General features: G+C 34.6%; 2 protein-coding genes across 3 annotated transcripts; both read right to left on the bottom strand.

The window, feature by feature from the left end:
- Positions 1–29,006: 29,006 nt before the first annotated feature.
- Positions 29,007–34,722, bottom strand: LOC112794626 (wall-associated receptor kinase-like 22). 2 transcript variants are annotated; one of them, XM_072235049.1, is made up of 3 exons: positions 33,513–34,722; positions 31,574–31,645; positions 29,007–30,401 (listed from the first exon to the last, which is right to left on the bottom strand). In XM_072235049.1, the coding sequence occupies exons 1-3, from the start codon at positions 34,420–34,422 to the stop codon at positions 29,203–29,205; spliced, it is 2,181 nt and encodes a 726-aa protein (XP_072091150.1). In that variant the 5' UTR covers positions 34,423–34,722; the 3' UTR covers positions 29,007–29,202. The 2 variants fall into 2 exon arrangements, with proteins under 2 accessions (XP_072091150.1, XP_072091149.1); XM_072235048.1 differs by having other exon boundaries at positions 31,574–31,651; positions 33,513–34,569.
- A 13,620-nt stretch (positions 34,723–48,342) lies between these two features.
- LOC112796206 (wall-associated receptor kinase-like 10) lies at positions 48,343–53,677 on the bottom strand. Its single transcript, XM_025838560.2, has 4 exons — positions 53,152–53,677; positions 52,137–52,539; positions 50,438–50,485; positions 48,343–49,732 (listed from the first exon to the last, which is right to left on the bottom strand). Exons 1-4 carry the CDS (start codon positions 53,632–53,634, stop codon positions 48,513–48,515), a joined length of 2,154 nt encoding a protein of 717 aa, XP_025694345.1. The 5' UTR covers positions 53,635–53,677; the 3' UTR covers positions 48,343–48,512.
- Between the last annotated feature and the right edge of the window lie 18,412 nt (positions 53,678–72,089).

Below are 72,089 nucleotides of genomic sequence, written 5' to 3'. Positions count from 1 at the left end.
TCCTCTTTTTTTTCCCTAAGACAGATGTGTATTTAATGTATATTTTAACTTATTCTAATAAATATTTTTTAAACAAAAAAAAGCTCAAAACAGTAAAATAGAACAATAGACACAGATACAATAGACAAAAAGAATAAAAAACTATACTAAGAAACAGCAAAAAGGACTAACATCCTATTGTTATTTTCGACATCACCATTAATAATCAAATGGATCAGTAGTATATATCAATCTTTATAGCTTAAGAAGGTTCTATATATTAATAAATATGTCAAAACTTGTCATTTTATTCTTAAAAATTATTTTATTTCTTACTCAATTAACCACTTTTTATACTCTTTTTTTTTATTAGACTCTCCTGTCAAACTCTCAAAATATTGTCTGATATTCCTTAGAATGATCCATATTTTTTTAAAGAGTGTCATCCATACCTACCAAACATGTCAACTAAACTCATAACCAAAAAATAAATGATGATTGCATTTAATATCTTTGTTACACAAAATACAAAGATTACTACTGTTACTAATCATTCTCAATCTACTCATCAATCTCTCTTTAGTGTTTATCCTGTCCACCAGAACAAACCATGCAAATAGTTTAATTTTTGGAAGAATCAATTCTCTCTAAATAACACTAATATAACTATAACTTGTTATATTATCTGAGAGAGTTTCTTGTAAAATTTGTACAAAAGAGTTAGAAGAAAATATACTTTTTTTTTATTAAATTTTTACACCTCTCTATCCTCTCTACTAGTTATTAGTTTAACTGGTCTTAACATGTCATAAAGTTATTTGAGAATTTTTAACTCCCGTAGGTAGATATCTCTTCTCCAGTGAAAGTTTTATATCCACTATTCAAATCCATACTAAAATCCGTAATCCCCTATGAAGGATCTTTTTTTGTTTGAAATCGAGAAGAGCATTAGAAAGCTATCTTTCAAAGAATCACATTGTAACCATATATCCTCCCAGAAGCAGTTTCTCCTTCCATTCCCTAATTTTAAAGACAAACCACTAATTATCGATCTTGTCCCTTACCTGTTGCTCATTGATTTGCAATTGACATACGTCTTTCCATGAACCTTCTCTAGCAAGTAAAATACGATAGATAACATTTAGAATTAAGAGTATTAACAGAGTACACAATCTTTTTTCACAATGGACATTCCTCTTTTAAAAAACGTCATCATGATGCGTGAGCATCTTTCCTATCTTTTCTTAGTGAATTTGCATTTAATTTGTTGAGTTTAATTAAGAATTAATTATCTTTTAGCAATATGGATGCTACTTTGAGTCTTTTGCAATTTTGTTTATTTTAGATAGCATTCGGCTGGATTTGATGGAGTTTCTGCAGCACAAGAACAAAAGGAGATGGCAGCAAGGAGCGATGCGTACGCGTGACTAACGCGTGCGTGTGAATTGGAGCTTTCCATGGCGACGCGTGCGCGTGACTGACGCGTACGCATGATTTGAAGATTTGCTTAGCGACGCGTACGCGTGACTGACGCGTGCGCGTGACACGTGAAGAAGACCAGCGATGCGTACGCGTGACTGACGCGTACATGTGACATACGCCACGTGCAGAAAACGCAGAAAAATGCTGGGGCCAATTTCTGGGATGTTTTGACCCAATTTTCAGCCCAGAAAACACATATTAGAAGCTGCAGAATGGACAAAACATGTGGTCCCCACCCATCAAACTGAAGACCTGCTGATTATTCTGATTTAAATTCAAATCTTTTTTTTTAGGAAAAGATATTATTTTTAATTTTAGATAATTAGATTTTAAATTTATTAGGATTAGTTATAAAAAAAAATTCCATTAGTTAACTATTAATTCCATTAGATTGGAACTCAGTACATTTTACCTGAATCCTTATTTTCTCTCTGAACCAAGAGCACTTAAACTTCTACTGCTAAAATTAGGAGCTCCGTCTATTGTATGGATTGATACTATTATTTTTCTATTTTAATTCATGTTTTGATTTATATTTCAATAATTGTTTTCGTTCTTTATTCTATGAATTTGGGTGGAACGGAAGTATGACCCATGTTCTAATTGAGTTCTTGTATAACTTGGAAAAACTCTTTAATTGAACAACAGTTTGAAAACATATTATCCTGAATTTCTAATTGTTTGTATTTAACGAGATACGTGACATATAATCCCCTTATTTTTGGATAATTAGGATTCTTGTGGCATATAAACTGGAATTTGATCATGCAGCTTCTAATTGGAATTAATTGACCAAGGAATTGGCAGTTAATGAATTTTAGAGGAGACTAGGAAGGTCTAAGGAATTAGGGTCTAGTCACATATAGTTTTCCATGAATTAAATCTTGCATAATTAAAATAGTTAGTAAGAAAAGTCAATCCAAAAAATAGATAACTCTGAAGCATTAACTGTTTCCCTATATATATTTTACAAGTCATTGCTGCTTGCTTTCTGAAATTCTTAATTTACTGTTTAATGCTCTTTGAATACCAAAACACTCTTTTCTGCTTGCCTAACTAAGCCAATCACTCAATCACTGTTGCTTGATCCATCAATCCTCGTGGGATCGACCCTCACTCACCTGAGGTATTACTTGGTACGACCCGGTGCACTTGCCGGTTAATTTGTGGGTTATAAATTCCGCACCAAGTTTTTGGCGCCGTTGCCGGGGATTAATAGTGATTAACAACTAGTGGTTGTTTGATTTCTTAGATTAGACATTTTTACTTTAATTTCATTTAACTTATTTCCTTAAATTTTCAAAAAAAATTATTTTGATTTATTTTATTTAAAATTTTTTTCCTCATAATTTTTGAAATTAAGTTTAGTGTCCCCTTAGTTATTTTATTCTTCTTAGTTATTTTATTTATTGAGTTTAAATTTCCTTTATGTTCTTTCTTCTTTATTTGCCTGTTTACCACATGGTGCGTTTAATTTTGTTTGGTATTTTGTGCTGAGGAAAAATAATGGAGAGAGATCACATGGGTTACTACTCACACCCGAGTAGTGATTCATATTATTGTGGATGGGGGAACTACCCAAATTTTGGTTGACACAATCAAAACTAAAGAAACTTCAATGCTCTATGTTCCAACTATCAAGAGCCACCACCTCCATATTCATATCAAGAACCACTATCTCCATATTCATACCAAGAACCACCACCTCTCTATCCATATCAAGAACCATCATCTTTCTACCCATATCAAGAGCCACCATCTCCCTATTCATACCAAGAGTCATCCTCTTTTTACACTTATCAAGAACCATCATCTCCTTCTTATTCATATCAAGAGCCACCATCTCCTTATTCATCTCAAATACCATCAGATATTGAGCTTCTCATGAAAGAATTCTTACATGATATAAAGACGAGTGTCAAAAATGTAGAGAAATATGTGCAGTCGCTAATCAAGAACCAGGAAGAGGAACAAGCAAATTCCTTCCCAGGAGATATAATGGAAGATCCTATGGAAGAAAGTGAGGAATCAATCAAAGGAGTTTATACTCTAGTGAATTAGAGAACTTTCCATCCTCACATATGGAAGAAGTGGAAGATGCACAACCTCCCATGCCCTTGGTAAGCAATGAAGAAGAGATTGAATTAGAAGACAGCTACCAAGAGGAAGATATTGAAATTGAGGAAGCTTATAAAGAGGTGAAAGAATTCAAAGAAGAATACAAGGGAGTGGAGCTTGCAAGACCTCTCCCAAAGCCATCACCATCCAATACAATATTCAAGTGGGTAAAATTTCTATCCTTAACCTTTACTTTCTCACTTGAATATGGGCTACTGGAGATGGATGATCAACTTAAAGCACTTTGTGGCATTAAGAGTAAGAGAAAGATGGTTAGTGGCAAGAGTTGTCAAGTAAGGTTCAATATGTTTGCATGCTCCAAATTGAAGTGCAAGGATTGGTGTAGAGCTCAATTGAATGGGTCTAGAAGGTTGTTTGGATGTCTCTGTGAGAATTCAGATTGCTTGCCACCCAGTGGGAACAATGGTGATTGATGAGCGGATAATTTATACGCTTTTTAGCATTGTTTTTAGGTAGTTTTTAGTATGATCTAGTTACTTTTAGGGATGTTTTCATTAGTTTTTATGCTAAATTCATATTTCTGGACTTTACTATGAGTTTGTGTGTTTTTTTGTGATTTCAGGTATTTTCTGGCTGAAATTGAGGGACCTGAGCAAAACTCTGATAGGAGGCTGACAAAGGACTGTTGATGCTGTTGGAATCTGACCTCCCTGCACTCGAAATGGATTTTCTGGAGCTACAGAACTCCAAATGGCGCGCTCTCAACAGCTTTGGAAAGTAGACATCCATATCTTTCCAGCAATATATAATAATCCATACTTTATTCGAGATTTGACGACGTAAACTGGCGCTAAACCCCAGTTCCATGCTGCATTCTAGAGTCAAACGCCAGAAACACGTCACGAACCAGAGTTGAACGCCCAAAACACGTTACAACTTGGCGTTCAACTCCAAGAGAAGTCTCAGCTCATGGATAGATCAAGCTCAGCCCAAGCACACACCAAGTGGGCCCCGAAAGTGAATTTATGCATCAATTACTTACCTCTGTAAACTCTAGTAGCTAGTTTAGTATAAATAGAACTTTTTACTAGTTTATTAAATATATTTGATTGTATTATTCAATCTTTGGACGTTTAGTTCTTAGATCTGGGGGCTGGCCATTCGGCCATGCCTGGACCATTCACTTATGTATTTTCAACGGTGGAGTTTCTACACACCATAGATTAACGGTGTGGAGCTCTGCTGTAGCTCAAGTTTTAATGCAATTACTACTATTTTCTATCCAATTCGACTTATTCCTATTCTAAGATATGCGTTGCACTTCAACATTATGAATGTGATGATCCGTGACACTCATCATCATTCTCACCTATGAACACGTGACTGACAACCACTTTCGTTCTACCTTAGACCGGGCGCATATCTATTGGATTCCTTAATCAGAATCTTCGTGGTATAAGCTAGAATTGATGGCGGCATTCATGAGAATCCGGAAAGTCTAACCTTGTCTGTGGTATTCCGAGTAGGATTCCGAGATTGAATGACTGTGACGAGCTTCAAACTCCTGAAGGCTGGGCGTTAGTGACAGACGCAAAAGAATCACTGGATTCTATTCCAACCTGATTGAGAACTGACAGATGATTAGCCGTGCCGTGATAGAGCATTTGGACCATTTTCACTATGAGGATGGGATGTATCCATTGACAACAGTGATGCCCTACATACAGCTTGCCATGGAAAGGAGTAAGAAGGATTGGATGAAAGCAGTAGGAAAGCGGAGATTCAAAAGGAACAAGCATCTCCATACGCTTACCTGAAATTCTCACCATTAATTTACATAAGTATTTCTATCCTATTTTATTTTTCTTTTAATTATCTAATCCAATCACATTTGAATCAGCCTGACTGAGATCTACAAGATGACCATAGCTTGCTTCATACCAACAATCTCTGTGGGATCGACCCTTACTCACGTAAGGTATTACTTGGACGACCCAGTACACTTGCTGGTTAGTTGTGCGGAGTTGTGACAAAGTGTGATTTATGTTTGAGAGCACCAAGTCTTTGGAGCCATTGTTGATGATCACAATTTCGTCCACCAAGCTTTTGGCGCCGTTGCCGGGGATTGTTCGAGTATGAACAACTGACGGTTCATCTTGTTGCTCAGATCAGGTAATTTTCTTTTTGTTTTAATTTCAAAAACTTAAAAAAAAATCTTTCAAAAATTTTTTTTCTTTATTTTCGTTTTTCTAAAGAATATTTTCGAAAAATTTATTAAGAAAATACAAAAAAATCATAAAATCATAAAAATCAAAAATATTTTTTGTTTCTTGTTTGAGTCTTGAGTCAGTTTTTAAGTTTGGTGTCAATTGCATGTTTTAAAAAATTTATTATGCATTTTTCAAAAAATTCATGCATTCATAGTGTTCTTCATGATCTTCAAATTGTTCTTGGTAAATCTTCTTGTTTGATCTTGATGTTTTCTTGTTTTGTGTCTTTTATTGTTTTTCATAAGCATTTTTGCATTCATAGTATCCATGCATTAAAGAATTCTAAGTTTGGTGTCTTGCATGTTTTCTTTGCATCAAAAATTTCTCAAAAATATGTTCTTGATGTTCATCATGATCTTCAAAGTGTTCTTGGTGTTCATCTTGACATTCATAGTGTTCTTGCATGCATCATGAGTTTTGATTCATAATTTTCATGTTGTGAGTCATTTTTGTTGTTTTTCTCTCTCATCATTAAAAATTCAAAAAAAAATATCTTTTTCTTGATTTTCTCAAAATTTTCGAAAATTTGAGTTGACTTAGTCAAAAAATTTTAAAATTAGTTGTTTCTTACAAGTCAAGTCAAATTTTCAATTTTAAAAATCCTATCTTTTCAAAAAAAATTTTCTCAAAAATCAAATCTTTTTTATTTTTATCTTATTAATTTCGAAAATTTTAAAATTATTTTCAAAATTCTTTTCTTAATTTTATCTTTATTTTCGAAAATTATGCTAACAATTAATGTGATTGATTCAAAAATTTGAAGTTTGTTACTTTCTTGTTAAGAAAGGTTCAATCTTTAAATTCTAGAATCTTATCTTTTAGTTTCTTGTTAGTTAAGTAATTAATTTTAATTTTAAAAATTAAATCTTTTTCAATCCTATCTTTTTATCATATCTTCTTATCTTATCTTTTTATCATATCTTTTTCAAAATTTATCTTTTTCAAAAATTTGATTGCAAAATATCTTATTTAACTTCTTATCTTCTTATCTTTTCAAATTTGATTTTAATATCTTTTTCAACTAACTATTTGACTTTTTGTTTGTTTCTTATCGTTTTCAAAACCACCTAACTACTTTTTCCTCTTTAATTTTCAAAAATATCTCATCTCTTTTCAAAAATTCTTTTTAATTGTTTTAAATTTTAATTTCAATTCTATCTCATCTTTAATTTTCGAAAATCACTAACTCCTTTTCAAAATTAATTTTCGAATTTTCTCTCTCTTCTCTTCTTCTATTTATTTTTTTATTTACTAACACTTCTCTTCACCTCTCTTCATCTCCAATCACTGCCTCTATCCCCACCCTTGTGATTGGATTATCCACTCTTATTCATTTCTTCTTCTACTAATAATAAGGATCCTCTTTGTCCAGATATAGAGGATTCCTCTTCCTTTTTCTTTTTCTCTTTTCTTTCATATGAGCAAGAATAAGGAAAAAGGCATCTTCGTTGAAGCTGATCCAGAACCTGAAAGGACTCTGAAGAGAAAACTAAGAGAAGCTAAATTACAACAATCCAGAGGCAACCTTTCTAAAATTTTTGAACAAGAGAAGGAGATGGCAACCGAACCCAACAACGATAATGTAAGGAGGATGCTTGGTGATTTCACTAAACCAACGTCCAAGTTTGATGGAAGAAGCATCTCAATTCCTGCCATTGGAGCAAACAATTTTGAGCTGAAACCTCAATTAGTTGCTCTAATGCAACAGAACTGCAAGTTTCATGGACTTCCATCTGAAGATCCTTACCAATTTTTAACTGAGTTTTTGCATATTTGTGAGACTGTTAAGATGAATGGAGTAGATCCTGAAGTCTACAGGCTCATACTTTTCCCTTTTGCTGTAAGAGACAGAGCTAGAACATGGTTGGACTCACAACGTAAAGATAGCCTGGACTCCTGGGATAAGCTGGTCACGGCCTTCTTGGATAAATTCTTTCCTCCTCAAAAGTTGAGCAAGCTTAGAGTGGATGTTCAGACCTTCAAGCAAAAAGATGGCGAATCCCTCTATGAAGCTTGGGAAAGATACAAGCAGATGACCAAAAAGTGTCCTTCTGACATGTTTTCAGAATGGACCATATTAGATATATTCTATTATGGTCTATCCGAGTTTTCCAAAATGTCATTAGACCATTCTGCAGGTGGATCCATTCACTTAAAGAAAACGCCTGCAGAAGCTCAAGAACTTATTGACATGGTTGCAAATAACCAATTCATGTACACTTCTGAGAGGAATTCCATGAATAATGGTACGCCTCAGAGGAAGGGAGTTCTTGAAATTGATACTCTGAATGCCATATTGGCTCAGAACAAAGTGTTGACTCAGCAAGTCAACATGATTTCTCAAAGTCTGAATGGATGGCAAAATGCATCCAACAGTACTAAAGAGGCAGCTTCTGAAGAAGCTTATGATCCTGAGAACCCTGCAATAGCAGAGGTGGTGCACGAATTTGTGATTCGCACAACTAACCAGCAAGTGCACTGGGTCGTCCAAGTAATACCTTACGTGAGTAAGGGTCGATCCCACGGAGATTATTGGTTTGAAGCAATCAATGTTTATTTTATTAATCTTAGTCAGGAGGCCAATGAAGTTATTTGGATTTAATTTTAAGAAGTCAAAGTATTTAAAATTGTTGGACGAATAAAAGAGAATAATAGCGTTACTTGTTGTGCAGTAATGAGAAATATGTTGGAGTTTTGGAGATGCTTTGTCCTCTGACTTCAACTCTTCCTTGAAATCCTTCAACACACGCAAGGCTCCTTCCATGGCAAGCTCTATGTAGGGTGTCACCGTTGTCAGTGGCTACTTCCCATCCTCTCAGTGAAAACGTTCCTATGCTCTGTCACAGCACGGCTAATCATCTGTCGGTTCTCAATCAGGTTGGAGTAGAATCCATTGATTCTTTTACGTCTGTCACTAACGCCCAGCCTTCAGGAGTTTGAAGCTCGTCACAGTCATTCAATCCCAGAATCCTACTCGGAATACCACAGACAAGGTTTAGACTTTCCGGATTCTCATGAATGCCGCCATCAATCCGGCTTATACCACGAAGATTCTGATTAAGGAATCTAAGAGATACTCATTCAATCTGATTTAGAACGGAGGTGGTTGTCAGGTACACGTTCATGGATTGAGGAAGGTGATGAGTGTCACGGATCATCACCTTCTCCATAATTAAGCGCAAATGAACATCTTAGATAAGAACAAGCGTGTTTGAATGGAAAACAAAGGAATTGTATTAAATCATCGAGACGCTGCAGAGCTCCTCACCCCCAACAATGGAGTTTAGAGACTCATGCCGTCAAAAAGTATGTAATTCAGATCTGAAAAATGTCATGAGGTCCCAGATAAATCTCTAAAAGTTGTTTAAATAGTAAACTAGTAACCTAGGTTTACAGAATATGAGTAAACTAAGATAATTGGTGCAGAAATCCACTTCTGGGGCCCACTTGGTGTGTGCTGGGGCTGAGAATAAAGCTATCCATGAGTTAAGGCCTTTCTTGGAATTGAACTCCAAGTTATAACGTGTTTTGGGCGTTCAACTCCGGATCATGACGTGTTTCTAGCGTTTAACTTCAGACAGCAGCATATACGTGGCGTTCAACGCCAAGTTACGTTGTCTATCTCCGCGCAAAGTATAGACTATTATATATTGCTGGAAAGCCCTGGATGTCTACTTTCCAACGCCGTTGAGAGCACGCCAATTGGACTCCTGTAGCTCCAGAAAATCCATTTCGAGTGCAGGGAGGTCAGGATCCAACAGCATCAGCAGTCCTTTTTCAGCCTAACTCGGATTTTTGCTCAGCTCCCTCAACTTCAGCCAGAAAATACCTGAAATCACAGAAAAACACACAAACTCATAGTAAAGTCCAGAAATATGATTTTTGCTTAAAAACCAATAATATTCTACTAAAAACCAATTAAAACATGCTAAAATCTACATGAAATTACCCCCAAAAAGCGTATAAAATATCCGCTCATCACAACACCAAACTTAAACTGTTGCTTGTCCTCAAGCAACTAGATAAATAAAATAGGATAACAAGAAATTAAGAAGTAATAATATTTCAGAGTTTTAAGTGAAGCTCAGATTCTAATTGGATGAGCGGGGCTAGTAGCTTTTTGCTTCTGAACAGTTTTGGCATCTCACTTTATCCTTTGAAATTCAGAATGATTGGCATCCATAGGAACTCAGAATTCAGATAGTATTATTGATTCTCCTAGTTTAGTATGTTGATTCTTGATGAGTCTTGGCTGTGGCCCTAAGCACTTTGTTTTCCAGTATTACCACCGGATACATAAATGCCACAGACACATAACTGGGTGAACCTTTTCAGATTGTGACTTAGCTTTGCTCAAGTCCCCAATTAGAGGTGTCCAGAGTTCTTAAGCACACTCTTTTGCTTTGGATCACGACTTTAACCACTCAGTCTCAAGCTTTTCACTTGGACCTGCATGCCACAAGCACATGGTTAGGGACAGCTTGATTTAGCCGCTTAGGCCTGGATTTATTTCCTTGGGCCCTCCTATCCATTGATGCTCAAAGCCTTGGATCCTTTTTACCCTTGCCTTTTGGTTTTAAGGGCTATTGGCTTTTTCTGCTTGCTTTTTCTTTCTCTCTTTTTGGCATTTTTTTTCGCAAGAAATTTTTTTTTCACTGCTTTTTCTTGCTTCAAGAATCAATTTCATGATTTTTCAGATCATCAATAACATTTCTCTTGTTCATCATTCTTTCAGGAGCCAACAATTTTAACATTCATAAAATTCAATATCAAAAATATGCACTGTTCAAGCATTCATTCAGAAGACAAAAAGTATTGCCACCACATATAAATAATTAGAATTTTCCTTAATTAAGAACTCGGAAAGATTAAATTGCCTCTTTATTAAAAAAAATCTACTATTTTATTCATGTTTGATGATGATGAGAAAAATAAATTATAACTTAATTGAAAATAAAATCAAAATAGATATGCTAATTACTACTACTCCTATATAACTTCTAAGGTAGAATCCTATAATAATACTATCACAGAGTTAAAGCTAGAATTAGAACTTAACAACCTGTATTTTGGGAAGTGGATGTTCCTCTAGTCTGTGGGGTGCCTTCAAGAATTAATTTCTAACGCTTCAGCTCCCTTAAGTTCACATCCTTGCTCTTCCTGTTCCCTTAGGTGCCATGATCTTGATGAGTTTTAGCTCAGTGATCATGGCAAATCACACTAAACTTAGAGGTTTGCTTGTCCTCAAGCAAAATAAAGGATAGAAGAGGAATAGAGGGAAAGGCAATTTCGAAATCAAAAGATATGATGAGTTGAAAAAGATTTGAAAAAGATTTTAAAAAGATAATTGAGTTTTGAAAACAAACTTAAAAGAGTTGGATTGGATTGGAAAACAATTTGGCTGTATGGATTAAGATATATTTGATATTTTTGGAAAAGGGATTTTAGAAATTAGGGTTCTTAGAAAACTAATTTGATTTTGAAGGATGACATTTTGAAACATGTGTATGCAAGAAATCATGAATTGAAACTTAAAAATTTAGAAAAATTGTAAAGAAAGGTGAATTTTACCTCCTCCCCACCATCTTGGCGTTAAACGCCCAAACGATGCATGTTTTGGGCGTTTAACGCCCAAATGCTGCTTCTCCTGGGCGTTCAACGCCCAGCTGATGCATCTTTCTGGCGTTGAACGCCAGGAAGTCCTTTGTCACTGGGCGTTTTTCTGAACGCCCAGGATGCTAACAATCTGGCGTTAAACGCCCAGAAGGTGCTTCCTTCTGGCGTTCAACGCTCAGAAGATGCTCCTTTCTGGCGTTTAACGCCCAGATGGCTACCCTTACTGGCGTTGAACGCCCAGTGGGTGCTTCTTTTGGGCGTTCAACGCCCAAAACATTTCTTACTGGCTTTTTCACGCCAGTGAGCTTCCAAATTCCCCTATAACTCTGTGAATTCAATCAATTGCTTTTTTACCTTGAAGATACTTTGACATATACCTGTAAAAATCAACAAAAACAAATAAAATTAAATTTTGTGATTGGCTGGGTTGCCTCCCAGCAAGCGCTTCTTTATTGTCCTTAGCTGGACAGTGAGCTCTCATGGAGTCTCACAGATAATCAGAGCAAGGTAGGGACCTCCCAACATCAAATTTAGAGTTTGAATGTGGGGGTTTAATGCCAAACTAAGAGTTTGGTTGTGGCCTCCCAACACCAAACTTAGAGTTGGACTGTGGGGGCTTTGGTTGACTCTGCAGTGAGAGAAGCTTTTCATGCTTCCTCTCCATTGTTACAAAAGGAGAACCTTGTGTCTTATAGTTTGCAATGTCTGAAAACCACAGAGCATCCTGAACAGCAAACAATTGCTCATCCGGAAAGGTTTCAGAGATCTCAGTGAGAGGGAGGGACGCCCCTTCTACTGGTTCTATTCGGGACAGGTGATCTGCTACTTGATTCTCTGTCCCGTTTTTGTCTCTTATTTCTATATCAAACTCTTGCAGAAGCAACACCCATCTTATAAGTCTGGGCTTTGAATCCTGCTTTGTGAGTAGATATTTAAGAGTAGCATGATCAGTATACACAATCACTTTTGATCCTACTAAATAGGATCTGAATTTGTCAATAGCGTAAACCACTGCAAGTAGCTCTTTTTCTGTGGTTGTGTAATTCTTCTGTGCGTCATTTAAAACACGGCTGGCATAGTAAATGACGTGCTGAAGCTTGTCATGCCTTTGTCCCAACACTGCACCAATGGCATGGTCACTAGCATCACACATCAATTCAAATGGTAATGTCCAGTCTGGTGCAGAGATGATTGGTGCTGTGACCAATTTAGCTTTCAGAGTCTCAAATGCCTGCAGACACACTTTATCAAATATAAATGGCGTGTCAGCAGCTAGCAGGTTGCTCAGAGGTTTGGCGATTTTTGAAAAATCCTTTATAAACCTCCTATAGAATCCTGCATGCCCCAGAAAGCTTCTGATTGCCTTAACATTGGCAGGTGGTGGTAATTTTTCAATTACTTCTACCTTAGCTTGATCCACCTCTATTCCCTTGTTCGAAATTTTGTGCCCAAGGACAATTCCTTCAGTCACCATAAAGTGACATTTTTCCCAGTTTAAAACCAGGTTAGTCTCTTGGCATCTTTTTAAAACAAGTGCTAAATGGTTAAGGCAGGAGCTGAATGAGTCTCCAAATACTGAGAAGTCATCCATGAAGACTTCCAGGAATTTTTCCACCATATCAGAGAAAATTGAGAGCATGCACCTCTGAAAGGTTGCAGGTGCATTGCACAGGCCAAATGGCATCCTTCTGTATGCAAATACTCCAGATGGACATGTGAATGCCATTTTTTCTTGATCCTGGGGATCTACTGCAATTTGATTATAACCTGAATATCCATCCAGGAAGCAGTAGTATTCATGACCTGCTAGTCTTTCTAGCATTTGGTCTATGAATGGTAAAGGAAAATGATCCTTTCTGGTGGCTGTATTGAGCCTTCTATAATCAATACACATACGCCACCCTGTAACTGTTCTTGTAGGAACCAGTTCATTTTTTTCATTATGGACCACTGTCATGCCTCCCTTCTTAGGGACGACTTGGACAGGGCTCACCCAGGGGCTGTCAGAAATAGGATAAATAATCCCAGCCTCTAGTAATTTAGCGACCTCCTTCTGCACAACTTCCTTCATGGCTGGATTCAGCCGCCTTTGTGGTTGGACCACTGGCTTGGCGTCACCCTCTAATAGGATCTTGTGCATACATCTGGCTGGGCTAATGCCCTTAAGATCACTGATGGACCACCCAAGAGCTGTCTTGTGTGTCCTTAGCACTTGAATTAGTGCTTCCTCTTCCTGTGGCTCTAAGGTAGAGCTTATGATTACAGGAAAGGTATCACCTTCTCCTAGAAATGCATATTTCAGGGATGGTGGTAATGGTTTGAGCTCGGGTTTAGGAGGTTTCTCCTCTTCCCGAGGGATTTTCAGAGGTTCTATTATTCTCTCTGATTCCTCCAAGTCAGGCTGAACATCTTTAAAGATGTCTTCTAGCTCTGATTCGAGACTCTCAGCCATATTGACCTCTCTTACCAGAGAGTCAATGATATCAATACTCATGCAGTCATCTGGGGTGTCTAGATATTGCATGGCTTTGGCAACATTCAACTTGAACTCCTCCTCATTGACTCTCAAGGTTACTTCCCCTTTTTGGACGTCAATGAGGGTTCGGCCAGTTGCTAGGAAAGGTCTTCCTAGAATGAGAGTTGCACTCTTGTGTTCCTCCATTTCCAGCACCACAAAGTCAGTAGGAAAGGCAAATGGCCCAACCTTGACAATCATGTCCTCAATCACGCCTGATGGGTATTTAATGGAGCCATCAGCAAGTTGAAGACATATCCTGGTTGGTTTTATTTCTTCAGTTAAACCAAGCTTTCTGATAGTAGATGCAGGTATTAGGTTGATACTTGCCCCAAGATCACATAAAGCTTGCTTGGTACAAGTACCCTCTAATGTGCATGGTATCATAAAGCTCCCAGGATCTTTAAGCTTCTCACGTAAGCTTTTCAGAATGACTGCACTGCATTCTTCAGTGAGGTAAACTTTTTCAGTCTCCCTCCAATCCTTCTTATGACTTAAGATCTCTTTCATGAACTTAGCATAGGAAGGTATTTGCTCAAGTGCTTCTGCAAACGAAATCTTTATTTCAAGAGTTCTGAGATAGTCTGCAAAGCGAGCAAATTGCTTATCCTGTTCCGCTTGGCGGAGTTTTTGAGGATAAGGCATTTTGGCTTTATATTCCTCAACCTTAGTTGCTGCAGGTTTATTACCTACAGAAGTGGGTTGGGAAGCCTTTTTAGAAGGGTTGTTATCAGCACTTGTATGTGACTGATTTCCCACTGGCGTTTGAATGCCAGGGGTGGAAGCTGGAGTGGCGTTAAACGCCAACTCCTCATTTGTTACTGGCGTCTGAACGCCAGAACTATGCTCTCTTTGGGCGTTCAACGCCGAATTCATGCTTGTTTCTGGCGTTGAACGCCAGGAATGAGCATGGTCTGGGCGTTCAGCGCCAGCATTATTCCTCTCTGGGCTCTGATTGTCCTCAGAGGGATTTTGAGTAGCCATTTGTTCATTTCTTGGCTTCCTGCTGCTTTGAAGTGAGGTATTTAATGTTTTCCCACTTCTTAGTTGAACTGCTTGGCATTCTTCTGCTATTTGTTTTGACAGTTGCTTTTCTGTTTGTCTTAACTGTACTTCCATATTCCTGTTAGCCATTCTTGTTTCCTGTAGTATTTCCTTGAATTCGGCTAGCTGCTAAGTTAGAAAGTCTAATTGCTGATTGAATTCATTAGCCTGATCTACAGGACTGAGTTCAGCAGTTACTGTTTTAGCTTCTTCTTTCATGGAAGATTCACTGCTTAGGTACAGATGCTGATTTTTGGCAACTGTATCAATAAGCTCTTGAGCTTCTTCAATTGTTTTTCTCATATGTATAGATCCACCAGCTGAGTGGTCTAGAGAAATCTGAGCTTTTTCTGTAAGCCCATAGTAGAAGATGTCTAATTGCACCCACTCTGAAAACATTTCAGAGGGGCATTTTCTTAGCATCTCTCTGTATCTCTCCCACGCATCATAAAGGGATTCATTATCTCCTTGTTTGAAGCCTTGGATGCTTAGCCTTAGCTGTGTCATCCGTTTTGGAGGAAAATAGTGATTCAGGAATTTTTCTGACAGTTGTTTCCATGTTTTTATGCTGTTCTTAGGCTGGTTATTTAACCACCTCTTAGCTTGATCTTTTACAGCAAATGGAAACAGTAATAATCTATAGACATCCTGATCTACTTCCTTATCATGTACTGTGTCAGCAATTTGTAAAAAATGTGCCAGAAACTCTGTAGGTTCTTCATGTGGAAGACCAGAATACTGGCAGTTTTGCTGCACCATGATAATGAGCTGAGGATTCAACTCAAAGCTACTAACTCCCATGGAGGGTATACAGATACTACTCCCATATGAAGCAGTAGTGGGGTTAGCATATGACCCCAGAGTCCTCCTGGACTGTTCATTCCCCCTTAATTCCATGATGGAATAAAAGAGATGATATGTATGTTGATATTATTTATTTTATAAAAATTAATTTTTATAAAATAAAATAAAAACGAAACAAATAAAAGAAATTGAAAATATTTTGAAATTGAAATCTGAATTTTTATATAAAATTTTCGAAAAAAAATAGTTTAAAATTAGTTAGGAAGGATATTTTTTTGAATTTTGAAAATTTTTTTGATGAAAGAGAAAAACACACAAAAGACACAAGACTTAAAATTTTTAGATCCAATGCTCCTTATTTTCGAAAATTTTGGAGGGAAAACACCAAGGAACACCAAACTTAAAAATTTTAAGATCAAAACACAAGAAAAACTCAAGAACACCTTAAAGATTCACAAGAACACCAAGAACAAAAGGAAGAACACCAAACTTAAAATTTTTAGAAAACTTTAATAAAATTTTCGAAAATTAAAAAAAGATTAACTAGAAAACACCAAACTTAAAGTTTGGCACAAGATTAAATCAAAGAAAAATTATTTTTGAAAAAGATTTTCAAAAGTATTGGTGCTCCCTCATCAAGAATATAAACCAATATTCTAGCCAAATGGGCAGAAAAGGTAACAATTGTTCTGAATGAGTATATTCCTTTTAGAAGACTAAAGCTTTGGATTAGTATAAGAAAAACAAGAAAAGACACAGAACAAGAAAAATTAAAGATCAATCAAGAAAAATGAACAAGAACAACCTGAAGATCAAGGAAGAACCAAGAACACTAACACGAAAATTTTAAAGAAAATATAAAATATGCAATTAACACCAAACTTAGAATAAGACACTAAACTCACGAAAAATCAATTAATTAAGAAAAATAATATTTTTGAAAAGAAACTATCCTATCAAAATTTAATGACTCTATAACAACAAAAAATAAGTTATTCCTAATCTAAGAAATAAAATAAGCCTTTAATTGTTCAAACTCAACAATCCCCGGCAACGGCGCCAAAAACTTGGTGCACGAATTTGTGATTCGCACAACTAACCAGCAAGTGCACTGGGTCGTCCAAGTAATACCTTACGTGAGTAAGGGTCGATCCCACGGAGATTATTGGTTTGAAGCAATCAATGTTTATTTTATTAATCTTAGTCAGGAGGCCAATGAAGTTATTTGGATTTAATTTTAAGAAGTCAAAGTATTTAAAATTGTTGGACGAATAAAAGAGAATAATAGCGTTACTTGTTGTGCAGTAATGAGAAATATGTTGGAGTTTTGGAGATGCTTTGTCCTCTGACTTCAACTCTTCCTTGAAATCCTTCAACACACGCAAGGCTCCTTCCATGGCAAGCTCTATGTAGGGTGTCACCGTTGTCAGTGGCTACTTCCCATCCTCTCAGTGAAAACGTTCCTATGCTCTGTCACAGCACGACTAATCATCTGTCGGTTCTCAATCAGGTTGGAGTAGAATCCATTGATTCTTTTGCGTCTGTCACTAACGCCCAGCCTTCAGGAGTTTGAAGCTCGTCACAGTCATTCAATCCCAGAATCTTACTCGGAATACCACAGACAATGTTTAGACTTTCCGGATTCTCATGAATGCCGCCATCAATCCGGCTTATACCACGAAGATTCTGATTAAGGAATCTAAGAGATACTCATTCAATCTGATGTAGAACGGAGGTGGTTGTCAGGCACACGTTCATGGATTGAGGAAGGTGATGAGTGTCACGGATCATCACCTTCTCCATAATTAAGCGCAAATGAACATCTTAGATAAGAACAAGCGTGTTTGAATGGAAAACAAAGGAATTGTATTAAATCATCGAGATGCTGCAGAGCTCCTCACCCCCAACAATGGAGTTTAGAGACTCATGCCATCAAAAAGTATGTAATTCAGATCTGAAAAATGTCATGAGGTCCCAGATAAATCTCTAAAAGTTGTTTAAATAGTAAACTAGTAACTTAGGTTTACAGAATATGAGTAAACTAAGATAATTGGTGCAGAAATCCACTTCTGGGGCCCACTTGGTGTGTGCTGGGGCTGAGACTAAAGCTATCCATGAGTTAAGGCCTTTCTTGGAATTGAACTCCAAGTTATAACGTGTTTTGGGCGTTCAACTCCGGATCATGACATGTTTCTGGCGTTTAACTCCAGACAGCAGCATGTACTTGGTGTTCAACGCCAAGTTACGTCGTCTATCTCCGCGCAAAGTATGGACTATTATATATTGCTGGAAAGCCCTGGATGTCTACTTTCCAACGTCGTTGAGAGAGCGCCAATTGGACTCTTGTAGCTCCAGAAAATCCATTTCGAGTGCAGGGAGGTCAGGATCCAACAGCATCAGCAGTCCTTTTTCAGCCTAACTCAGATTTTTGCTCAGCTCCCTCAATTTCAGCCAGAAAATACCTGAAATCACAGAAAAACGCACAAACTCATAGTAAAGTCCAGAAATATGCTTTTTGCTTAAAAACCAATAATATTCTACTAAAAACCAATTAAAACATGCTAAAATCTACATGAAATTACCCCCAAAAAGCGTATAAAATATCCGCTCATCAAGAGGTAAATTACATGGGTGAACCTTATGGAAATACCTATAATTCATCATGGAGAAATCATCCAGATTTCTCATGGAAGGATCAACAAAAGCCTCAACAAGGCTTTAATAATGGTGGAAGAAACAGGCTAAGCAATAACAAGCCTTTTCCATCATCTTCTCAACAACAGATAGAGAATTCTGAGCAGAGCCCCTCTAATTTAGCAAATTTGGTCTCTGATCTGTCTAAGGCCACCTTAAGTTTCATGAGTGAAACAAGGTCCTCCATCAGAAATTTGGAGGCACAGGTGGGCCAGCTGAGTAAGAAAGTCACTGAAACTCCTCCCAGTATTCTCCCAAGCAATACAGAAGAAAATCCAAAAGGAGAGTGCAAGGCCATTGATGTAATCAATATGGTCGAATGCACAAGGGAGGAGAAAGACGAAAATCCTAGTGAGGAAGACCTCCTGGGACATCTCTCAAACAAGAAGGAGTTCCCTATTGAGAACCTAAAAGAATCTGAGGCTCATATAGAGACCATAGACATTCCACTAAATCTCCTTCTGCCATTCATGAGCTCTGAAGACTATTCTTCCTCAGAAGAGAATGAAGATGTGACTGGAGAGCAAGTTGCTTAATATCTAGGAGTCATCATGAAGTTGAATGCCAAGTTGTTTGGTAATGAGACTTGGGAAGTTGAACATCCCTTGCTCATTAGTGAACTAGATACATGGGTTCAGAAAACTTTACCTCAAAAGAGACAAGATCCTGGTAAATTCTTAATACCCTATACCATAGGCACCATGGCCTTTAACAAGGCTCTGTGTGACCTGGGGTCAGGCATAAATCTTATGCCACTCTCTGTAATGGAGAAGCTGGGGATCATTGAGGTACAACCTACCTTATTCTCATTACAATTGGCAGACAAGTCAGTAAGACAAGCTTATGGATTAGTAGAGGACGTGTTGGTAAAGGTTAAAGGCCTTTACATTCCTGCTGATTTCATAATCTTAGACACTAGGAAGGAGGAGGATGAATGCATCATCCTTGGAAGACCTTTCCTAGCCACAGCAGAAGCTGTGATAGATGTTAACAGAGGAGAATTAGTCCTTCAATTGAACGAGGACTACCTTGTGTTTAAGGCACACGGCTATCCTTCTGTAACAAGGGAGAGTAAGCATGCAGAGCTTCTCTCAGTACAGAGTCAAACAGAGCCCCCACAATCAAACTCTAAGTTTGGTGTTAGGAGGCCACAACCAAACTCTAAGTTTGGTGTTGAACCCCCATATCTAAACTCTAAGTTTGGTGTTGGGAGTCCACAACATTGACTTGATCACCTTTGTGGCTCCAAGAGAGCCCATTGTCAAGCTAGTGACACTAAAAGAGCGCTTGTTGGGAGGCAACCCAATTTTTATTTATCTAATTTTATTTTATTTTCATTGTTCTTTTATGTTTTATTAGGTTCATGATCATGTGGAGTCACGAAAAAAATATTAAAATTAAAAACAGAATAAAAAACAGCAGAAGAAAAATCACACCCTGGAGGAAGGACTTATTGGCGTTTAAACGCCAGTAAGGAGCATCTGGCTGGCGTTCAACGCCAGAACAGAGCATGGATCTGGCGCTGAACACCAGAAACAAGCAACATCCCGGTGTTCAAACGCCAGGAATGCACCCAGAGGAGAGCTGGCACTGAACGCCAGAACAAGCATGGAACTGGAGTTCAATGCCAGAAACATGCTGCACATGGGCGTTGAACGCCCAGAATGAGCATCACTTCGGCGTCTAAACGCCAGAATTGCATGCGAAGGCATTTTACATGCCTAATGGGTGCAGGAATGTAAATCCTTGACACCTCAGGATCTGTGGACCCCACAGGATCATCTCAGGATCTGTAGACCCCACAGGATCCCCACCTATCATATTCTCACCTTACCTCTTAATAATCCTATAACACATTTTCCCAAAAACCTTCACCAATCACCTCAATCTCTCTTCCCAATTACCCCCTTCACCACTCACATCCATCCACTCTTTCCCATAAACCCCACCTACCTTCAAAATTCAAAAATCTTTCCCACCCAAACCCACCCTAAATAGCCGAACCTACCCTCTCTCCCTTCCCTATATAAACCCCTCCATTCTACTTCTTTTTCACACAACACAACCCCCTCTTCTATACCTTGGCCGAATACACTTCTCCCCCCTCCTCCATATTTTCTTCTTCTTCTTCTTCTTTTCTTTCTTCTCTTGCTCGAGGGCAAGAAATATTTTAAGTTTGGTGTGGTAAAAGCATAAGCTTTTTGTTTTTCCATTACCATTGATGGCACCTAAGGCTGGAGAATCCTCTAGAAAAGGGAAAGGGAAGACAAAAGCTTCTACCTCCGAGTCATGGGAGATGGAAAGATTCATTTCCAAAGCCCATCAAAACCACTTCTATGATGTTGTGGCCAAGAAGAAGGTGATCCCCGAGGTCCCTTTCAAACTCAAGAAAAATGAGTACCCGGAGATCCGACATGAGATCCAAAGAAGAGGTTGGGAAGTTCTAACCAACCCCATCCAACAAGTCAGAATATTAATGGTTCAAGAGTTCTATGCCAATGCATGGATCACGAGGAACCATGATCAAAGTAAGAACCCAAACCCAAATAATTATCTTACAATGGTTCGGGGAAAATACTTAGATTTTAGTCCGAAAAATGTGAGGTTGGCATTCAACTTACCCATGATGCAAGGAGATGCACGCCCCTACACTAGAAGGGTCAACTTTAATGAAAAGTTGGACCAAGTCCTTATGGACATATGTGTGGAAGGAGCTCAATGGAAAAGAGACTCCAAAGGCAAGCCGGTTCAACTAAGAAGACTGGACCTCAAGCCTGTGGCTAGAGGATGGTTGGAGTTCATTCAACGCTCCATCATCCCCACTAGCAACCGATCTGAAGTTACTATGGATCGGGCCATCATGATTCATAGCATCATGATTGGAGAGGAAGTAGAAGTTCATGAAGTCATCTCCCATGAATTCTAAAAAATAGCCGATAAGTCCTCTACTTTGGCAAGGCTAGCTTTTCCTCATCTTATTTGCCATCTATGTTACTCAGCTAGAGTTATCATAGAAGGAGACATCCTCATTGAGGAGGACAAGCCCATCACTAAGAAAAGGATGAAGCAAACAAGAGAGCCCACTCATGGAACCCAAGAGACGCATGAGGAAGCTCATTACCAAGAAATTCCGGAGATGCCTCAAGGGATGCACTTTCCTCCCAACAACTATTGGGAACAACTCAACACTTCCTTAGAAGATTTGAGTTACAATATGGATCAATTAAGGGTGGAACATCAAGAGCACTCCATCATTCTCCATGAAATTAGAGAAGATCAAAGAGCAATGAGGGAGGAGCAACAAAGGCAAGGAAGGGACATAGAAGAGTTTAAGGACATCATTGGTCCTTCAAGAAGAAGACGCCACTAAGGTGGATTCATTCCTTGTTCTTAATTTTTTCTGTTTTTCGTTTTTATCTATGTTTTGTGTCTCTACTTCATGATCATTAGTATGTAGTAACTATGTCTTAAAGCTATGAATAAATTCCATAAATCCTTCACCTCTCTTAAATGAAAAATGTTTTTAATTCAAAAGAACAAGAAGTACATGAATTTCAAAAATTGTCCTTGAAATTAGTTTAATTATATTGATGTGGTGACAATACTTTTTGTTTTCTGAATGAATGCTTAAACAGTGCATAATTTTGATTTTGTTGTTTATGAATGTTAAAGTTGTTGGCTCTTGAAAGAATGATGAACAAAGCGAAATGTTATTGATGATATGAAAAATCATGAAATTGATTCTTGAAGCAAGAAAAAGCAGTGAAAAAGCAAAAGCTTGCGAAAAAAATTTGGCGAAAAAATAGAAAGAATTAGAAAAAGCAAGCAGAAAAAGCCAATAGCCCTTAAAACCAAAAGGCAAGGGTAAAAAGGATCCAAGGCTTTGAGCATCAATGGATAGGAGGACCTAAGGAAATAAAATCCAGGCCTAAGCGGCTAAATCAAGCTGTCTCTGACCATGTGCTTGTGGCATGCAGGTCCAAGTGAAAAGCTTGAGACTGAGTGGTTAAAGTCATGATCCAAAGCAAAAAGAGTGTGCTTAAGAGCTCTGGACACCTCTAACTGGGGACTCTAGCAAAGCTGAGTCACAATCTGAAAAGGTTCACCCAGTCATGTGTCTGTGGCATTTATGTATCCGGTGGTAATACTGGAAAACAAAATGCTTAGGGCCACGGCCAAGACTCATAATAGTAGCTGTGCTCAAGAATCAACAAACTTAACTAGGAGAATCAATAACACTATCTGAAATTCTAAGTTCCTATAGATGCCAATCATTCTAAACTTCAAAGGAGAAAGTGAGATGCCAAAACTGTTCAGAAGCAAAAAGCTACAAGTCCCACTCATCTAATTAGAATTAATATTCATTGATATTTTGGAATTTATAGTATATTCTCTTCTTTTTATCCTAATTGATTTTCAGTTGCTTAGGGACAAGCAACAAATTAAGTTTGGTGTTGTGATGAGCGGATAATTTATACGCTTTTTGGCATTATTTTTAGGTAGTTTTTAGTATGATCTAGTTACTTTTAGGGATGTTTTCATTAGTTTTTATGCTAAATTCACATTTCTGGACTTTACTATGAGTTTGTATGTTTTTCTGTGATTTTAGATATTTTCTGGCTGAAATTGAGGGACCTGAGCAAAACTCTGAAAAGAGGCTGACAAAGGACTGCTGATGTTGTTGGAATCTAACCTCCCTGCACTCGAAATAGATTTTCTGGAGCTACAGAACTCCAAATGGCGCGCTCTCAATGGCTTTGGAAAGTAGACATCCATAGCTTTCCAGCAATATATAATAGTCCATACTTTATTCGAGATTTGATGACGTAAACTGGCGCTAAACGCCAGTTCCATGCTGCATTCTAGAGTCAAACGCCAGAAACACGTCACGAACTAGAGTTGAACGCCCAAAACACGTTACAACTTGGCGTTCAACTCCAAGAGAAGCCTAAGCTCGTGGATAGATCAAGCTCAGCCCAAGCACACACCAAGTGGGCCTGGAAGTGAATTTATGCATCAATTACTTACCTCTGTAAACTCTAGTAGCTAGTTTAGTATAAATAGAACTTTTTACTAGTTTATTAAATATCTTTGATTGTATTATTCAATCTTTGGACGTTTAGTTCTTAGATCTGGGGGCTGGCCATTCGGCCATGCCTGGACCTTTCACTTATGTATTTTCAACGGTGGAGTTTCTACACACCATAGATTAACGGTGTGGAGCTCTGCTGTACCTCAAGTTTTAATGCAATTACTACTATTTTCTATCCAATTCGACTTATTCCTATTCTAAGATATTTGTTGCACTTCAACATGATGAATGTGATGATCCGTGACACTCATCATCATTCTCACCTATGAACGCGTGACTGACAACCACTTCCGTTCTACCTTAGACCGGGCGCATATCTCTTGGATTCCTTAATCAGAATCTTCGTGGTATAAGCTAGAATTGATGGCGGCATTCATGGGAATCCGGAAAGTCTAACCTTGTCTGTGGTATTTCGAGTAGGATTCTGGGATTGAATGACTGTGACGAGCTTCAAACTCCTGAAGGCTGGGCGTTAGTGACAGACGCAAAAGAATCACTAGATTCTATTCCAACCTGATTGAGAACCGACAGATGATTAGCCGTGCCGTGACAGAGCATTTGGACCTTTTTCACTGAGAGGATGGGATGTAGCCATTGACAACAGTGATGCCCTACATACAGCTTGCCATGGAAAGGAGTAAGAAGGATTGGATGAAAGCAGTAGGAAAGCAGAGATTCAGAAGGAACAAGCATCTCCATATGCTTACCTGAAATTCCCACCATTAATTTACATAAGTATTTCTATCCTATTTTATTTATCTTTTAATTATCTAATCCAATCACATTTGAATCAGCCTGACTGAGATCTACAAGATGACCATAGCTTGCTTCATACCAACAATCTCTGTGGGATCGACCCTTACTCACATAAGGTATTACTTGGACGACCCAGTACACTTGCTGGTTAGTTGTGCGGAGTTGTGACAAAGTGTGATTTATGTTTGAGAGCACCAAGTCTTTGGAGCCATTGTTGATGATCACAATTTCGTCCTGGAATTCATTCCCACAATCAAACACTCTTGGGGCCTTGTCACTTGCTTCAACTTGCTCAAAGGCGTTATGCGCCTAGTTTGGGATCCTGGTAGCCATTGGAATTACAAACATTGGTGGAGATTTCTGGATCAGTACAAGCACAAGCCACCATGACAAGGAACTCACCACATGTCCAACTTAAGGACTTTAACTAAAAGTGCTTGGTGGGAGACAACCCACCGTGGTATGATCGCTCATTTTCATTCTTAGTTATTTTTCGTAGCAGTAGTTTTCTTACTTATTTGATTTTTATTGAGTTCTTACTAATTTTCTGATCATGCAGCTATTTTCAAACAGGAACCGGATAAAAAAAAGGGGCACACGACGCGTAAGTGTCGTTGACGCGTACGCGTCAGATGGGTGTGCGTGAAAAATAAAAATAAACAGAGAGTTGAGTGGGAGTGGCGCTAGAATAAAGCCTTTCGCACAAACAAGCTCACGCATACGCATCCATGACGTGTGCGCGTCATTGGTGATTTTGGCACACCACGCGTACGCGTTAGACCGGGAAAAATGGCGTAAATATGCGTTTGGGCAGAGAGTTGTGCTGGCTTGGGACTGGAAGTGTGCTAGAAGCACAAAACCTGTTCACGCGTACGCGTTTCTGACGCGTGCGCGTCATTTGCACAAATGGCCATCCACGCGTGTGCGTGCATGACGCGCACGCGTCGATTGAAAATCTGGGTTCCCATGCCACGCGAATAGAGAGTTGTACGTGCGCGCGGCTAGCTTTACACGAATCGCACAAAACCCAGGGCACGCAGACGCGTTCCTGGCGCTCACGCATCATTAAGAAAATTTTGCGACCCACGCGTACGCATCGCCTGCGCCGCACAACTATACTAGTTCGCCGTCCAGTTTTAATTTTCTTTTCCTCTCTCCCAATTCCTAATTCTCTCTCGTTATTTTATCCTTTTATTCTTCTTCCATCTTACTGTTTGTTTTTGTTTTCAGTTCTTCTTTACTTGAGGACAAGCAAACCCTTAAGTTTGGTTTGACGCTTCACTTAGAGTTTTGTTGTCTAATTTTATGGCACCAAGGAAGGCGAATCATCTTTACGGAGGAGCACAACCTGAAGAATAAAACAACCGCTAGAATAACTAAGGTGGTTGAGTTCCTTTCATTCTATATTCCTTCCCACTTCTACTATATTATGTTCCAAGTTTCTGCTATTTTACTTTTTTTGTTGCATGATCCTTTATTAGTTAGAATCCTAGGACTAGTTTAGTTTTCTCTTAATTGCTTTAATGCTGAAAAGATGTCTCATGTATTACTCACTGAATTTGAATTCAAATAAAAAAAATACAGAAGTGATGTATTGTATGAGAAATTGAGTTAATTTTAAGAGTAGTCTTATTTACTTAAATGTGGTGGTATTATTAATTGTAATTCTGAATGCATGACATGAACAGTGCATATTTAAATTTGAATCAAAGAATGTTGATGTACATGGAACAGGAATTTAGAGAATTATTATGATTTCTCTGAAATTAATGAAAGCTTAATCCTTGAAGCAAAAGAAACAGCAAAAGAAAAATAAAAGCAAGGTCAAAGGCTCTGAGCATCAATGACTAGGGAGGTCAGACATGATTAAAAGCTCAAAGAGTTGTTTCCCTATTCACATGCTTGTGGTGTTCTTGTGTCAAGTAATCCTTGAGACAAAACATTTAGAGTTGAGATCAATTACAGAGTACGTCAAAGGCTTTGAGCACCATTGTCTGGGGATAATGAAAGAAAAAAATTAATTAAATATTTAGAACTTAAAGAGAGTTTTCCAGTTAAGTGCTTGTGGTGTTTCTGTGTCAAGTAAAGCTTGAGACAAAATATTTAAAGTCACGGCTAGACTTAAGGTGCAAAGCACCAAAGAAAAATTGTTGTGTTCAAGGATTAAATTGAGTTACAAAAGATCAGAGAATTCATAATATTATCGGATTCTAATTCTAGATGACAGTAACATTCTTCTGATTCAAAGGAGAGTGAGATGCCAAAACTATTCAGGATTGCAGTTGTAAACCCCACTATAAGAAGAGATATGAGCTTAATCGAACTCTCATTCTCATGCAAATTCACACCCTAAGCCTATATTGGTTTTGGTTGCTTGAGGACAAGCAACAATTCAAGTTTGGTGTTGTGATGCGTGAGCATCTTTCCTATCTTTTCTTAGTGAATTTGCATCTAATTTGTTGAGTTTAATAAAGAATTAATTATCTTTTAGCAATATGGATGCTACTTTGAGTCTTTTGCAATTTTGTTTATTTTAGATAGCATTCAGTTGGATTTGATGGAGTTTCTGCAGCACAAGAACAAAAAGAGATGGCAGCGAGGAGCGACGCGTACACGTGACTGACGCGTACGTGTGAATTGGAGCTTTCCATGGCGATACGTACGCGTGACTGACGCATGCGCGTGACACGCGAAGAAGACTAGCGACGCATACGCGTGACATACGCCACGTGCAGAAAACGCAGAAAAATGCTGGGGGCGATTTCTAGGCTGTTTTGATCCAGTTTTCAGCCCAGAAAACACAGATTAGAAGCTACAGAATGGACAAAACATGTGGTCCCCACCCATCAAACTAAAGACCTGCTGATTATTCTGATTTAAATTCAAATCTTATTTTTTTAGGAAAAGATATTATTTTTAATTTTAAATAATTAGATTTTAAATTTATTAGGATTAGTTATAAAAAGGGATTCCATTAGTTAACTATTAATTCCGTTAGATTGGAACTCAGTACATTTTACCTGAATCCTTATTTTCTCTCTGAACCAAGAGCACTTAAACTTCTACTGCTAAAATTAGGAGCTCCGTCTATTGTATGGATTGATACTATTATTTTTCTATTTTAGTTCATGTTTTGATTTGTATTTCAATAATTGTTTTCGTTCTTTATTCTATGAATTTGGGTGGAACGGAAGTATGACCCATGTTCTAATTGAGTTCTTGTATAACTTGAAAAAACTCTTTAATTGAACAACAGTTTGAAAACATATTATCCTGAATTTCTAATTGTTTGTATTTAACGGGATACGTGACATATAATCCCCTTATTTTTGGATAATTAGGATTCTTGTGGCATATAAACTGGAATTTGATCATGCAGCTTCTAATTGGAATTAATTGACTAAGGAATTGGCAGTTAATGAATTTTAGAAGAGATTAGGAAGGTCTAAGGAATTAGGGTCTAGTCACATATAGTTTGCCATGAATTAAATCTTGCATAATTAAAATAGTTAGTAAGAAAAGTCAATCAAAAAAATAGATAATTCTGAAGCCTTAACTGTTTCCCCATATATATTTCACAACTCATTGCTGCTTGCTTTCTGGAATTCTTAATTTACTGTTTAATGCTGTTTGAATACCAAAACACTCTTTTCTGCTTGCCTAACTAAGCCAATCACTCAATCACTGTTGTTTGATCCATCAATCCTCTTGGGATTGACCCTCACTCACCTGAGGTATTACTTGGTACGACCCGGTACACTTGCCGGTTAGTTTGTGGGTTATAAATTCTGCACCACATCACCATTTAAACAAAAGCGTTATATTCCTTATCATTGCATCGCCTATACCCAACCCACTTGACTTTTTCGGAGCCTGTACCATTTCTCATTTTACAAGAAGCATATTATTGTTTTCATTCTCTTTATTCCACAGAAATCTCTCTGCAAATTAATTAGTTTCTTTGCAACCGCTTTTGGCATCTTATACAAGTTCAGATGATAAATCGACAAGCTATTAAGCACAAATTTGATGAGAACTAATTTACCATTTAAATTTTTCTGTTTAAAATATGGTGAATACTCACATTTAATTGTCTTCATGTGAAGTTGTTAATTGAGAATCGTTAGATATAATTCAATCAAATATGTCAATTTATTTAACGATTCTTAACTAACAATTTTTACATGAAGATAACTATACATGAATTTTTACATTAAAAAATATATAAAAGATTGAAAATATTTTATGTTTTTAATTAATAAAAAATTTATCTTTAAATTTGTTACGTGCCACACCCGGTCTTCGAGGCTTTAGAGAAGTGGTCAATGTTGCAAAAAGTTGTGTTACGGCGAATGGGTTTGAGAATGATTTGTTATTGGATTATGGGTTGTTAATTTGATCAACACGCTCGCTCTTTGAAGTTTGAATTATCATCTCATTTATATACAGGCCCTCTCAATTTATTGTCTAAGTTTCAGAGAGTGGGCCACTTCTATAAATGGTGCTATTGAGAAAATTTGGCTATTACACCAAATCCAATATCAATTGTTTATAATTATTAATAAAATAAATGAATATAATATTATTTTAACAGCTCAATTCCAGTTCGAGGTTGATTCAGCCAAAAGGCATTATGCAGAAATTTATTTTACTTGAAACACATACAACTGAATAAGTAAATAAATAAACAACTGTATTTTTTTTCATCTAATGCAAAGCTTACAAGTTCCTAAGTAAGAAGATTAAAAGACTGACCGAGTTCCTCCACCAAAATTACACAAAAATACAGTTAGTGTTTTGGAGTCCATATCTCCAACCATAATGACTTATTTTACATAAATATGACCAAGCAGTTTAAGAAAATTTACCAATTATTCGGTAAGAATATGCATAACATCTGACTCTGAGGTGAGTGTTATATTGCTTGGACATATATCGGGAGCAGAATCTGCAAACCATGGATGGTGATATTCAATTGCAGGATACTCAATTTCTTCATGATGATTTTGTAGTGCATTATTAGACTTCCTCTCCAATTTCCAGATCTCATCCAGTTCTCTTGCGACTTCTTTCATAGTTGGCCTTCTTTTCCCATTGAGCTCTAAGCATCTATATGCAAGATTGGCAACAGCAATTATGTGTTCTTTGTCTCCTTCATTTGTCACCCTATCATCAATAATGTCAAACAAGCGATCTTCCTCAACAGAAATAACAAAATAGGAAGCCAAACTTTTCGCTTCGTTAGATCCTAAGGAGGATAACGGTTTTTGTCCTGTTAATAGTTCAAGAAGAACGACTCCAAAACTGTAAACATCACTCTTTTCTGTCAATTGACTAGTATGAAAGTATTCAGGATCCAGATATCCAAAAGTTCCTTGAACTACAGTGGTGAGATGAGTATCTTCAATAGAGATCATTCTAGAAGTTCCAAAGTCAGCTACTTTTGCTCTGTACTTTCCATCCAACAAAATATTTGTTGACTTCACGTCTCTGTGATAAATTGGTTGAGAGGCAGCTGAATGTAAGTAAAACAAAGCTCCTGCAATCTCAGATGCAATTCTCAAACGCATATCCCAAGTCATTGGCAAGTCCTCATTTTGGCCATGCAAATATTCATAAAGATTGCCATTGGGAATGAACTCATAAACAAGCAAAGGAATTTCCTTCTCCAAACAACATCCTAACAACTTAACCACATTTCTATGGTTAATTTGTGAAAGGATGACAAATTCATTGATAAATTCCTCCACGTTCCCTTGGACCCTGAACTTTTTGACAGCAACAATGTTTCCATCTACAAGCATTCCTTTGTAGACGGTACCTTGTCCTCCCTTACCGAGGACTCTGTTCATGTTGAAGTTATCCGTGGCCTTCTCTAGCTCCTTTAAGGTAAAGTGTTTAACTTTGTTAACATTAACTTCCCCTGAAGATATCCTTTGTTCTAACAGCACACCTCCATTCTTTTTGAAGTTATTTTCTTTGCGGTTCTTTACTATTCTTCTCTTTATAACCTTATATACCCTCCATGAACCCATGAGTAAAATGATAGATCCAACACTCGAGAAAACACCTAACAAATTTGTTTCATTAATATTTAAGATATTAATAATATATATATTAAAAAATTAATAATCATGTTAATTTTACACCAAAATCAGTTATTAAAATTAACTACTAAAATAGAATACACATTAAAAATAAATTAACCTACACATATATTTATATATAAATACATAATAACTAATTTTAGTGTGCAAATAGCACTTTTGAAAAATTAATATATGTGTAAGTGCAAGTGCAAGTTTGAGAATATCAAGTTACACGAATGGTTCACAAATAAAGTCTAAAGAATAAATTTAAATGGTTAAATTTTAAGTTAAAGATAAGAGTGATGTTAGACAACTAAAAAAATTTTATTTATCGTAAATTTTATATTCTAAATTATGACCTTCAACTATAAATCTTAAATTATAAATTTAAATTCTAAAATTGACAAGTTAAACAACTAAAAGTTAATTTTCTATTTCTTTAAAAGATAAATATAATTTTTCCGTTATTAAGTAAAATGTTTGGAAACATTTTAATATTTTTTATACTCATTTTCTTTTTTTATTTATTCTCTCTTTCATTTAATAAGATTATAGAAAATATTAGGAACCAATACTTTCGATGTAAGAAAATATAAAGTTGACTAATATTAATTCAAACCGAAGACAAGAAAAAAAAAGTCAGTCACCTAATATTTTTCTAAAATTATTACTAGAACAAAAATTACAAACGAACACTTGTTTAAAATCTAATAAATTTTAAACATTGTTGTTTGTTTAGAAACAGAGGAATTTTTTTAGGAAAAGTCTAGGGGCCAGCAATTTTATTGAATTTTGGCCAGCATGTAATCAGTAGAGAAAGGTGAGTCATTGGATGAAATCTCACACCAATCTCACACCATTAGATCATCATTAATGACTATTTGATAACTACTAATCACAAAAGTTGCTGGTCTCTAAGATTGCTAATTTTTTTTAACTTACTGCTAATGCTAGTATATATTAACCAAACAAAAAAATTTGCTACTAACCGCTACTTTAAAGCCTGATTTGTTAGTATATTAATTTTTTATGCACTTTAAGAGAATATAATATTCTTTTAGGCCAAATCAACAATAATAGTTCTAATGAAGTAATTAATTATAAACATTATTCGTCTGTTTATATATATATATATATATATATATAAACGTACCTACTATAGCCCATTTTGATCGGCTGCTGTTAATTTCTTCGTTGCCGTAGTGGTCTCCATCCTGATTATCATCTGTAACTAACGCAAATTAAATACATTTACTGAGCGAAACTTAAACTATAAAAAAGTAATATGGAACAAAACGAAATTTAGTGATTTTCATGTACTCGAGCTGGAACTTATTTACAATGCGTGGGCCTTCTAGAAAATTAAGAAAAATTTTAGAAGTAATCAGAATTTATTATTTTTATTATTATTTTTAATTATTAATTTAATTTTTTTAATTTAATAATTTAATAATATATTTTATTTTATATTTTTAAATATTAATAACTAATTAATAATAAAAGACAATAAATTTCGATAATCACCTAGCATTCCTCAAAAATCAAACTACCTAGCCAGATTTTAGTGTGTGTGGGTGCTTGTGTTATGGGATATATATTCGTTTCCTAATAAAAACATTTGATAAAAAGGCCCAGAAAAAGTCATCAACCCCCCAAAAAGAAACTTTTTTATTTCGCAACAATATGCTTTTTTTTCTTAAATTAATAGCATATAAATAATTAGAAAAACATAGAAACAACATAAATCCAAAGTAGCACCCGATAATAACAAGAGCACAAGAACCCCCCCAAAAAAAAAAAATAGACAAATTTGAGTATAACAACATATACTTTCCAAACACGGTGGTGTTAGTAAAAGTAGTAAAATATATAGGGTGTTACTGTTTATAGATGGGATCCATTCATGCTATTTATTCAAATTCGATTTAAAAATTATGGATATGGATTTAATTCCTAAGATTATCATTAGATTGGATCCGCACACTAATCGAATCGGATTGCAGATTTTGTATAGCTATCTGTATATTTGCGTATCCACAAAAATAAAAAAATAAATAAGTAAATATTTTTTTATATTTTATTTCAACTAATAATTATCATATATGTTGTATTATTTTAATTTATTATTTAAAAAAATATGTTTAATATCATTTTAAGAGTAAACATATTTAAAATAATAGAAAAAATGAATTTTATTATTTTTTTAATAAAAATAAAACTTTTAAAAATATTTTTGTGTTTTGCGGATATATCCGATCCGATCCGATCTGATCCGCAGATGTGCGGATTGGATCGAATCCAAACTTAAAAACTATGAATATGGGATCTGATCCGATGATTTTAGTGCGGATTGAATCGAAATTTTGGCCATATCCGATCCGATCCGATCCGCATTCACCCCTAAAAATACATAGAGAAAAAAGTAACAAGATTAACACATATTTATGCATGATGTGGATTTTTAGAAAAAAAAAGAAAAATATTAGTGTCTAAGCAAACTATAAATTTGAATTGACCCTAGCCAATTAATTTGGTTTTGTCTTTTTTTTTTTCTTTCTTTTCTATTTAGTCACCAAAAAAAACTATAATCTTGAAAAATTCATAGGAAAGTGAATATGTTGTCACTTTGTCTGTCTGCTCAAATGACTAATGACACTCTCTTTTAATTACTAATATTGTTAGTTTTTCTAAAATATCTTTGTATTTAATTTATTTGTTACTTGAAATAATACTTATTTATTCATATTTATTGTATATATAAATTCATTTGATTTCTCATTTTTATTTTACTTAAAAATAAGTTGCTTTATAAGATATATATGTATTAGGTAATTTTTTTTTAAATTATTTTATTTATTTTAAATTTTTCATAATAAAAATTTAAATATAATTAATTTTTTCATAATAAAAATTTAAATATAATTAATTTTATATAAATTTAATAATTAAAAAATTAATAAATAATTTAATACATTTAACTAAATTATTTTCTAACTCTTCTTACCTTATTTACTTCAGACGAAGTTTACTCAATTTTCAATTTTTTTTTAATTTGCAAAATATTGACGATAGCTGAGAAAGGAACTACATACCGACGTTGGGGTTGAAGTGGCTGCAGCCTCCTGGAATGTAGGGATTGCCAATGAATCCTTGTTCGCAGTGACATCTCCGAGCTGAGTTCTTCGAAGATGATGTAAGTGTAACATTGCTGCTCTTGCAGGTTCCAGGGAGCCTTACTGATGAGTTACGAATCTCCCATTCTAACAACGCCGGAACGGTCTCTAAAAGAGTCAGATCTTCAGCCCAACTGTAACCGGTATAGTAACCAGAACTATACTGTTTTATCATAATCGCCGCATAGCTGCACTCGTCATCACTACTCGCACTCGCATGACGATGATTACTATTGTTGATCCCGAAACTCTCCGTTGTCACGTTGAATTCCGAGAGATACGAAGGCAAGGAGGTCACGCAGCAGTATTCGCCGTTGCAATTGCCGATATGAATGATCCTGTCGACGTCGTCCTTGTCGCCGTTGCAAATCGAAACGCAGCTGCTAACTTGCGTCCCATTGAAAACCAAGAAAGAGATTCCATTGCATCCAACTGATACAAACACGTTGTTTTCCTGCGAATACACGAAGGGGCTTCCTCTCAGGTCAACAACTTGCTTCTGAGTAGTAGTAGCGTTGTTGTGTTTGCATTTCCAACGGTGAATTGGATTCTTGATTACAATCGTGCCTTCTGATACATCAATTGACGACACCTCCACTCCTATAGATTTCAGGTAAGGTGTGTGGTTTCTGCACTCTATTTGGAACCACTGGTCTGCATAGCATTTGGGTTCGTTCATTCCATATGGGAAAGGGATACTAACACGTCCACATGTGGAATTGCAGCCAGGTTGCGCTGTACGACTATTTTTGTATTCGTATTGTGCAGATGCCAGTGTATGTATAGCGGATACTATTAACATGACATGAAACCCAAATTGAAGAACCATTATTATTGTGGCTTAAAGGTGCCTCTCTGTGTTTCGTTAATTAGTCTCGGACTATTTAGTATTTATGGACGATATTCCTTGGCCCCTGCCCCTGCTTCAAAATAAAGAAACATGCCCCTAAAATGGGACTGTGGAAGATTTGCATAGTGTTAATTCCATTCAACTAGTAACATTCTTAGTTAACATGTAGATATTTTAGTTAAAGTTTTGTTAACATACAGGATGTTAAGATTATCGTTAATATTTTTTAATTAAATATACAATACATATACATTGAAAACTTTTTATATTAGCTTTTTTCTTCATCATTGATTTTTATTAATTGCTCAATAAATAAATATGTATGTGACTTTGACCCGTGGAGACTGGGATCCTCTAGCTTACTGCTACTTGTTAGCGAAAAGTCTACGAAGACCCGCATATATTAATTTTGAAGCTATTCTATCTTTTTCTTCGAAAGAAAATCTGAAGTGGTTGGTTGCATTTTCTGACCAGTCTGTTGGATTTGTAGTCTTTGATATATTATTACATAACTTTTGATCACTTAAATTGATTCAATTAAATAAAATCAGCTTATACATCTTATTTTTTCGAAATAATAATGCTTCAAGACGCTAGAGTCAAGTAGTCAACCCATCATGAAATTAAAGGCACTAGAGAATAATAGAGATGCAAGTTGCATCGGTTTGATTTTGAAAATGAAAGCTTGAAACAGAAAACAAACTAGATGGTGTAACGTTCTGATTTGTTTTAAAAATATTTTACATTTGAATTCTTTTATTACTATCCAACCCTCTACTTTTATCAAAATTCCTACACTACTCTTATTTCTTTTATTAAACTCTAGGGGTGGCAACGGGGCGGATAGAGACTGATTTTTGCTCTACCCAACCCCGTCCCGCCGTATACCAACCCGCATAAAACCCACCCCGCTTCTACCCCGGATAGTAAAATGCTGAACCCTAACCCGCCCCGCCCCTATCCGCCCCTATAATTATTAAAATCCAATAAATTAAATTAAATTTTAAAATTTATATAACCATCATCACATACATAACATAAATTAAAGTAAAAATTTAAATATGATACAATATTATTAATCATTTACTAATTATTTTACATATATTATACATATTATATATTAAAATAATATATATTATATATATAGCGGGGCGGGTAGGGGCGGGTATTACTTAAACCCGACCCCGTCCCGGCCCTCCCAAGAACCCGCTCCGCTAAAAACCCGCCCCGAGCGGGTAGGGGCGGGGTGGGTACCCCGCGGGTTCGGGTGGTATTGCCATCCCTACTAAACTCTAACCCTAATTAACATACAATCATCCTTTTACCTCAAAAAAACCCTAGCCCCCTTTCTTTTTCAGCAACACACACCTAACAGCAGTAGCTGGGAATGAAAAAAAAAAGAAAGGAAGAAGGGAAGAAGGAAGGGGGGAGAGCAGAGGAGAAGGGATACCGGTGAAGGGAAAAGAGAAGAGGGAGACGGCGCGGTGGGCGTTACTGCCACCGTTGCCGCCGCTGTTGACATGAGAAGAGAGGGAGATTTGAGAGAGTGATATTCGAGAGAGAGAGAAGGGAGAAGATGCAGCGGCGCTGGTGGGCCTCGTCGCTGCCTTGCCAAGTCTCCGTTGCCTAGCCGTTGCCGCCTTGCTGTTGCTTCGCCGCCACCACACTCTGCCGCATCACCGCCGATCTCACCAAGCCGCTGTTGCACACCAGAGGAAAGAGAGATCGAGCAGAGAGAGAGAGAGAGAGAGAGAGAGAGAGAGAGCAGTGATGCTGCCGTCGCTGTTGGGGCTGTTGCGGTGGTTGCCGTCATCACTGAAGGAGCTCGTCGCTGAGCTGTTGTGTCGCTGCCGGAGGAGAACTCGTCGGAAAGCTGCTGTCCTATCCGGCCATGCTCATCCTCCATTCTTCCTCCACTGGTTTCGCCATTATCCTTGCCCTTTGAAAACGTCGTAGGAAGCGTTTCACACTTCTGTCAGTTCAGTTTCACCACCGTTCTAGCCTGGCTAGTGGTTGTTCTGTTTTGTTTCCGTTTTCGCTACTGTTTTACCACAGTTGTTGATGTTGTCGTCGTGCTATGCCTTTAGCCGTCGTCGCTTTTGTTCTGTTGTGCCCCTGTTCGCTGTTTTGCTTGCCTATCGGGCTGCCGCTTCCACTATTCAAATTTTGGGCTCTTTCGTACCCTTTAGTTTAGTACTTCGGGTTTGGTCTCTTCAGTCCCTTGAGGTCAAGTTGTGAGTAGGCTTTACATTTATAACCGTTAAGCTTTTGGTTTATGCTATTATGAGTTTTTAATTATATTTATAAAACTATTATTGAAGAACTTTGATTTGATTAGAATAATTGATTTATTATAGCTAAATAATTATTTTTATGAAATTCATACTTTAGAAATTTTACATGAGACTATATATATGTTTGATAAAGCTTTATATAATTTTAGAATATTGATTTTATTCGAGTATTTACTTTTGAAATATTAAAGTATTTGTTGGCACTCACTTTGAAATTATGAAATATGTTTTTATGATTGAGAAAATATGATTTGAAAAGATTTTTGATAAGAAAGTATTATCTGATTGATTTGATTCGATACCTTATATATTTGAGAGATTAAGCATTTATTGTATTTGAAACTATATGTTTTGAATTGGTTTGGGAGGCTCGTATTAGAAAACTGTAGTTAACGGCGGTTATGACGTTAACCTAGATGCATCTGGCTCAGATCTCAGCTAGCAGGGGTGTTGCTAGCCTAACATGTAGGCCACACGTTGGATCTGTTATTCCGTATAGAAACACTAGAGAAAAAGGCTGCTCTTAGAGGTGGAGCCGCCCAAGTGTGGACTATTTAATTTGATTTCTGTATGAGAGCTCCCTTATTGATTCACTTATTCATATAAATTATTATTTTCTAACTAAAATTATTTTCATAATAATGTTTAGATGGTCTCATGTGAATTATAGATGTATTGTCTAGTCAATGAGTAGCAAAACTTACCCCTTTTTAAAAAAATATTTTTCAGGAATAAGTATTTGATTATGTGAGCTTTTCTATTGAGGAGTAATGATCTGCAATGAGTTCTATTCCTTGTTGAGTTCTTAGACGTCATCTGCTCCATATGTCACAGGCAGGATCCATCTATATTTATTTATTTATTTATTTTTGTTCAATTATGTAATCATTCATTATAGAAAGTGTAAATTTATCAAAAATTATTTGTAATATTTTTATTTATCTTATATTCGAAACTGTTAGGCTTGCTAGGGAACTCTTTTTCTTGAGCGCCAGTCATTGGCTCATTTTGGACTGTGACAGAGTGGTATCAGAGCTTAGATTTAATCTGTGTAATATGAAGCAAGTATTCTATAATAGTATCACAGTTATATAAATAGAAGCGCGCCTATTTATACAAATTGTGGCACTACCAAAAGCTTATAAGAATGTCATCCTTCTCTTTAGAGTAGCTATCACTATCATTCTTTGATCCTATATTAGAGTAGCTATAATAGTATAAAGAAAAAAGTAGCTTTGATAGTATAAAGATAAAAAGTAAATTAAATTCTTGAAAAGTGTAAAAATCTTCAACCGAGTTATTTTTCAACTTCTTTCATAATATCAATGTAGTTTGCATTGTACGTTGTATACATAAAACTATGCAGTCACTTTACTTCTTCTATTTATTTCTTTTGTTTTTTCTATTTACTTCTTTTAATATTAAAGTTATATGAAACAATATCATGGATAAATCATCTACAATTGCTAGAAATAATAGAAGAGTTGCAATAAAGAGAAAAAGAGACAAGGCATTTACACTGAGTTGGTCCCTAAGTTAAAAGGGATAAGTATTGTTTTGGTCCCTAACGTTGAGAGTTAGAATCGAAACCGTCTTCAACTTAATTGTCGATTTAGAATCATATTTAAGGTTTTTTTTTCGTATTAAAATCGTTTTTTTTTTAATAAAATTTTTAATTTTATTCCGAAAGTACCCCTATTTTAATAAAAAAATTATAAATTTTTAAAAAAATTAAAAAAAGAATGTGTTTTGGCCTTTGGGGGAGGGGGGAGGAAAGGAAACGTGTTTTTGGGGTGGGGGCGAGGAGGGAAGGAAACGCGAAAGGGGGAAGGGAAGAGGCCATCGCCTTCACCGCGGGTCTCCACCATCGCCCGCTGCCATAGCCGTCGCAACCAGAACCGCGAATAGAGGAAGACGTCCCCGCCGTTCATGCATGCTTCTGACGCCGCCATGGAGTGCGTCGCCAGGAAGGGGAGTCCGACGCGAGGAGGGCGGCGCGCGAAGGAAAGAGAGGAATCTGAGACTGAGCTGGGTTCTTACCATCGCCGAGCTACCGTCGGCTTCTGCATCAGCTTCTTCTTCTTGCTTCGACTTCTGCTCCTTGCTTTGCCTCTGCTTTTTGCTTTTACTTGAACTTCTGCTTGAGTTTCTGCTTCTGCTTCTTCTGCTTTGGCCTCTTCTGTTTCTGCTTTTTGGTTTTGTGCTTGAACTTTTTGCATCTTTTGTGTTGATTTTTTCTGCTTTCTGCTTATATTTGTGTTGGTGTTAGTGTTGGTGTTGGTGTTGATTTTTTCTGCTTTTTGCTTCTGCTTGTGTTGGTGTTGGTGTTGGTGCTGATGGTGGAGGAGGTAAAGGTGTTGGTAGTGGTGAGGATATTTTTGTCCGAAAAAATTAAAAGGACAATTTTAATACGAAAAAAAAGTTATGGATGATTCTAAATCGAATAGTTGTGTTGGAGATGGTTTCGATTCTAACCCTCAACATTAGAAACTAAAACAATGCTTATCCCTAAATTAAAATAATACATACAGACATATACATGCATATAGATACTTCTATACTACTATTACTCATTCTCATTAGTCATTATTGCATTTATGCCAAATGTATGTAGAAATTCATGAACGTTTTTTGTCCATACAAATGAAGCCATTGATTTCTAATTAGAATGTATTGAACCTGAAAGTTACGAGGGCATGACCTTCACTTAACTTCTCATTCTCTTTCAATTTTGTATTTGGTATTTTATATATATTTGTTTTATTAGTTTTCTTCCTCACATGTAATAAGTTAAAGTTGTCAATTTCACATTAATACCCAAATTCATCTCTTGCCATTCTGTTCTGAATTTTGGTGTATGTTTTAGACTTTTTATTTTGGGGTTGAAAATTCTAAAAGTTCTTTAAAAAATAGGTAAAAAAGTGTGGTTCTCTTTTAAAGAGAAAAAATTGGACTAAATTTGTGATAAAGTAGGATTTTCTTTCAGTATAAAGTAGTTTTACATATCTATTCAGTTATATAATGTCAAATCAGTAAAAATAATTATCTTTTTATATTGGCCGTGTTAATGCGCATATAAAAGAACGCCTTTTATTATATGGCTGTGTAATAAAAAATAAAAAAATTCTCAAAAATCTAATAATCATTTGACAATACATTAATATTTATGAATAAATTTTATTTAAATATTATAAAAAAAATTTAATTATTCTTTGATAGTTGATACTTATTTGGTTAAAATAAATAATTTTTTATTGTAAATTTTTTTATTAAATATATAATATTTCAATTTGTGTATTAATTAGATTAATGTAACATTGATCATAATTAGTTGAAGTTCACCTTTTTTTCACTCCGATAAATGAAATTTTTTGTAGTATTTAATATAATTTAACTTTTTTTAAATACATTTTAAATTTATTTAAAAAAGGTAATTTAACCAATTTAATATTAAAAAATATAAATTAGACATTTTTCTCTGAATAAATTTTTGTTCTTTTAGAAAATTTTATAAAAGTTATTGTTTGAAAGTTATTAGTTTCAACTTTATTTAATTTATGAAAGACTTCATTTTTAAAGTATATATTAAAAATTTTGTTAGAAGAACGAAGAATTATATAAATTTTATAATAAAAATTTATTACATATTAAAGTAGTCTACTTAAAAATACTCATTTCAATATTTATTTAACGAAAAAAAAATTGTGTGATTCTTTTTTTGTCTTATGTTTTGTGAGTTGTAGATTAAAAAGATAAATCTTAGCAATAGAAATGTTTTGTCCGTGCATTGCGTGCTAGTATAAATACATATAGAGAACCAAATTGATGTATAAACAAGTTGTATTTTTGTAAAACTAACCATGAAAATTTACATGCCTAATTAAAATATTTGTAGAAATATTTTACATGCTGGGCAAATAAAAATTTTGATTTATTTAATTATTCTTCAAAATCTTTAAAATACTACAAGAAAATAGAGTTATTTTGATACTTTATTTTTTAACACCATAATTAAATGTCAAAATTAATATATATTTTTGACAAATATCATAAATGTCAAATTTTCTATATTTTCTTGACGAAAAATTTGACCGTAGAAAATTACTCCTCAATTTTGACACTCATTTGTTTTCAATTTACTCTACTATTTTTTTCTTCTTTGGGCTCTGTTAATTTTGACATCACACTGCTCTCAGTTTAGGATTATACTGTTGGGAAAACTCAACACAGGTTTAAACCAAGAACCTGTCTAACAGCTGAAGCACCAAAAATAATTTTCCCACAACTTGTGCAATTAAATGGGCAACACCAAAGATACTCCAAGCAGCAAATATAATGGCAAAAATTAAATAAGCAGACACCAGAATTTTAACGTGGGAAAACCCCCAAAAGAGGGACAAAAAAACCCACGGGACCTAGTCCAGAAAAATCTTCCACTATCAGAATAATGGGTACACAAACAGTCTTCCTAGTGACACTAGGGCATCTCAACAATCAACAAAATACATCACCAAAGCTGGTGGAATCAACATAAACCCTCCACAAAAGTGGGTATCTCAAATCAGGCAAAAGAGAAGGCAATACAACAAATAAGTTATATCCTAATGTTCATCTCCACACCAGGAATAACATACTAAAATTTCATAAGAAATGGAGCAAGTTTACCAAGTCAATGTGATCAAGGTTGACTTGCCCTTTTCCCCCAATTTTCTTTCTTCTCTCGACGCCGAAGCTGGCTTCGTTTTTCCTTTCATTCAAAAAAATGAATGAATCCATCTTCTCTCTCTTCCCGTGGCTATATGCCACTTCTTGTTTTTTTTTTTTTTAAGTTGTGTGGGCCCCACTTGATATTTGGGGACCCACCAACAAATCTCCCCCTCACCAATTCAAGTGGGGACAGGCTGCTCCACCAAGCCCGCCTTCTCTTTGCAGGAATCAAACTTCACTGCAGGTAAACTCTTAGTCATCATATCTGAACCATTATCATCAGTATGGATCTTCTCAAGTGCATATGACTTCATCTCAAGCGCTTGACGTATCCAATGATACCTCACCTCTATGTGCTTCGATCTAGAATGAAACGTCGGATTCTTGCTGAGATGGATAGCACTCTGACTGTCACAAAATAACACAAACTTCTCTTGATTGATGCCTAACTCTTGTAGGAATTTCTTCATCCACAAGAGTTCCTTAGAAGCTTCAACAACAGCAATGTATTCTGCCTCTGTAGTAGACAAAGCAACACATTTCTGAAGTCGAGATTGCCATGACACAGCTCCCCCTGCAAAAGTCATCATATAACCAGAAGTAGACTTCCTTGAATCAAGATCCCCAGCCATATCTGCATCTGTGTAACCATCCAACACAGGTTGGCCACTCCCAAAGCACAAACAAACTCTGGAAGTACCATTAAGGTATCTGAGAATCCACTTCACTGCTTGCCAGTGTTCCTTGCCAGGATTAGAGAGAAATCGACTAACAACTCCAACTGCATGAGCAATATCTGGCCTGGTGCAAACCATAGCATACATCAAACTGCCAACTGCAGATGCATATGGAATCTTCTTCATTTCCGCTTTCTCTTTCTCACTTGTAGGACATTGCTGCGAACTCAGCTTGAAATGACTAGCAAGTGGAGTACTAACAGGTTTGGAATTACTCATGCTAAACCTCTCTAAAACCTTCTCAATGTACTTCTGCTGTGACAACCACAGTTTTCCATTCTTCCTGTCACGAGTGATACTCATGCCAAGGATTTTCTTTGCAGGACCCAAATCCTTCATAGCAAAGGATTTGTTCAAGTCTTTCTTAAGACTTTCAATCTTCTTAGTGTCATGACCAACAATCAACATGTCATCAACATAAAGCAAGAGAATTATAAAATCACCATCAGAGAATTTCTTAACATACACACAATGATCAGAAGAAGTCTTACTGTACCCATGACTTTCCATGAAGGAATCAAACTTTGTGTACCACTGCCTTGGCGCTTGCTTTAACCCATATAAGCTCTTCTTCAACTTGCATACAAGGTGCTCCTTTCCTTTAACCTCGAAACCCTCTGGTTGCTCCATATAGATTTCTTTATCTATGTCACCGTGAAGGAATGCAGTCTTCACATCAAGCTGCTCAACCTCTAAATTCAAGCTAGCCGCCAATCCAAGCACAACTCGAATGGAGGACATCTTCACAACTGGAGAGAAAATCTCCTCAAAATCAATACCTTTCTTTTGCTCAAAGCCTTTCACAACCAATCGAGCTTTGTACCTTGGCCGTGAGACACTTTCATCCGCTTTCAATTTGAACACCCATTTATTCTTGAATGCTCTCTTACCCTTCGGCAACTTCACCAATTCAAAAGTATGATTCTCATGCAAGGATTTCATTTCTTCTTGCATGGCCTTCAACCAATCTTCCTTATGCTCATCGGACATAGCTTCCTGGTAGCTCTCTGGCTCCCCAGTCTCAGTGTTCATCACATACTCATGAGGAGAGTATTTTTGAGAAGGATGACGCTCTCTAGTAGATCTTCTCAATTCAGGCTCAACTGGTGGTTCAGGTGAAACTTCAACATCTGGCACCTCAGGTTGAGGTGCAGGTTCATCATGCAAATCATCACCATCATTATCAACTTGTACATCTCCCCCATCAACAGGAGGTCTAGTGGAAGGACCAAGTTCATCATCAACAGAACGTCTAACAGTTACTGTTGGCTTATCTGTCTTCTCAAGATCTTCAATAGTTTGGTCTTCAAGAAAAATCACATCTCGGCTTCTAATTATCTTCTTGCTCACCGGATCCCATAATCTGTAACCAAAGTCTTCATGACCATAACCCATGAAGATACACTGCTTTGACTTCCCATCAAGTTTAGACCTTTCATCTCTTGGAATGTGAACAAAAGCCCTGCAGCCAAACACTCTCAAGTGACTATAGGAGACATCTTTCCCTCTCCAAACTTTCTCTGGAACATCACCATTAAGTGGAACTGAAGGAGAAAGATTGATCAAATCTACTGCAGTCCTCATTGCTTCACCCCAAAAGGATTTAGGCAACTTTGCATGAGAGAGCATACACCTGACTCTATCATTGATAGTGCGATTCATTCTCTCTGCAACTCCATTATGTTGAGGAGTCTTAGGAACCGTCTTCTCAAGCTTGATCCCATGTCCTTTACAATATTCTTCAAATGGACCCCTGTATTCACCACCATTATCTGCTCGAACACATTTTAATTTCCTTCCTGTTTCTCTTTCAACACTTGCATGAAAGTGTTTGAAGATACCGAGCACCTGGTCTTTAGATTTCAAAACAAAAGCCCACACTTTTCGAGAATAATCATCAATAAAAGTAACAAAATATGATGCACCACCTAGTGTCTTAGCATCCATAGTGCAAACATCAGTGTGAACTAAATCTAGAACATGTGATCTCCTATGAGGTCCAGAATTATGAAATGATACTCTAGCATGCTTTCCAACAAAACAATGAGTGCAAGTATTTAAAGTTGTACCTTTCACAGGAAGTGAGTGCTTCTTGGCTAAGACGCTTAGTCCTTTCTCGCTCAAGTGACCAAGACGTATATGCCACAAATCAGAAGAGGAATCATCAGCTACATTCACATCTTCTTTGCACAACTTTGCTTGCAACCGGTAGAGAGTAGTAAGACTATTGTCTTCTCTAGCAACAATGAGAGCCCCTTTGGTAATCTTGCATTTTCCACTACCAAAGGAAGTGCAATACCCCTCTTGATCCAATGCCTTCACTGAAATGAGATTGAACCGCATATCTGGCGCATGCCTAACATTCTTCAACTGCAACTTGCATCCCATATTAGTTTCAAGCCACATATCACCCATACCAATGATATCACACACTCCTTTATCTCCTAATTTGATCTTGCCAAAATTTCCAGCAGTATAGGAAGTGAAAAATTCACGCCTCGGAGTGACATGACATGAGGCACCAGAGTCCATAATCCAAGTGGAATCATCACAGACAAGATTCACATAATTTTCATCATATGTGATAAGAACATCTTCATAAACAATAGCAGCAGTTTCTTTATCACTATCTTTACCTTTGTCTTCATTTCTTCCCCTTGATTGTTCTCTTTTCAAGAACCTGCAATACCTCTTGATATGCCCTGGCTTGCCACAATGGTGACAAATGAACTCCTTTCTTGGCTTGTACTTTCCTCTTGACTTGCTTCGACTCTCTGACCTATCAGAACTGTGAGTTTTTCTACTTTGACTTCTCCCCCGTGACTCTGAAACAAGTGCTTCTGATTGGGAGGAGGCATTAGTCAAACCTCGCTCTCTTCTTCTGGCTTCTTCATTCAACATACTCTCTTTAACCACTGCTAACGTCAACTTTCCTTTTGGAGCTGAGTTAGTCAGTGTCACAACCAGAACTTCCCAACTATCAGGCAAAGAGCTCAACAACAACAAGGCTTGCAACTCATCATTCAAAGTGATTTCATTATTTGTCAGTTGGTTCACCGTCTCTTGAAAAATACTCAAGTGCTCCGGCATTGATTTACCTTCAACATACTTCATATTGACAAGCTTCCTAATCAAGAATGCTTTGTTTTGCACATTCTTCCTCTCATATAACTCCTTCAATTTCTTCCACATCTTCTCAGCATTCGTTTCGGTGTCAACATGTGGATACACACTAAGATCAAGCCATTGCCTAATCAAAGCAACTGCCTTCCGATTCAGTTTCTTCCATTCAGCATCGGATTTAGTACCTTTGGATTTATCTCCCTCCACAGGATCATACAAATCCTTGCTATACAGCATATCTTCCATGAGGGTCTTCCAAATTGAATAATTTTGAGAATTCAGTTTGACCATATTCGGTCCATGAGTATTTTCCTCCATTTAATCAGCACAGAAATAAACAACCAAAGCTCTGGATACCACTTTGTTGGGAAAACTCAACACAGGTTTAAACCAAGAACCTGTCTAACAGCTGAAGCACCAAAAATAATTTTCCCACAACTTGTGCAATTAAATGGGCAACACCAAAGATACTCCAAGCAGCAAATATAATGGCAAAAATTAAATAAGCAGACACCAGAATTTTAACGTGGGAAAACCCCCAAAAGAGGGACAAAAAAACCCACGGGACCTAGTCCAGAAAAATCTTCCACTATCAGAATAATGGGTACACAAACAGTCTTCCTAGTGACACTAGGGCATCTCAACAATCAACAAAATACATCACCAAAGCTGGTGGAATCAACATAAACCCTCCACAAAAGTGGGTATCTCAAATCAGGCAAAAGAGAAGGCAATACAACAAATAAGTTATATCCTAATGTTCATCTCCACACCAGGAATAACATACTAAAATTTCATAAGAAATGGAGCAAGTTTACCAAGTCAATGTGATCAAGGTTGACTTGCCCTTTTCCCCCAATTTTCTTTCTTCTCTCGACGCCGAAGCTGGCTTCGTTTTTCCTTTCATTCAAAAAAATGAATGAATCCATCTTCTCTCTCTTCCCGTGGCTATATGCCACTTCTTGTTTTTTTTTTTTTTAAGTTGTGTGGGCCCCACTTGATATTTGGGGACCCACCAACATATACTACTCATTCTTTATCTTCAAAATCTCAATTTATTCTTTAGTTTCAAGATCACATCTCATTCTTTGTTAAAATTTTTTGTTGAGAATATTTTATAGTCAATAAGTGTCAAAATAAATAGTATTTTTGACAATTAATAAGTATCACAGAAAATATGTTCTCAAAATTTTCTAACAAATTATTTTTGACAGCCAATATTTATCAAAAAAAGATTTAAATTTTTTTCACAATCGCTTATATGTTAAAAATACTATTTTTGACAAAACTTTTATTAACATATTTTCATAGTTAAAATAGTGTCAAAATTTGTTTTTTTGACAAATTTTAATTTTCTTTTACACATTATAACTCTAAAAAATAATCTGTAGTGAAAATTATTGCCATCCCTAAGACTGCATGCTCACACTCCTTTACACGTTGCTGTTACTCTTGTGATAGACTAAGTTTACATGGATATTTCAGCTAGTACAAATTCTAATTGGAAGTTCATAATCCTTTTAATTTGTACATATATAAAGTAACAGAACCATTCCACTAACCAAAACCTAGCTTCAACATCGTCGAAGACTATCTCGAGGTTGTTGTGGGTGTTGGTGGTGGCAGGGGCAGAGCTAGGTACAAGCAAAGGGGGGCAATGGCCCCCCTAATTTTAATTTTTTACATGTAAATTATATATAAATTTCAGTTTAGTCCCTCCTTAAAATTTTATTTTAGTCTTATTTTATTGTGTAAATATTTTTTGCCCCCCTCCAATATTTTATCTAGCTCTGCCCCTGGGTGGTGGGTGGTGGTTGTATATAATTACTTTGGTTTGCTACTGAATAGCCACACCATCATGACATTGCCAAATCCTATGGCTTAACGGTCCACACGCCAAACTACAAGTCCATTATTGAAGTCCAAGATGAGTGGTAAAGATTGTTATTGTTATGTGGTTTTTCTTCTTAGACTTGTGGTTTGATGTATGGGCTGTTATGGGTATTAATAAGTGTTCACGACTGCATAAGAGTTTAGGATATTTAATTAACAGGACCCTCACTTGTTCTTGTCCATGACTACTATTTTATTGAGCTACATTTATTGCTTTCTAATTCTTGAATCTTGCAAGATATACCTGCTTCCAACTTCAAAGAACACCCATATTTGGAGGATTATATTGATTAAATAGCAATTTTTAGAGGGCCAACTTGGTAACCAACAAGTAGAGGAAGCATGCTTCAATTTGGTGAACAAATTTGAAGCAGCGAAAAAATGAAGATATATTTTTCTATAGATATAACAAATATTTACATGAACAAAATTGAATCCCATATATATGTATAAATTTGTTTATTGGTTGAAATAAAAAAAATCTGATATAGGAATGATATACTTTTACTATATATATATAATATAACTAGAGCAAAAAAGAGCATTGAATAGTTTCTTATCAAAGACCCTTCATCAAGAAACCTGTGTTTAATTACAAAGAAGTTTCACCAAAAATTACACATCTGAAGCTTTAAATATAATCAGGAAGACCAAAATTCACTACAAGAAAATAGAGTTTTTTTAACATTTTATTTTTTAACACCATAATTAAATGTCAAAATTAATATATATTTTTGACAAATATCACAAATGTCAAATTTTCTATGTTTTTTTGATGAATAATTTGACCGTAGAAAATTACTCCTCAATTTTGACACTCATTTGTTTTCAATTTACTCCACGATTTTTCTTCTTCGTTGGGCTTTGTTAATTTTGATATCACACTGCTCTCAGTTTAAGATTATACTACTCATTCTTTATCTTCAAAATCTCAATTTATTCTTTAGTTTTAAGATCTCATCTCATTTTTTGTTAAGATTTTTTGTTAAGAATATTTTATAGTCAATAAGTGTCAAAATAAATAGTATTTTTGACAATTAATAAGTATCACAAAAAATATGTTCTCAAAATTTTCTAACAAATTATTTTTGACAGCCAATATTTATCAAAATAAGATTTAAATTTTTTTCACAATCACTTATATGTTAAAAATACTATTTTTGACAAAACTTTTATTAACATATTTTCATAGTTAAAATAGTGTCAAAATTTGTTTTTTTGATAAATTTTAATTTTCTTTTACACATTATAACCCTAAAAAATAATCTATATTGTTGTAGTGATTGTATTGTTCCTAATTTCCTAGGAGCTTGTATCAATTATATTTTGCATGGATAGGCCTAATTTCCGAGGAGGTTGTATTGTTTCCTATGCTTGGCAATGTATCTAATTCAGAATCCCCTGTCCATGGCATTTCAGTTCCAACAAACTCAATCTCTTCATGGCGGTATTGCTCTTGTGAATCAACAACAACAACAAGATCATCAACCTTTCTATCCAAATTCCGAATCCTTTCTAACTCCAATGTGACTTCTTTCATAGTAGGCCTTTTTCTCCCATTCAACTCCAAGCACCTATATGCAAGATTAGCAACCCCAATGATCTGTTCTTGCTCCCCTTCTTTCATCACTCTCTTGTCAACAATCTCAAACAAACAATCTTGCTCCATAGAACCAACAAAATAAGATGCCAAACTCTTGGCATCCTCTTCTCTTATCGATGATATCGGCTTTTCGCCCGTCAAAAGTTCAACCAGAACTACTCCAAAACTATAAACATCACTCTTTTCCGTAAATTGACTAGTATGAAAATATTCCGGATCTAAATATCCAAAAGTACCTTGAACTACCGTAGTGAGATGAGTGGCTTCTGTAGAAATTATTCTAGATGCACCAAAATCTGCCAATTTTGCTCTGTACTTTCCATCTAAAAGTATATTGGTTGATTTCACATCTCTATGATAAATTGGCTGATATGCAATTGAGTGCAAGTAAAACAAAGCTCCAGCAACTTCAATTGAAATCCTTAAACGCATGTCCCATGTCACTGGTAACTCTTCGTTTTGATCATGCAAGTATTCAAAAAGATTACCATTAGGAATGAATTCATAAACGAGCAGAGGAATTTCTGTCTCCAAACAACACCCTAACAGCTTCACCACATTTCTATGGTTAATTTGTGAAAGAATCACGAATTCGTTGATGAATTCTTCAACCTTTCCTTGAACCTTGAACCTCTTAACCGCAACAATTTCGCCATTTACTAACATGCCCTTGTAAACAGTACCTTGACCTCCCTTTCCAAGAACTCTGTTGAGATTGAAGTTGTCAGTGGCCTTCTCTAACTCCCTTAAGCTGAACACTTTAGCTTGTTCAACACTCACTTCTCCGGTGGATAATCTTTGTTGCAACAACAATCCACCATTTTGTTTGAAGAATTTCTCTTTCCGTTTCTTTAAAATTCTTCTCCTTACAACAATGTACATAAACCACAGACCGAGAAGTAGAATGATAGATCCCAGGCTTGCGGATACTCCTATACATTTTTGACATAATAAAACAATAAATAAGTTAAATAGTTAGTTTGTTCCAATAATTGCAAATAAATAATAAATTAGTTCTAGTCAAAGAAAAATGGAGTTAAGCCCACTTTGGTCCTGAGATTGGCGAGTTGTACTAATTTGGTCCATCGACTTTTCAATTGTTATAATTTGGTCTCTTAGATTCAAAAAGTACATCAATATAGTCTTTCGTGTATCTTTCGTCGCCATAACTCAATACTGTTAGTGACGTAGCTCAAGTCTTGTTAGTTGTCACGTTAGAAATATTAAAATGATATTGTATGTATTTTGGCACTAAAGAAGACACTAAATGACGTCGTTTGATGGTTTGAACAATACTAAAACGTTATACTCCTCTCTTTTAGTATTTTTCAAACCTTGAAATGACATTATTTAGTGCTCTTTTAATGCTAAAACGTGTACAACGACATTTTAATGTCTAACATGGCAAGACTTGAGCTATCAAACTAACAGCGTTAAAGAGAAACTATATTAATGCATCTTTTTAAATTTGCGGGACTAAATTATAACAATTAAAAAATTAGGGACCAAATCAATGCAATTCGTCAATCTCAAATATCAAAGTGAGTCTCAACTAAAAAAAATGTTTCAAATAATTATGTTATTCACATGAAAATGAAAATGTGTTACACAAATATATGGAGATGAGTCTTACATACCTATTATAACCCACTTTGCTCGACTGTTCTTATTGGATGAGTCAAAATCTGAAACATGAAGGACAAAGAACATTGAAGCCTTTTTTTTTAATGAAAACATTGATTAAAAATTTAAAATTAGTACCCAACACAAAAAAAAAAATCTATTTTTTTTTAATGACAAACACATTAAAAAATTTAGTTTTTAATAACTTCCCACATCACTTGATATCTAAAGTATTTTTAAAGCACTTATGAACCATTATTTCCCCGCAATGCAATTTCATCTAGAATTTGCCTAAGAAGTGTTGCCATTTTCATTTGTTACGTAAAGTAAGTAAAAACCTAGCTAGCTAGCACCCAAAACACAGTAGATTTCAAAATCACCACGACGGCTGAAAGAATAAGCACTTGGGTATTACAAACATATAAAAATAAATAAATAGACATTAGTTTTTTAATGTTAAAAAATATAACCATTATTGTTTTCCATGTGAAGGTATATAATATGATGACATTTGGACAAATACCAGTGAACGCCTACTAATCAAAGTCACACGACAATTATAAACACGAATGTTATTGAAGAAAAAGTTAATAAAAAAAACGAAAATAAATCAGCGGTCCTAACTCATGTTCAACATATAATTGATTGGCCAAGCCATATCCATAAAGTCCCCTTTGATTTGGTCCATAGTCAACATAACAAAGCCATATCTAGTTCAATTTTGACGGTAAAATTTGAATGTTCCATATTATAAAAAAATAATTTGCATTGGATTCGAGTTTATTTTATCATGTCATTCAACTTTAGGATTTAATGATTATGTATATCATTATTGTTATATGTAAAATTTTAGATAAATATTATAATGATCATGGAATAGCACATTGCATGATTATATACATAAAATTTGGCAGAAAAAGTATTTTGAGGATATTTAATTTAAAAATTTATACTTGTGTGCTTCGTTAATAAGTGTAATAAGAAACTATTAAATTTATATAAAAAATACATTAACAAAATGTTTAAAACTATATATTTCGTTTGGAGCAATACTAGGGGTCAGCAATTTTTGTGATTGTTAGTCATCAATTAGCCATCAATGATGATTTGATGGTGTGAGATTGGTGTGAGATTTCATCCAATGGCTCACCTTCCTCTGCTGATTACATGCTGGCCAAAATTCAATAAAACTGCTGGCTCCCTAGACTTTTCCTTTCGTTTGTTTAAAGTAGTTTTAATTGTATAAATCATGTGCTCGTAACCAGAATATACGTATTATCTTTCTAATATTGAAAACAAAGATCATATCAACAAAATAAGAACAAATTATATGAGTAAATTATTTATTTAAGCGTATTGTTTGTGGTTCTCTAAAAGTTATTCATCTTTCTTGAGTTATTTTTGAAAATTATAATAATTATATTTAATAAAGTTGTTTTTGAATCTCAAATGACTAATAAATTAATATATTTTTAAAATATAATATAAAATTATGTTGGACTTTTAAAATTTAAAAAAAAAGTTTCACCTGTGCTTTAAAACATCTAATTTTCAAAAGTAAAAATTATATATAATAAGTACATGAACTTTCAAGAAGTATACAAACACTCCTCAAATAAGTGATAATAAACCCACCCATATTCTGATTAGAAAGGAATTAAGAGATTAAATACTGAACGTAACAATAAATAAAGTAGTGGAAAGAATTCATACCAATGCAACCTCCAGTAACATATGGATTGCCAAAAGAGTCTGAGTAGCACTCACATCTGCGAGCAGAAGAACTAGAAGAAGAATAACCAACAACATGGGTGCAGTTTGAATCCGAAGGTAGTTTCACGGTGTTGTTGAGAATCACCCAATCAAGCATGGCACGAACATAGTTCAAACCCCTTAAGTCACCAAGGCTTCTATACTCAGTACTAGTACCATCATAAATTTCGTACCAATAATCTGTCCCAATCAACGCATGAACGCATTCATCGCTTGAACTTCTATTGTTCATGCTTTCAAGTGTCACGTTGAATTCTGAAAGGTACAGAGGCAGTGATGTCTCACAGCAGAACCTGCCTAAGCACCCATCGGTTCCTTGTCCATAAGCAACGTTGCTGTTAACCTATGTTATATAAATACAAATATTATTACATATATAATCATCAAATCGCTTCTTCAAAAAAATTCAAACCCACATACATGTAAATAGTTATATTTCTGACATGTTCTTTATTAAAGTCTTTTCTTTTTTTTTTTTTTGTCATATACTAAAAATTTTTTTTGAGTCAACAAAAATCAAATTATATAATCTTTTAAATCATAAAAACTCTAATACTATATATTCAAATCATAAAATTATTTTTCTAATCTCAAAATCTTTTGCTAGAAGGACAAGACACAATAATACTTATATCTCTAACAAATTTTTAAAATAATTAGTTTTTTTCATAATCCTAATATTAAATATAATAAGAGTAATATTTGAGAAAATATAATTTAAAATTTTTTGCTTAATTTAAGATCAATAATTTTACGTGTATAATATCTATATAATTACACACTTATTATATTTAATAATATTATACATTTATTTTAACTATAATTAATGAATTAAAAAAAAAACAAGTTAGCACTAGTTATGATTGCCAAATTAAACTATGGCTCGAAACATTTTTTATTTGTAAATAATACGAAAATATTGTGAAAATATTAGGGAGAGATTATTGAAGTTAACCTCTTCATTGTCGTGTTGGTCGCAAAGGGTGACACAACCGCTGACTTCTAAGCCGTTAGACACCAAAAATGCGATCTTGTTGCAACCTATGGCCGTGAACTTGTTTTGATCGTTGGAATACGAAAAAGGTGTTCCTGTGAGGTTGACGAATGGCTTTGAATCTTTGTCATCTTTGCACTTCCATCGGAAAACTGGGTTCATGATCTCTACCATGCTACTCGAAGCATATATGCCTGTGACCTCAAGGTTTATGAGCTTAAGGTAAGGTTTCTGGTTTCTGCATTCGATTTCGAACCACTTATCGGCATAGCATTTTGGATCCTTCATTCCAAAGGGGTAAGGAATTTCGATAGATCCACAGGTTGAAACACAATCAGATTGTGATGTAATTGGATAATCATTTTGTGCAGAAGCAAGAAATAATAAGAATAATGGGCATATTATGAAGAATATGATAAGAAATTCTGAGAGTTTCTGAGCCATGTTTGTGTGTGACTATCTTAGCTAGCTGGCTAGCTAGAAGCTAGAAATATATTTCTATATTCTTTGTTTTATAATTGTTTGAGTTTCGGCGAAGGTTCTTTTCTTTTATATGAAAGTCAAATTTGTAGTGATATGGTGTTAATAATTAATTGGAAGACTAGTAGTTGTTTGACCATAGTACGTGTAATTTGACACGACATTTATATCAATCGAGAAATTCTCAGGTGTTTGCTGCTAGTGGATGCTAATAACTTTAGAAAATTCTCTCTACAAGTTAAAGGACACGAAACTACCTTACCTTGGACGAATAACAAAACTGAATTGATGAACATGAAATTTTTAACAAAATTTGAGTGTCTAAACAGTCAGTTATTTGAGAATTGGCATAGAGTCATGGACTTTTCTTTGTGCTGAATTTTATGATTCGAAGGTTAAACCCTTGTTTTTTTTTTTCCCTTGCTTCACTAAAGGTATTTAAAATGGTGATCACTCGTATAAATACGTCTATTTTATCTTTTGCTAAAGATATTTTCATGTTGTGTTTTAATTTATTTTTTATAATTTATCCAGTATTTTCATATATTATTAAATTTTTTAAAAGATTTTCTTTCCAAAAACAATAAAAAATATTTAATTTAAACTAATAATAGATTAACTATTAATTTTTTTAAATTATTTGTAAAAAAAATATATCACATTCATCAAAATATATATATATATATATATATATATATATATATATATATATATATATATATATATATAAAACAAGCTCTAAAAAATTTTTAAAAATAAAAAAATAATTAATTTATATTCGTATAATATATAAAACAATTATTATATTATTATTATATTATATAAATTAAAATTCATTAATTTAAATTTTATTTTTATTTTTAATATAAACATTAGAAATAATTTTTTTAAAAAATTAATTAATATTATATATTTTGTTACACTATATTTAATTATAAAAAATTTATTTATTTTTAATGCTTATATTAAAAATAAAAAAATTAAATTAGTAAATTTTAATTTATAATATAATAATAATATAGTAATTATTTTATATATTATACGAATATAAATTAATTATTTTTTTATTTATAAAAATTTTAAGAGCTTGTTATATATATATATATATATATAATTTGATAAATGTGATATATTTTTTTATATAAATAATTTTTAAAAAATTTAATAGCTAATTTATTACTTTTTTGTTTTAGTCCAAATTAAATATTTTTTATTATTTTTGAAAATTTTTTTTTAAGAAATTTAATAATATGTGATGAGAAATATCGAATAAATTATACAAAAACCAATTAAAACATAACATAAAAACATCTCTAACAAAAGATAAAATAAACGTCTTTATCTGAGTGGTTATCATTTAAAATAGGGTCATGAAAGCTGTACTTTTACTTTAAATTCGTCTCATAAAAATCTTACTATTTTAACTAACCTTATATTTATATTAATCGAAATATTCGAAGACTAATAGAATTTATTGTTTGTGATTAGCGTTATTTATTAACTAGAGTGAGACCCACGCAATGCGCGAAGAGGTAGATTATTTATACTATATAGTATATTTTAATAAATGTTATATTAAAAATATTTTAGAGAATATATTATAAATAGATTTTGAATTTATTTATTTTTAAAAAGACATAGGTTATTTATATTAGGGTTATAAAAAACTGCATTTTCTTTTTTTTTCTATTTTTCGATTTATATTAATGGTTACATTTTGTCTTTTCTTGCAATTTTTTGTTTGTAAATAATGAAAAAAATAAATGAATGAGAATGAAAAACATATAAAAATGTTATATTAAATTTAAGAATTTTTTTACAATTAGTATAAGAGATTAAGAAATGAAGAGTAGTAAGAGTCTTAATATGTATAAGTTGTAGAATTTGAATATTTGTAACTGAAATTTTTTATAATTATTATTATTATGACACTTGTAATTTATGTTTATTGCATTTAATTAGTACGTACTTGATGTTTCAATTGAATAATAACAGATATGAGTTTTTTGTTTTAATTTTTTTAAAATATTTTACTAAATAGTGATTGGTTGATTTTTATCTAGCAATTTTGGGTATTAACTCTTCCGGTCTGTCATTACCACTGTAAATCCTTCTACAATAAAGAGAATAAGACATGGCCAAAGAATGATAATCTATTCCAGGTAAATTGTGGAAGCAATGCACATGTGGAATAACAATTTGAAAAAGAAGAACACATAAATGAAAATTGTGGAAGAAGTACTCCACATGTAAAATAACAATTTATAATTTGATGATGAAATATTGCAATCGATAGTATATAGGGAGTAATAATTTCAAATGCACATTAATTTTGGTTGTGACTGTTGGACAGAACCATTTACAAAAGAGGAATACATAAACTTGTGCTACTTGCAATGAGTTCACAATTAAAATGTTATTATTTATAACAAATAAATAGGGCTATTAAAAATGATATTGAACAATGAGAAGAGTAAACGGAAAAGTTGAAAATCTTTAGGAAGATACCTGGGACAAATGCCCTACGTTGGCGCGGCGCCGAATGGTGACGTTGGTCTGAGACCCAAAATCGAGCTCTGGCAGGAAAACCGCACGAGGAGGAATGGAGTTTGCCCTGTTTTCTGCAATTTATGCAATACGGCTCCGCCGGAGATGGACATCGCGATGTACAATTTGTTTTGAGAAAAAATAATGGCTCATGGGACCGGAAGAGGATGGAGTAAATAAAATCTTGGTACGTAGAAGTGCTAAGAGGGTGAGGGTTTGAGAAAAGTAATAAGTTCTTTGGTTTTGAGAACTTTTTGTTGGAGTAAATGTTAATTTGTGTTTTTGTTGTTTTAGAAATAAAGATTGATTTGAAAAAATTTAATTTGTTAGTTTTTATTCTGTTTTTTAGTTGTTTTAGAAATAAGGACACGAAACAACCTTGGACGAATAACAAGACTCAATTTATGAACATGAAATTTTTAACAAAATTTGAGTGTCTAAACAATCAGTTATTTGGGAATTGGCAGAGTCATGGACTTTTCTTTGTGCTGAATTTTATGATTCGAAGGTTAAATCTCTTTTATTTTTTTCCTTGCTTCACTAACGTTATTTAAATTAGGGTCATGAAAGCTTTACTTTTACATTTAAATTCGTCTCATGTTCAAAGTAGAAAAATCTTACCATTTTAATTAACTAACCTTATATTTATATTAAGAGAAATACTAGAAGACTAATAGAATTTATTGTTTATAATGCCATCAATGTTTAAAAGAATGAACTGAGAGTATATTGTTGAATTTAGAGAACTAAACTGTGATTAAGATGATAACTAAATATTATTGGACTATTATTAATTGGTTGTGTAATTTATTTTGTTTAATGTGCAAAAATTAAATTGAATTAAAACTGGCCCAAAAAATAAATGCTCAAGTCCATACGCACACATAATCATAGTCCAAAAAACATATAATTGCTACCATCTAAAATCCTTCTATCATAAACAAAAATAAGTTTTTAAGCCAAGTGAAGAAAAGGAACCAATTGGCCCAAAATTCTTACAAGTCATATAGTATCTAGCCCACTCATACAAACAAACTCATAAAGCCCAAGTATTATTTCACCTTAAATAAAAGCCATCACAAAAATTTTTTCAATCAGAAATAAAAAGAATGCTTCAAGGATCAAAGAAAGAAAATAAACCCAAGAACATAAACAAGCCTATATCCATAATCTAAAACTAAACGGTGGTCCACACTTAAATCCTTTCATTCACCGTAGTTGCTAATTAGGTAACTCAATTTTAATTTCATTTGAACCTTTTCACATCCACCGAACCAAAAATTCTATCTTCTCTCTCTTCTCTTTCTTTTCTATCACATCACATTCTGCACCAAGAAAAAAGAATGAAAAAAATCCTAAAGCTAGGAAAAAAGGTGGAACAAAAAACTTATTTCCAAATTCAAGCAAGAAAAAAAAAGGGCTACAACAAAAGAGAAGATTTTTTCAGAAAAGATAATCACAAAAAGGTGATTTTTCCATTTGTACTTCATCAAGAAACCGTAAAGAAATCAACTCTGTATAAGCACCGTTTTAAAAACTATGGACGGAGAAGGTGAAGTCAATGGTACTCTGCTTGGAATCTACGGTCAAGAAACAAACTTGGGGCCAAAGCAAGAATGCACGGCTCAAATTCAAGATTCTTGAAAAAAAAGGTTGAAAGAGAAGATTGAAAATATGGTTGCATGTCATTGCTTCTACTCTCTCTCTCCTCTGTAAATACCGCTGCTGCATCTGTGTATTGGGAGAAGAGAACCAACATGTGCTAAAGAAGGTTTCAAGCCCTAGAAACTTCACTCCTCTATAATAGGGGTAAACGGCCAAGGATTGGAGCAAGGAGTGAGAGCACACGTTTGGGTCCCCATAGCACTTTGAGCTATTTATTCTGCTACTTCAAGGTTCTCATTTTGTATTTTTTTCTCAATTTAGTCTGTCTGAGTCTCATTAAAAAAGGCAAACATGGTGAGGTTTGTAAGAAAAAGCCAATGAGAGAAAAAAGGCAATGAGTTAGACTTGGAGAAAAAACCATAGTTATCTCAAAAATTCTTCGTAAGTTTTTCTATTTTGTGTCATGATCCTGAGAGGATTCTCTTGCAAGTTGGTTATCACTTTGCTGTTGAAAGTTAGAAAGAGTCCTAGTCAAGTTCAGATCGGGTTAGAATCTGGACTTGTCCCAGATAGGATTGGGTAGATTCTAGGGAGAATTGGTGAATGTAATTCTATTGAAAGATAGTGAAATTCCGTCACTGTTGTGATGGAGACTGGATGTAGGCTACATTACACTGGATAGCCGAATCAGGATACATCTCTGTGTCATTCTCTATTCCCTTATCTATTTTTGGTTCTGCACTATATATAGGAGACGAAACGGAAGTATCTCCTACCACATTAAGAGAGAAAACTATAATCTATCATGTTTTCTACTCAAAGTTTCTCTATTGAACTTAAGGTTAAAAGCTAAAGAAAAAGGAGGCCAAAGATTCAACTCCCCTTCTCTTAGCCACTGGTAACTATCAATTGGTATCAGAGCTTGGTCTCAAAGAGATCAAGTTTCACAGTTTGGAGAAAAGATCCTGATGGCGAATTACATGGGTTCCAACATAGTGGCTTATACTCTAATAGAAGGACAGTCTAACGACAGTCTAAAACCAGACTTCCATTTTTCAATGCAAAAAAAACTACAATTAATGAAAAGAAAGAATGAAGATCCTTGTTCACTCAGTGAATTATAACCTGTGGAAGATAATCATAAATGGTCTTCAAATTCCTACAAAAACTGGCGCTGATGGTGTTGTCACTCACAAAGCTGAAACAGAATGGAATGAAAATGACAAAAAAATGTGGAACTAAATATCAAGGCTGTCAACATGTTGAACTATGCAATCAGCTTCGAGAAATACCAGAACATTTCAAAATGCAAAACAACAAAGAAAATTTGGGATAAGCTCCAAATCACACATGAGGGCACCACACAAGTAAAAGAAACCAGTATTGACATGCTGAGCAAAGAGTATGAGATGTTCTCTATAAAGGAAGGATAATCAATTGATGACATGTTCGAGAGATTCTTTATCATCATTAATAGTTTGGATGCTATGGGGATCACTCATTTCGAATAGAAGCTAGTGAGAAAAGTCTTGAGAAGCTTAACAAGAGAGTAAAAAACTAAGGCTACTGTTATCTCTGAAAGTAGTAACCTAAGTCAAATGACCTATGATGAGCTGAGAGGAAAGTTACTAGCATATGAAATCACTCACATAAAAAATAATACAAAAAAGAAAGGAGTGGCTCTTAAATCTTGCACTGAATCATTGGATGATGAATCTAGTGACTGTTTATCATATGACGAGTTTGTATTTTTTTGCTAGAAAACTTAGAAGAATGATGAGACTCAAAAGAAGAAGCAGAGATGTCAGCTCAAAGGAACCAAAGAAGGACTCAAGCAAGGTCATTTGTCACAACTGTAGAGAAGTTGGACATTACAAATATGACTGTCCGAAACTGAAAAAAGAAGACAAGTCTCGGAAGGACAAGAAGAAGGGACTTATAGCTTCTTGGGAGGATCTCAAGATTGACTCAGATGAGGAAGAAGACTCCAAAGATGAAGCACGAATCTGTTTCATGGCTGGTGAAGATCAACAAGAAGAGGTAAATTACTATGACTTGTCTCTTGATGATTTGCATGTTACTATTGATGATCTCACTCACCATTTTAAAAAATTGCTGAATAAATACAACAAATGCAAATCTAAAATGAAGTTTTGAAAGTTAAAAATGAGTTTTTTTAAAAGAAAAGGTGAAGGAGACCGAATATGCTTTTGATCTCATTGAAGAAAATAGATTTTTAAAATCTAAAATTAAAACGTTCAAAGGAAAACACATTATTAATCCCTCTCAAAAATTTGTTGCTGAAAATAAAAGATTAAATGAAATTATCAAATGTTTGAATAATGATTTAGCAAAATTTGTACATAGTTCAAGCAATTTGGACAAATTACTTGCTAATCAAAGACCTCTGTTTGAAAAATCATATTTAGGTTATGTGACAAAAATAATGCAATTTTTGAAGAAAATCACTTGCAAAATTCACAGCATCATTTTCAAAAATAAAAACATCATTTGATAAATTTGGTCTTGTATATTCATCTAACATTGATGCTAACTTTGAAAAGCCATATTTTGATAAAAATGCATCTTATTCCAAATCTGAACCTGCTTCAAATAACTCTGGTTTGGGTTATATCTCTAACAATGAGGCCGTTTTTAGAAAACCCTTTCTTTCACAAAAGAGCCTCACGTTCTAGAAACCTATATGTGTCAAGAAATTATGGTTTGAGGTTTTTTTACAGAGGAGATACTAATGTTAGAGATGGATTCTTCAAAAGAAATGCACTCTTTTCAAGTACCAGAAAATTCAAATCTTTTAATCACCATCAGCATCATACCTTAAATCGTTTTCAGCAACATGCTCACACAAATCACTATTTTAATTGCAATAAACCTGGCCATTCTTCTTTCCAATACTTTATTGACAAAAAAAGAGTAGGAAACAAAACATACAAGGTTGTTTGTGATTTTAATACACTTGGACAACCAAGAAGGATTAATTTCAAAGGATTCAAATTAGTTTGGATATCTAAGGTTACTTAAAAACTTTGTGCAGTTTTGTCTAGCATCCAAGAAGAAGAAAGACATGTGATACTTGAATAGTGGATGCTCTAGGCACATGACCGAATAGTCCACTTTCTTTATCAAACTTGATAAATACGATAGAGATTTTGTAACTTTCGGTGACAATAGTAAAAAAAATCGTGGCCTTAGGTAAGGTTGGTAAGAGTTTCTCAACTTTCATTGATACTGTATTTTGAGTTGATAGGTTGAAACACCATCTTCTAGGCATTTGCCAATTGTGTGATTTATGTCATTTGGTTATTTTTAAGAAATTGGAATGGTTGGTAGTATGTAAAAAAAATCGGAGAAATATTGTTTGAAACTAAAAGATGCAATAATGTGTATGGACTAACCTTAGAGGAACTAAAAGAACAAAATGTAGCTTGTTTTACTTTCATAGAATTTGAAAAATGGTTATGGCACAAAAAATTGGGACATGCAAGTATGTTTCAAATTTCTAAGCTTGAGAAAAAGAATTTGGTTAGAGGTCTTTCTAAAATAAATTTTGACAAAGACATCACTTGTGATGCATGTCAATTGGGTAAACAAACTAAAATTCTTTCAAATCCAAGGATGACATCTCAACTAAAAGACCATTAAAAATGATACATATTAATTTTTTTGGTCCTACAAGGATTCAAAGTCTTGGTGGTAAGCACTATGGCTTAGTGGTGTTTGATAACTATATTAAGTTTGGATGGATTCTTTTCTTAGCTCATAAGAATGATGTCTTTTTTGATTTTTCAACTCTATGCGAAAAGATTCAAAATGAAAAAGATTTGAAAATAGTCTCCATTAGAAGTGATCATGGAAAAGAATTTAAAAACCAAGATTTTGAAATATTTTGTGATGAATTTGGTATTTTACATAATTTTTTATGTCTTAGAACACCTCAATAAAATGGAATTGTTGAAAGGAGAGATAGAAGCCTTCAAGAAATGACTAGGGTTATGCTTTGTGAAAATAAAATTCAAAAATTTATTCGGGCTGAAGCTATATTTTGAATCAAACTATCTTTAAAATTTTTTTTTAAAAAATACCATATGAGCTTTGGAAAGGAGTACCACCCAATCTTAAGTACTTTCATATTTTTGGATGCAAATATTTTGTGTTAAACACTAAAGATAATCTTGAAAAATTTGATCCAAAAATTTTATGAAGGTGTCTTTGTTAGATATTCAACCACTAGTAAAACTTATAGAGTTTACACCAAGGAACATAGAATAATTGAGGAGTCTATACATGTCACTTTTTGTGATTCTAACTCTATTTTCAAGTGTTATTGAGAAAATTGATGCAGGAACCGAGATTGCACAAAATTCAGATAGAATTCAAAGAAAAGACAAACTTAAACCTATAATGGAAGATGCTGTTCACGATACTGTAGACTAGAATCTAGAAGATGATTCTATTTTGTCTCCTCCTAATACATAAATTTCTGAAAATCTCAATGAAACTGATCCTGTTCATACTCAACCTGAGATCACCTCACCAAAGCCAAGAGAATGGAAGTTCTTGAATAACTATTCACATGAATTCATCATTGGAGATCCCTCTCATGGAGTTACCACAAGATTCTCAAGTAGAAAGAGAGCTGAACTCAATAACTTTGCTCTTACATCACAAGTGAAATCCTAAAATATAAAGGAAATACTTGAAGATCCCTCTTGGATAAAGGCAATGGAGGAAGAGTTAGTCCAATTTGAGAAAAATGAGATTTGGTCTCTAGTTCCTTATTCGAATGGTAAGAAGGTAACAAATACCAAATGGATCTTTAGAAATAAATTGGGTGAGGATATTAGTGTTGTTAGAAAGAAAGCTAGATTAGTAGCTCAAGGGTATAATCAAGAGGAGAGAATTGACTTTGATGAGTCATTTGCTCCGGTAGCTAGAATGGAAGCAATAAGATTATTACTTGCCTATGCTGCCCATAAAAGATTCAAACTCTTTCAAATGGATGTTAAATGTGTCTTTTTAAATGGCTTTATTGATAGAGAAGTATACGTAGCTTAATCCCCCGGTTTTAAAAAATAAAGATTTTTCAAACTATGTTTTTAAACTTTCTAAAGCTTTTTATGGTTTGTGACAAGCTCCAAGAGCTTGGTATGAAAGACTTAGCTCTTTCTTGTTGAAAAATGACTTTCAAAGGGATACTACGAATACTACTCTTTTCGTTAAAGAATCTAATGATCATTTCATACTTGTTCAAGTTTATGTGGATGACATTGTATTTGGATCGTTACATGAAGTCTTGTATGATGAATTTGGAAAATTAATTACTAATTAGTTTGATATGAGTATGATGAGAGAACTCACATTTTTTCTAGAACTCCAAATCAAAAAAATTATACACCAAGGTAAATATGCCAAGAAGTTGGTAAAAAAATTGGTTTAGAAAATTTCAAACCAATGAGTACACCTATGCATCCAAATTCCAAACTTGAAAAGGATGAAAAAGGAAAAGATGCTGATAAAATAAGGTATAGAAAAATGATAGGATCTCTCATATATTTATCCTCCTCTAGACCGAATATTGTTCATAATACGGGTGTGTGTTCTAGATTTCAATCACAAGTCACAACCCAAAGAATCACATCTTTCTGCTGAAAAATAATCATTAGATACATTAATGGCACTACCGATTTTGGTCTTTGGTATCCTAAAACTGATGAATTCTGGGTAGTTGGGTATTGTGATGCATGTTTTGCTAGAGATCGTGTGGATAGAAGAAGCACTTCAGAGATTTGTTACTTTCGTGGACAATCCTTGAATGTGTGGTTAAGTAAGAAGCAAGCTACTGTTGCTCTATCAACGGCCGAGGCCGAATATATCGTAGCTTCCTCTTGTTGATTAATTTGGCTTAAAACACAACTTGCAGATTACAAATTGCAAGTCAATAATATCCCTTTATTTTGTGATAATTGTAGTGCAACAAATATTTCTAAAAATCCTATTTTACACTCAAGAACTAAGCACATTAAAGTAAGGTTTCATTCTATGAGAGAACATGTACAATAGAGAATAATTGACATACAATTTGTGAAATCTGAGGATCAATTAGCTGATATTTTCACAAAACTTTTATGTGAAGATAGATTTTGTAAATTGAGAATTACTCTAGAGATTGTTGATACTGAGTTTTTGAACTAAATGTGCTTAAAGAGTTTTCTAGTTTTTTCTGTCTCTCAGGTCACAGGGAGATAAAACTAGACAGATGATGACTCCCTCTAGATTCCATAAAGTTCAGACTGAGTGTTGGTTAAATTGATTAATCTGGGATAAGACAAAATTCTTAGTGGTCTCTTGTGTTTCCTTAAAAGCCACTATTGAACCCAAAAAAAAGAAATTCTGTTTTATGAAGTTGATCTTGTTTTTTTTCATTCACTTTGAAAGAGTATTTTCTTTTCGGATTTTTATTCAAGTCAAATCAGTTTCATTTTTTTTAAAAAGGCCTTTATTTGACTTGTCAGTTCAAAAATGCTTGCATTAATTTTAAATTCAAAATTTTTTGAATCACAGTTTCATTTATTTCATCTTATGTTTTCAAAGAACTTCAAAGCATTTAAAGAAATTATTATGATAACTTCTCATCTTCTCCATTACTCCCACTTTCTCTCACATATGGAATATTTTAAACTTGCATCTTTGAGTATTTTAGTGTTAATCTGAGAAATGAGATCCAAAATGACAGAATTTTATATCTTAAGGGTAGTGGTGCAGTAAAGTAATCTAAGAAAAAGGGCACAAAGACAGTCAAGACACAGTTTTGGAAGAAGAAGAAGAAGATCCTCTTGCAACCGATTGAAGATGAGGGATCTGATATCTAGCCTAGTTTGATGCTACTATTTTCTTAAAATCTATTTTTTGATTATACATTTTCTTACAATTTTTGTTGACACTAATACTATTACTTGTTTTGCACTTGTGGATTTCATATTGAACTATTTTCTATATAGGTTTACCCTCCTTGATAACAAAAAGGAGAGTAAGTATTATGTGAAAATAAATTAAAACAGTTATATTGAAACTATTGAACTTATGATGCTTGAGACTGGCTGCAAATTTTCTTTGTTTTAAACCATTATTTCACGCAGCTATGATTATGCATATTACACTGATTGTGAATATTGCTTATACTTATTATAGCTTTTGGTATCTGAGTTTTTTATTAAGGCTGTTCCATGATGTTGCTACTGAAAAACAGTTTCTAAAACATTGGTTTATCATTACTTTTTGTTCTATTTCTAAATTTTAGTTGTTGAACTCTGTTGAATGACTGTAACTTAATTTTTACACTTTTATCTTTCCATGTAGGTGTCCCTCCTTAATGACAAAAGAGAGAGAAAGAAAAATGAATTGAAAGGCTGTTATCTGTTTCTATCTTGATCTATGATGATGATGTTTAAACCTACTGTTTATAATTTGAATTTGTGTTTAAAAATCTGCAGTTTGATCTGGTTGTGAATATTGTTTATAGCTTAGCATATGTTATTAATATTTGGATTAGCTCTTATTTATGCTTGTTTTAAGGATGGCTGATGATATTTGAGAATTGATAATAGCCTTGCAAACTTTAACATATGATCGAACATGTTCCTTAAGATACAAAATTGTTTGAAAATTATTGGATGTTTGACATTATTTCAGTGTAAAGCTTGTTGGTATCAGGATATGAAAAGCAAACATTCTTGGAGGGTTTGGAGATCAAAAGAAAGGGGGAGCTTCAAACTAAAGAAAACATCAAAGAAAAATTTCTAAAAACTCCTCTCATTCAATTTTAATTTATTCAATAATGTTTGTCATCAAGGGAGAGATTGTTGAGTTTAGAAAACTAAACTATGATTAAGATAATGACTAAACATTATTAGACTATTATTCAATTGGTTGTGTAATTAGTTTTGTTTAGTGTGCAAAAATTAAATTGAATTAAAATTGACCCAAGAAGCAAATGCTCAAGTCTATACGTACACACAATCATAGCCCAAGGATACATATGATTGCTACCATCTAAAATTCTTCTATCAAAAACAAAAACAAGTCTTTAAACCAAGTGAAGGAAAGGAAGTAATTGGCCTAAGATTCTTACAAGTCATATAGTATCTGGCCCACTCATATAAACAAACTCATAAAGCCTAAGTATTGGTTAGCTCTTCCAGCTTTCTGTTAGCTCTGACATGAAATTTGTCTTATCCATGTATTTAGATGAAATATATTCCCTCAATTAGTCATAAACATGATTTGAACGTAACTGAAATTTTAATCCACTTTTTTAAATATCACTCTTTTATTTGTTAGTCAATTTATAGTCACCTATAGTCACCATTAACTTAGCCACCACATATTATATATATATATATATATATATATATATATATATATATATATATATATATAATACAATTGATAGTTTGTTTTTTTGCTCTTAAATATTTTTTTTTGTAAAAGTTGAAATGTTTTCTTTTATTAAATTAACTCTAGGATGTTTCTTTTGGTTTAATTTGAGATTTTTTTATTAAATTTAAGATTTTTTATTACACTTAGAATTTTTTTTATTAATTAAATTGGGATTTTTTTGTTAAATTTTTTGATATATTTTTTTTAAATTTGGAATATTTTGATGTAGGTCGACCACATACAACACATAGAGAAGTTGATGAAATTTAAAATTCTATTTTTAAAAATTTAAAATTATATTTTTTTTGAAAGTGATTACAAGTTTAAAATTTTATTTTGAGAAATACTAGAGAACCGTCCAAATTTATTGGTTTTGACCATTAGTTAGTTAGTAGCTATTAATCTTTATGGAGGATACTCCCATAAAAATGCATAAAACATATTTTTGTAAAGATACTTTTATGTCGGATTATTATTGGACGTATTAATGAATCAGTTATTTTTAAATTTCTTAATAAACTAGAATAAAAGCAATTTTTTTATAACAATAGCAATAAACCTAATTGTTATCAGATCCGGTCGAACCGATCGATTTACATAATCCACTAGATCATGGGTTTTTTTAAACAAAAATCAGGGATATATTTGTCTTTTTATCAAAAAAATTAAACATGATTCAATTTGGATTGCGTAAATTAGTCGGATCAAATCGGGTCTAATAATTATAGTGCGGACAATTGGGTTTATTATTGTTGCTATAATAAACCGATTTTGTTCTAGTTTATTTAAAAATAAATTATTAACCGGTTTAATAAAGATGTCCAATAATATCATGACACATGTAAACGTCTTTAAAAAAAAGACATTTTTAGTGTTGTTGAGCCTAGTTTGATTTTGGGTTATATTATGATGACAAACATTGTTTTGGGTTAAAAGCCCAATATTGTTTAATGTGTGCTTTATTGTAGCAGGCCCATATGACCAAGTCCACACCAATTCAGTCCAAGACCAGCTAGTGCCTCAGCATTGCAAAAGAGCCAAAGCTCATTGCACCGTTCAGCAATAATAAAAGGGTATACATTTGGCAAAAAGAAAAGAAAGACAAGGACATCTGTCAACATTAAGGACAGCTGGAAGAAATTGGAGTAAACAACACTCCAAGGACACAAGGGAACAACCACTAACTCAAGGACATTAACTGAGCACTGCTAAGGATCGTGGTTGAGCAAAACACCAACGAGCAAGAGCACACAGCAGCAGCAAGGAAATGGAGCAGGATGCAAAAGAAGAGCATGACAAGGAAGAAAGAAACTCCAAGGACAGCAAAGGTAGTGGTGGAGCTCCTCGGACAGCAGGGAAAGTGGAGCATAATGAAGAAAGGACTGCATGCCAGCTGAGACAGCTCCAACATGCAGCTGGTACAAGGAAATGGAAGAGGCAAAAATGAAGGAAATGTTGAAGATATATAAGAAGCTTCATTCCATCTTTTCAAGTCAAGAAAGAGAGCACACACATATTCAGAGCACCTTCTCTAACATAGAGCTGGAATCTCTTTCTTCTACTCAAGCTTAATTCTGATTTTTTGTTATGGCTGTCTTGCGTTATTTTCTGTTTTGAGAAAAGGCAAATATGTGAGGATCAAAAGCCAAGAGAGAAAAGGCAAGAGTGATGCAAAATAGCCACTGTTTTTCTGATGTAATTTGGGTAAATGAACTAGGATTAGTTCCCCTTGCCAAGTTGGGTTAGCACTTGGTGAGAATTGAATCTGTGTAGATTCCCCTTCCAAGTTGGGATAGCACTTTGGGGTTGCTAAGCTTTGGTATATAAAGCTTAGGGGTAGATACTAGTTGGATTAGGAATTAATTCAATGGTATTGGTGAATGTAATCTGAAAATTATAGTGAAATTCCACCATGGTTTGTGGTGGAGACTGGATGTAGGATTCATGGCACTAAGAATCCGAACCAGGATACATGCTGGCCCCTTTCTCCTCTTCTCTCTTCTTTAAATGTTCTGCGTATGAGACTATTTCAAATAATCTCCTGCAACTCAAGCAACAGCAAAAACAGAACAAGAAAATTTGAGCTTTTAACCAACTTGATTCAACCCCCCCTTCTCAAGTTCACATAGAACCATCAATTGGTATCCAGAGCAAGGTCTCAAGAAGGCAAGCTTCACAGCTTGGAGTAAAGATCCATGGCCAACAACATGAATCCCAACATTGTGGCTTTCACTCTCACTGAAGGACAGTCCAATAACAGACCTCCCTACTTCAATGGCAGCAACTACTCTTACTGGAAAGAGAGAATGAGAATCTTCGTGCAGTCGATTGACTACAACATCTGGAAGATCATTCTCAATGGCCCCGACGTTCCTACCAAACAGAATGCTGATGGAGAAGTTGTGGCAAAAGAGGACAACAAATGGACAGATGAAGAAAAGAAGAAGGTTGAACTCAATGCTAAGGCAATCAATCTGATGCACTGTGCGATCAGCTTTGAAGAATTCAGAAAAGTGTCAAGGTGTAAAACAGCGAAAGAAATCTGGGATAAGCTCAGACTCACTCATGAAGGCACTAAGCAAGTAAGGGAGACCAGAATTGACATGCTGATGAAGGAGTATGAAATGTTCAGTATGAAGGAAGATGAGAGCATCGATCAAATGTTCGAAAGGTTCTCGATAATAATCAACAATCTGGACGCCATGGGAAGAAGCTACTCCAAAGAAACCTTGGTAAGAAAGATTCTGAGAAGTCTTACTAAGAAATGGGAAGTGAAAAGCACAGCCATCTTGATGAGCGGATAATTTATACGCTTTTTGGCATTGTTTTTATATAGTTTTTAATAAGTTTGAGCTACTTTTAGGGATGTTTTCATTAGTTTTTATGTTAAATTCACATTTCTAGACTTTACTATGAGTTTGTGTGTTTTTCTGTGATTTCAGGTAAATTCTGGCTGAAATTGAGGGACTTGAGCAAAACTCTGAAAAAGGCTGACAAAAGGACTGCTGATGCTGTTGGAATCTGACCTCCCTGCACTCGAAATGGATTTTCTGGAGCTAAAGAACTCCAATTGGCGCGCTCTCAACGGCGTTGGAAAGTAGACATCCAGAGCTTTCCAGCAATATATAATAGTCCATACTTTATTTGGAAATTGACGACGTAACTTGGTGTTGAACGCCAAGTACATGCTGCTGTCTGGAGTTAAACGCCAGAAAAACGTCATGATCCGGAGTTGAACGCCCAAAACACGTCATAACTCAGAGTTCAACTCCAAGAGAAGCCTCAGCTCGTGAATTGATCAAGCTCAGCCCAAACATACACCAAGTGGGTCCCGGAAGTGGATTTATACATCAATTACCTACTCATGTAAACCCTAGGAGCTAGTTTATTATAAATAGAACATTTAACTATTGTATTAGATGTCTTTTGACCACGTTTCATCTTTGGTCTCATCTTTGTAGGCCATTGAGCACGTTTCAGGGGGCTGGCCATTCGGCCATGCCTGAACCTTTTACTTATGTATTTTCAACGGTGGAGTTTCTGCACACCATAGATTAAGGGTGTGGAGCTCTGCTGTACCTCAAGTATTAATGCAATTCCATTGTCTTTTATTCAAATCTCTCTTATTCTTATTCCAAGATATTCATTCGTACCCAAGAACATGATGAATGTGATGATAAGTAACCCTCATTATCATTCTCACTTATGAACGCACGTGATTGACAACCACTTCCGTTCTACATGCAACAGAGCTTGAATGTGTATCTCTTGGATTCCCCAACAGAATCTTCGTGGTATAAGTTAGATAGATGGCGGCATTCATGAGGATCCGGAAAGTCTAAACCTTGTCTGTGGTATTCCGAGTAGGATCCTGGGATTGAATGACTGTGACGAGCTTCAAACTCCTGAAGGCTGGGCGTGATGACAAGCGCAAAAGAATCAAGGGATTCTATTCCAACCTGATTGAGAACCGACAGATGATTAGCCGTGCTGTGACAGAGCATAGGAACGTTTTCACTGAGAGGATGGGATGTAGCCATTGACAACGGTGATGCCCTACATACAGCTTGCCATGGAAAGGAGTAAGAAGGATTGAGTTGAAGCAGTGGGAGAGCAGGCGTCCTTGAGCCATACAGTATCTTCATTCGCTTATCTGAAATTTCCACCAATGAAGCTGCATGAGTACTCTATCCCTTTTATTATATATTTTCTTATTTCTATTTTCAAAAACCCATAAACCAATTTAATCTGCCTAACTGAGATTTACAAGGTGACCATAGCTTGCTTCATACCAACAATCTCTGTGGGATCGACCCTTACTCACGTAAGGTTTATTACTTGGACGACCCAGTACACTTGCTGGTTAGTTGAACGGAGTTGTGTCCACTCGTGCCAATTTCAAATTCCATAATTTTACAATTACGTGCAACTACAGCACCAAGTTGATAAATGCAACTCAAAGAATAGTGATCACAATTTCGTCCACCAAGTTTTTGGCGCCGTTGCCGGGGATTGTTCGAGTATGGACAACTGACGGTTCATCTTGTTGCTCAGATTAGGTAATTTTCTTTTCAAAAACTTTTTCAAAAATTGTTCTTTTCTTTTTCGTTTTTCCAAAAAATGTTTTTCGAAAAAAAAAATTTTAAAATAAAAATACAAAAAAAATTAGAAAATCATAAAAAACCAAAAATATTTTGTGTTTCTTGTTTGAGTCTTGTATTAATTTTTTAAGTTTGGTGTCAATTGCATGCTTTTAAAATTTTTCTTGCATTTTTTCGAAAATCTCATGCATTCATAGTGTTCTTCATGATCTTCAAGTTGTTCTTAACAAGTCTTCTTGTTTGATCTTGATGATTTCTTGTTTTGTGTTGTTTGTTGTTTTTCATGTGCATTTTTGCATTCATATTTTTGAAAACCCATAAATCAATTTAATCTGCCTAACTGAGATTTACAAGGTGACCATAGCTTGCTTCATACCAACAATCTCTGTGGGATCGACCCTTACTCGCGTAAGGTTTATTACTTGGACGACCCAGTACACTTGCTGGTTAGTTGAACGGAGTTGTGTCCACTCGTGCCAATTTCAAATTCCATGAACGTATAACTTAAAGAATAGTGATCACAATTTCGTCCACCAAGTTTTTGGGCGTTTAACGCCAGGATGGTGGGAGGAGGTAAAAATTCGTTTGTAATCCTAATTTTTCTAAATTTTTATGTTTCAATTCATGATTTCTTACATAAACATGTTCCAAATTGTCATCCATCATATCAAGTTAGTTTTCTAAAAATCCTGATTTCTAAAATTCCATGTTCCAAAAATTTTAAATATATCTTAATCCAAAAAAACAAATGATTTTCCAATCCAATCCAACTCTTTTAAGTTTGTTTTCAAAACTCAATTATCTTTTTAAAATCTTTTTCAAAATTAAAAATTTCAGATTTATCTTTTAAATTATCATTCATATCTTTCTCTTTTTAAACTATATCTTTTTCTTATCATATCTATCTTTTATAAATCATATTTTCTATCTTATCTCTTTCTTATTTTCGAAAATTTCCCACCCCCTTCCCTATTTATTGAATTCGTGCACTCCCCTCCTCATCACCATCAAACACTTGCTCTCCTCCTATCCCTCTTCTTTCTTCTCTTTTGCTTGAGGACAAGCAAAGCTCTAAGTTTGGTGTGTTTTATCCGTGATCACAAAAACATACCCACTAAAGATCATGGCTCCTAAAGGAAAACAACCCAACCCAAGAGGCAAGAAAGAAAACACTCCAAAGCCACTTTGGAATCAAGAGAAGTTCTTAAC

This window comes from Arachis hypogaea, chromosome 4 (genome assembly GCF_003086295.3).
Source record: "Arachis hypogaea cultivar Tifrunner chromosome 4, arahy.Tifrunner.gnm2.J5K5, whole genome shotgun sequence".
Lineage (NCBI taxonomy): Eukaryota > Viridiplantae > Streptophyta > Magnoliopsida > Fabales > Fabaceae > Arachis > Arachis hypogaea.
The sequence above is the reverse complement of the archived record's forward strand: the minus strand, read 5'-3'. Positions and strand labels throughout refer to the sequence as shown.

Excerpts from the sequence above, each read along its gene's own strand:
- LOC112796206 (XM_025838560.2), bottom strand. The coding sequence starts at position 53,634 with ATGGCTCAGAAACTCTCAGAATTTCTTATCATATTCTTCATAATATGC. Across the intron at positions 50,486-52,136 it reads TGTTACTGGAGGTTGCATTG|ATTTTGACTCATCCAATAAG; the intron begins GTATGAATTCTT and ends TTCATGTTTCAG. Across the intron at positions 49,733-50,437 it reads AGCAAAGTGGGTTATAATAG|GAGTATCCGCAAGCCTGGGA; the intron begins GTATGTAAGACT and ends AAAAATGTATAG.
- LOC112794626 (XM_072235048.1), bottom strand. The coding sequence starts at position 34,422 with ATGGTTCTTCAATTTGGGTTTCATGTCATGTTAATAGTATCCGCTATA. Across the intron at positions 31,652-33,512 it reads CCACTTCAACCCCAACGTCG|TTACAGATGATAATCAGGAT; the intron begins GTATGTAGTTCC and ends AATTTGCGTTAG. Across the intron at positions 30,402-31,573 it reads ATCAAAATGGGCTATAGTAG|GTGTTTTCTCGAGTGTTGGA; the intron begins GTACGTTTATAT and ends CAAATTTGTTAG.